This window comes from Lissotriton helveticus, chromosome 12 (genome assembly GCF_964261635.1).
Source record: "Lissotriton helveticus chromosome 12, aLisHel1.1, whole genome shotgun sequence".
Lineage (NCBI taxonomy): Eukaryota > Metazoa > Chordata > Amphibia > Caudata > Salamandridae > Lissotriton > Lissotriton helveticus.
The window spans coordinates 14,189,127-14,260,986 of NC_136073.1; the positions used below are offsets into that span (position 1 = coordinate 14,189,127).

General features: G+C 46.9%; 1 protein-coding gene across 1 annotated transcript; it reads left to right on the forward strand.

The window, feature by feature from the left end:
• Positions 1 to 18,273: 18,273 nt before the first annotated feature.
• On the forward strand, positions 18,274 to 52,071 carry MIER2 (MIER family member 2). The gene is made up of 13 exons (XM_078669222.1): positions 18,274 to 18,346; positions 26,109 to 26,196; positions 27,185 to 27,330; positions 33,344 to 33,469; positions 39,142 to 39,265; positions 39,746 to 39,837; positions 40,470 to 40,539; positions 40,899 to 41,050; positions 41,962 to 42,043; positions 45,235 to 45,329; positions 45,483 to 45,610; positions 48,217 to 48,353; positions 50,442 to 52,071. Exons 1-13 carry the CDS (start codon positions 18,338 to 18,340, stop codon positions 50,900 to 50,902), a joined length of 1,710 nt encoding a protein of 569 aa, XP_078525348.1. The 5' UTR covers positions 18,274 to 18,337; the 3' UTR covers positions 50,903 to 52,071.
• The last annotated feature ends 19,789 nt before the right edge of the window (positions 52,072 to 71,860 follow it).

Here is a 71,860-nt window from a genome sequence, read left to right on the forward strand (position 1 = left end):
AACCATCACCATAAGGGTTGTTTGGACTGGTGCAGGGTGCCCACTAGAATAGTGGACATCATGTACCAGGCCAACTTCTCACAAAGACTGATCCCAGACCGCCCCCCACAGGAAATATTGGCCCATAGACCAGCTAGCTCACAGTGCCACTGTAAGCCCACTAACCTACCAGGGAGAAAATGGCTTCTGGCAACCACTGAACATGACAACCCTGATTCCTGGGGAATCGTGAAAACAGTACAGAACCTTTCACTCTGTCACTCGTGCTCACTAATTCTCAGAGATTTATACAGAGAATACACAGTGGGACGTTTTCAATAATATTTATTGAACCAATGTTATTCTTGCATAAAACACGTGTGCTGCAACGAATAGTAGACAGAAGCAGATCATCGTGATTACAAGCATCAACAGTGTAAATAGTAGATATAGTTCTACCATAGTGAGTTACAATTGTATATATGCAGGTGTATAAACAAGGCAGTATTCTAGTGTACTCCTACTATGCGGACCCTACTCTAAGTGTACCTAGAGTGTCTGTAGGTGTAGAGCCAATAATCACCACAGGGGACGATCCAACCCCATTACCTGTTGGGATAGAGTGAAGGACCCCATCTAGGTCACGAACTGGACACTCCTCACAAGATGTCGGACCACTGTATGGTGGATTCTCAGCATTCAAGGACTCTCGGTGTCAGTGGAAGTGCCTCCGCTACCAACCTATTGGGATGCTATTATTTATAATAAAAGGTGGCCTTAATATGTGCGTATTAGATTAGTGATGTTATGGATATGTAGATAGCTGTTGTCGACTCATAGATGAAGATAGGAGGACTTTTGTACCCAGTGCATAGAGGCCTAGTACATGATGTTCAAGGTGTCGTGATAATATTGTGCGAAGCTGGATGTGTAAACAAAGTAGTTTCAGAGAAACAAATCCAAAATTGTTGTGCATGCATATGTGTGCAAAGGTTCACACCTACAATTTTATTTTCTAGGGCTATGTAAGAAATAAGCTGCTTCCCTACATGGGCCTGGCTCGGGAATATAACACCCACTCCTCATACTAGGGGTCGATGTAAAAAGCTATCTAAAAAGCCAGCATCCCATAAATTGGAATAAAACGTTAAACATTATTTCTAAAATCGTCTAAAAGTTTGCTTCCCTGAGACGCATGGTATCTTCATCATTGAACTTGCTATACTTGATGAGCAAATCAAGTCTTTCTACAAACTCATCCATAGTTTTACCAGCTTTCTGCCTTTCCTGACTGAAAATGTACCTTTCATAGTCGACATTCGGCTTTGTATTGAACTTGGTGATTAACACCTTTTTGATTTGACAGTACGTCACTTCTTCACCTTATGGCATTTTCTTTAACACTTCTGTTACCACTTTGCCCGCCAAATTCTTTAGATTTTTAAAAAAAATGTATTAACTGTTAGAGACGACAATGTTACAGCATGACATTATATAGTACTTTCACTGAGCTAGTTTAGATTGCCGAATTGATTGTGTTGGTGCTTCGTCAAGGGGGTAGATCAGGTGAAGCAGTTATATTTCCCCTATATGCATTCCATTTGTCCCATATAGCAGACCATATTTTGGGGCAACCCCACGAAATATATAGCGTTTTCTCTCTGATCATGCACCAGTCCATGTCTGCTTTCCAGTCCTTAATTATTGGTGACACCTCTGCCTCTCACAGCCGGTCAATACTTATTTTTGCCACCATTGTGCCCAGGGTGACCCATAGTTTTGGTCAAATCGGTAGCCCCCTATACATTCAACAGACAGCGTTCTGTATTCGGCCTAATCACTGTGTCTAATACCTCCCCATACATTTGTGGATTTTCTCCCAATATTTCTGTACACTCCTACATTCTCATATTATGTGAATCAAGGTGCGCAGCACACCACATTTTCTCCTACATGTTCCATCCGTCACTCTACCCATTTGGACAAGTCTGGGACCTGAGACATAGACTCTGTGCAAAATATTTAGTTGGACGAGGCGCAATCTAGACGAGATCGCTACTTCCCTTGGGAAGGCCACAGCTTCCTGCCAGTCTTCATCATCTTGTTCTAGTCCGTCCCCCTCCCAGCGCTCTCGTATCGGTCTAAGGGGATCTGTCATGTTGTTTACTAACTTTTTATAGGTCAGGGTGATTGCTGTTTCTGGGAGGTAGCCATCAAGCAACCTGTCTTCTAGTGGAGAATATTCCGGGGGAGTGGTGCCCTCTAGTAGGTTGGACTTTAGTGCGTGCTTTATCGGATGATATCTGAAATACTTAGTACCCGCTAGATCATATTCGCGTTGAAGTGTATCAAATGTCACCATCTCACCCTTGACCCATAAGTCTCTGATTTTTGAGATCCCTATAAGGTCCCACTTGTCGAACCCTCTTGTGCCCCCCATGTTGCCCAATTGTTCCGAGTCCCATAAGGGAGTGGCTAGTGTCAGTTCCGGTCCCATCCCATGCTTCGATTCACTGCGTGCCAGACTTGGACTGAGTGGTTAGTTGGACCAGTTAGAGTATACCTCCAGGGTCTGGAGTAGAGTGTCTTGTTATTGTTCCCACTCGGGAGAAGCCACCTGTCCATACTAGATCCGGGGTCATCTCCTCTTCTGTATGTGCAATGATTTATAGCTGCCAGGTGTGAGGCCCAGTAGTATTTTTTAATATCTGGTAGCCCTATCACCCAATCATACCAGCTGAGCACCAATTTATGCAACGCTATTCGGGGTCGGCCATCCAACAGTAGTTCTCTCTGTAGGCACTCTACTTCCTTAAAGTATCTTGTCGGCACCGGGTCTGGGGAGTTTTGCAAGGCATAGAGGAAGCGCGGGAGCGACATCATCTTAAAAAGCGCCGCTCGTCCCAGTATTGAGAGGGGCAGCGTCTTCCAACTTGCAACATCACGCTTCAATTTTTGCAACGGGGGAAGGAGGTTACGTTCATATCTGATCTTAGGATTCGCAGTGACAAAGATTCCCAAATACCTGACCTTCACCTTTGCTACTTGTAAAGGACAGCGCCTGGGTAGAGAGTGGGCTTCTCCGTGTAGTACATAGAGCAGGGACTTGCTCCAGTTGATGGTGTAACCTGAGTTTTTCCCAAAGTTTGTAAAGATGTCAAGCACTACGTGATGCGAACGTTTGGGCGAGGCGAGGTATAGTAGGATGTCATCCGCGTATAATGAGATGTGGTCTTCCCATCCCTCCTCCCATTTTAGCCCCCTTATCAGAGGATCTCTACGGATCCATGCTGCCTGTGGCTCCAATGAGATGGCAAAGAGCAGGGGTGAAAGCGGGCATCCCTGCCGGGTCCCGCGGCCCAACTCAAATGTTCCTGATTTTTTTATTGTTGACCACTACTTGCGCCAGTGGGGCCGAGTAGAGTAGTCTCACCCATCCAATGAAGCCAGGTCCAAAGCCCATCTTAGCCAAGACCGCAAAGAGGTAGGGCCACTCTATGTTGTCAAACGCCATTGTGGCGTCAAGTGACACCACTACCGCGTCTTCCTGTATCGTATCTAGTCTACCTAGAGCTCCATGCAGCCTTCGCAAGTTTAAGGCGGTGTTACGATGGGGAATGAAGCCCGATTGGTCGGGGTGCACCAACTTGGTTATGACCTGTATCAAGCAGTTCACCTAAAGTTTCGCTAATATTTTGGGTTCTACATTTAATATCGAGATAGGCCTGTAGGATGAGCATTTATCCCTCGGCCTCCTTTCTTTGTGAATGGTGACCAATGTTGCTACCCTTTGGTCCAGTGGGAGCATGCCTAGTTCCCTTCTCTTCTCCAACATGGCTCGGAGCTGCAGGGCTATCGTGTCTGACTTTAGTTTGTAAAGCTCTGAAGGCAAGCCGTTAGGTCCCAGAGCCTTACCAGGTCAAAGGTGTCTTATCGCTTGTGCAATTTCGTCATTAGTGAGGGCACAGTCTAACGTGCGCCGCTCCTCTTCAGACAGCGTGGGCAAGCTGATATCTGAAAGGAGGGCCCGTGAATCATCTTCTGGCAATTCTAAGATGCTTAGGTATACCCTCTTATAGTAGTCTGCAAATTTGTTGGCTATGGCTTGTGGCTCTGTGATTTTTTCCTCCCGAGTCTCTCGTTAGTTCAGGCACTAGCCTACTCGCCTTTCCTTCCTATCCAACCAGGCTATCAGTTTTCCTGCCTCGCCTCCCTGGTCGTATATTCTTCCCTCTTTTTCTCTTCCTAGTGTCTTGGCCATCTCAGTAGCGATAGCTTTATATTCTTCCCTTTTTAGTTTTAGAAGATGTATTTTCTCTTGAGTGTCATTCCCTTCCGTCTCTTCCTCCAATCGGAGGATTTCGTCTTCTAGTTAGGCTAGGTCCTTTGTTCTTTCCTGACGCGTTCCAACATTGATGACAGGGCCTGTCCCCTAATAACTATCTTAAATGCTTCCCAAATATTTTGGGGTTGAATCAACCGATCCATCATTTTCCTGGAAATAGTGGTCTAGCGCATGTCATAGTACTTTTTAAACTATGGGATTACGAAGATACCAGGGGTTAATGGGCGCTACACTTCCAACTTTTTTCTCTCCCAGGACCAGTTGGGTCCACATCGGGGAATGGTCCGAGATCCCTTTAGCCCTGTGCCTAATTTCACATATGTTCACTATTTGGGATGCGGGCACCAGCAGGTAATCTAGTCGGGAAAAGCTATTGTGCGCCCCCAGGTGGAATGTATACTGTTTGCTCTCTGGATGATATGCGCTCCATACATCAACTAGCCCTAGGGCGTCTAGAAAGTTTGATAGCCATCCATGTGTATTTCCAATATCCCGTGGCGGATATCGATCCATGGGGCCCAATACCACTGAGTTAAAGTCTCCCCCCACTATTATCTGTCCTTCTGGGAACCAGAGCATGATCGTGCCAAGGTCTTTGAAGGTACGGCCCCGCAGGACCGGTGGAACATAGACTGTCATTAATGTGAGTGTTTGGCCCTCCCACTTTCCCGAGATTGCGGCGTATCGCCCCAGCTCAACGATCCAGGTGCGCTGTATGGAGAGCGGGAAGGAACACTTAAGAAGGATACCATCCTCTCTTGAGCCCGTGGTGGATTCCATGTGTGCTACTAGGTGGTAACCCCATCTATTTAGTGCCTCACAGGTATTCCCTACCAAGTGTGACTCCTGGAGTAGTACGACATCCGGGGATTGTCACCTAATGTATTGTAGGACTACAGTGTGTTTTATCTTGTTCCCCGTACTGTTGACGTTCCAACTCAGGAGCTTAAGGCTCCTGTCCCAATGTGTACTCATTATAGGTGGCGTGTTTAGTGTGTGTGCATCGTTGTCTCCGAATTGGTATGTTTGATTGAACTATTGAAGGTAATATCCCCCCAACCACCCCCCCCCCACACATCCTCCCTCCCTGCTCCCTTGCACTCTGGGCTTAAAACTGGCCATCGAACAACTTTGCAGAGTGCCTGTCGCCCAACTTAGAACTAAAAGTAGACTTGAGTGGGGTGAGCTACTCCACCACTCTGCTCCTCTCCTCTAGATGTTTGTAATTATTTCCCCCTGTGGTGCGGTCTGTTTCCGCCCTGGCAGAGCAGCAGGATAGATTTAATTATTTAGATTTTTAATGATCTTTTTGTCATTTACTTCGTCCATCGCATCTATGAAATCATCTAAAGTTTTGATCCATGGGGCCCATCTGGCACCAATATTTTGCTTTTTGGAGGTATTCATCATCATCATCTTTATTTCGGCATCATGTGCCATAAAAGGTACAAATGACATTAAATCTAAGACAATAAATGTTAAGATATGTACAACCATTAAAACATATAAAAACAATGTACAAGTATAAGAACCAGCCATTCTGCATACTAAATATATCTACATCACGGTTATCAATTTTAACAATTTATCATAAATCCCCATCTAAAAGATGTCTCCTCTTATGCCAGACTATCCCCAGATATTTAGCTAGGGCAAAGACTATATGTCCTGAAAATTGGTCTTAAGGACTCTATATGCTTGCAGGCAGTGGGAGAAACCCAGATTTTTACATAGTGGGACGATCCATTTCCTCCGCGCCTGCACATAAGCACTACAAAAAAAACAATATGTGCAAATCGGTTTCCTGTTCAGATTTGCACCCTGGGCAATGAGACGGGGAAGATTCGGCCCATTTACTAGTGTAGGCCCGTAATGGTAGACTGCCATACCTCCATTGGAGATACAGTTTCCTGATTAATGTTGGGGATATGGTATCTAAAACAGTTTCAAACCTATAGCTGTCCTTTATTGTTAAAAATGATGACGTTAAGGTGCCAGGGCCGCTTTCTTGCAGGTGAATAGCAATTTTGCTTTCCTGGTACTGGGTAATAAGCTGCCTCCGTGTAACCCCGGGACATGATGAGAGCAGGTCAGACCATAAGGTAGGTAGCCCTAGTTTCCCTAGTTCTTTCTTGATATAATTTAACCAGGGAATTTTCCCGATGTTTGGGAGGGTAAGAATTGCCTGTAATTCTAGCCTGTAATTCGCTAGCTCTGGTACAGACCAAATCCTACGCCAGAATAATACGGGCCGTAGGTCCATGTCTTCATCAAAAGGTCTCAAGGCCAGGTCGAGTCTAATGGGCAGCAGGGGGGTACTTGGAGGAAGTGATAGGAGCTGTCTGATAAATTTATTCTCAGTTACTACCAGATCACGATTGCACGTATGGCCCCAAAGTTCACTTCCATACATAACAGCTCCCCTAGCTTGTGCTCTATAGATCTCTGGGGAAGGACCCACCGGCTTAAAAGAAGATTTGTTCTTAGAGACCAATTTGGTGATCCCGCCTGCTATTTGGGCCAGCTTTATTTGTGATTTCTCCCGTTGGTGTGCCCATGACATTTTTTCATTTAGGGTAATTCCTAAGTACTCAAAAGTTCGTACCCTCTCTAGTATGTTAGGTCCAATGTGCGGATTAGGGCGGGTACTATTTGGGGGATTGAAGACCATATATTTAGTCTTTAAAGCGTTGATCTCAAGGCCATGAGCTTTACAAAATGCCTCGAAACCATTGAGAACCCGCTGAATCCCCATAGGAGACTTGGAGAGCAGCAGGGTGTCATCCGCGAACATAATCGCGGGCACCCTGCTGCCTCCGAGTTTGGGTGCATCAGTATTCTCAACCCCATTCAGGTGCGCAATTACCCCGTTGACATAAAGGCAGAACAGGGTCGGTGCAAGCACACAGCCCTGCCTGACCCCCCTGTCAACGGGGAATTTGTTGGACAATATCCCCTCCCTGCCGCATCTGACCTGGGCGTAGTTACCAGTGTGTAGTCTGATAATCATAGTTAGGAGATGTTGTGGCACCCCTAAGCCAGAGAGCACGGACCAGAGTTTCCGACGAGGTACCAGGTCGAAAGCTGCTCGTAGGTCAACGAATACAGTATAGAGGCTGCCACCCCCCAACTGCACCGTTTTCCAGAATATAATAGCAAGTCGAAAGACTTGGTCTATGGTGGACACTTTATTCCTGAAACCCGCTTGGTATGGGCTCAGGACTGAATGGTCTTGCATCCATTCTAATAAACGGTCCAGAATCAACCTGGCAAAAATCTTTTGGGGGACGTCTATTAGACTAATAGGCCTATAGTTGGCTGGGAGCAGAGAAGAGCCCTTCTTGAAGATTGGAACAATCTCTGCCCCCAGCCAAGTAGCAGGCACCGGCATCCCCTCCAGAATTTCGTTAAATAAAACCTGTAGGTATGGAGCCCAGATTATGGGTTCGTTTTTAAATAAGTCACCAGGGAGTTTGTCCAGCCCAGGGGCTTTTTCTGAGGCAAGTCTAGCAATAGCTGCCCCTACTTCTGCCAACGTAAATTTATCCATATCCGGAACTGGCGTGGGGGTCATACCTACCGTCGAATCATCTTGGACCCGGGTAAGATCTATATTAGCCTCAGTGTACAGGGATCTAAAATGATTCTCCCACACGCTAGGTGCAATATTGGCCTATACTGCCGGGGTGGGATCAGCCGAGCCATTTTTAATGATCTGCCAGAATTTCCTGGCATCTCGGAACTTAAGGGCATCTATCATTTCTGCCCAATTACCATAATACCATTCGATCTTGGCATTAGAAATGAGATTTTTGTACTCCTTCCTCTTGGTTCTGACCAAGGAAATATTGTACTGTTGCTTCATAGCCGCTAGTAGATCAGCCTTAGCCTTTCTACATGCGGCATTGTACCATAAGGCACGTGTCTCCCTGGCTTTTCCTTTGCGTTGCCTCTGCTCAGGATTCAGAACATCAGCTAGGGTGCTACACAAATCTAGATGAAGTACACCGAGTTCTCTATAAGTCTCCTCAGACGTGGCAGGATTGTGTATAAGGTTGTCAACCTTTTCCAAGACTAGAGCAACTTTTGCATACAACCTCTGAATATCCTTAGTATTTCCAAGAATTTTGGGCCAGCGAACTCTACGCTGGTTAGTAGATAAGATCGTTCTTGAGTCCATACAATCATCGCCATCCTGTATTTGGATAGGGACACCCGGAACCGAAATTTTTAGAATCAGCGCATTATGATCGCTGTCGGCTCGAGGAATTACATTGAAATCCACAATTCTGGCCCATTCGGACATTCCCACAAGTATGTAATCCAATCTAGAATTGTGCCCCAATTTATTAAAGGTTGGTTTAGGTGGAATATCACCACTTACCCGGCCGTTGCAGGCTCTGAGAGAATTTGCTAGGGTCAAACAAGTAATTTGCGTTGCTAATGGCGACCAGGAGTTCACTGGTGGGCCAACCGGTTTCGGGATTCCCCATTGTTCGTCTTCCTCATTGGTTGTACCTTCTAGGAATAGTGGGAGGGGCTCAAATTGGCAATTGAAGTCTCCCCCATCCACATACGGGATACCCTGGGGGAAAGTACTCAAGAACAGCGCTAGTTCCTCGACAGTACTAGAAACTTTTGTTATACCCACTGGTCTCGAGTAAACATTTATCAGTGCCAGTTTTATTACATCAGACCATTCCAAGAGTACGCATTGAACATCTAGGGAATTAGTTGGTAGAGCCCTCGCTTTACAGCCCAGGTGGGAAGCCACCCAGATAAGTAGTCCACCAGACGGGCGTCCTTTCCCCTTCCAGTTCGCCCAAATTGAGAATGTGTCAAATACTGCACGCTGATGGTCCTCTCTTGCCCATGTCTCTTGAAAAAGGCAAACATCCTTTGAGTCTATAAATGCCCCCCAATCAGGGGAGTCAAGTTTGTTAGCCAAACCCGCCAAGTTCCAGGAAACAATAGAGATATAACCCCTATCCCAGAGAACTGCATTAAAAGAGTTAGTCGGCCCATTTGCTGCTGGATCACCAGGATCTAGCATAGGCTGCAGATTGTTCTGGTTACACGGGCTGAGACTCCTCTTATTGGAATGGGGGGAATATTTCTTACTCAACCTGGGTAGGATGAGCTTACAATGGCCATCTAAGCCCCCCCCCTTATGGCTTCACGATCCATCCTCCCCCCCATTGGTAGATTACTAAAATTTGGCTGTCAATCCACCATCTCTAGGCAACTGTATCTGTTAGCGGTCGGGGGGGCACCCCAGTTACCCCTATATGCTTGTTCTCTGAGAACCTGTACACCCCAAGTACCCCAATTCCCATTCCTGGCGGGACGCCCTACAGTATGCCAGTTGCTGTCATTTTTCCAGTCGCGTATTGGTCCACTCCTGGGGGGGATAGAAAAAGGAAAGGCGTTGTGTTGCTATCCCATCATGTCTATCCTGAATATTCCAGGTGCATATGTAATCAGCAGTGTGGGTATCCGCAAAGTTGACCAATATGCAATCGCCCTGAACCGTTTTCCTTTCGTGACCCACCCATGCTACCCTACGCACTGTCAAGATCTTACTAGTTAGATTCGGAGGTAGGGGCCGGTTTATGTTTAGCCAATGTTGAACTTTATTTTTTAGAGACCAATTGGCTCCCTCATCAGCCTCACCCAGTTCTGGGACCCCCGTCATGACCACCACATAGGGGCTTGCCTGAGGAGGCAAGTTCACCGGTCGTCTCCTATGTGGCCCACCGTCATTGATGTTCTTAATTGGCTGCATCAAATGATCCATGGGAGGAATAGGCCCCTCTGTCAAAGGGGTAGCACAGGTTCTGGTTTTGGGTACACTTGACTTCACAGAGGAGGTGTCAGACTTAGATTTGGGGTTAGTCACAGTTGCTGGTGGTTTTTTTCATGACAGGAACACTAGGTTTATCTGGGTTTGTGCTTAAGTTAGTTCCCCCTGCTTTGTTAATCCCCCTTGGGTTTACTAACAGCTAACTGTTTTTCAATACGAGCTAGTCTTGTCTCAATAGGGGTGAGGTAGAGTTGAAAAAGTTCAGCAATCCTAGGTAGGAGTGAAATGTTTACCTCATCATCCCTAACACTAATCCTATCTACAGTGTCCAAGGCTTCTACGTTTACGCTAGAGGTAGCTTCATTAGTGGGGGAATTACTAGGGCAATCAGTAGCTATAATCAAGTTTTGGACAGGAGCCACAGGGGTCTTCTTCGGTTGTTGTTTGCCCCTCACCGTTTCGTGATTTGACTTAGATTTTTTGGGAATGGCTCCCTCCCTCCCTCCCTCCTAGCCTTCTGCTGGGTATTACTCAAGTCAGTGGGTAAAATGGTAGCAACTAAGTCCGTTTTTTATCCAGATCTACACTTAGTTGTGAGCCAAAGGAGAGGTGGGATACTGAAAGGTCTACCATAGCGGGTAGGCTCTGTCTATGAGCGTGTATGTCAGCATTAGTTATAATAGGGGTTTCTAGGGGGGCCCGAGCCTTAGATTGTTCAGGAGTTTTGGCTGTGGCAAACTGACCCATAGAGGATCTTTTTGTAAATGCAAGATCTTGGGATACTCTCCGTTCCAGCGAGGTGATTTCTTGGTCTATAAAATAATTAGCCCTTAGAAGGAAATTATCCAATGTGCCAGTTTGTAGTGAGCCCCCCGCTGCCGTTTTACTTCTGGACCCTCTCGTGCACATGGTTATCAGAAGTGAATAACTAGCCACAAAGGTCTCTACAACAATAATGATCCTGGTTGCCGAAGAGTACGTATAACAATAATATTAATCGTGCACCTGCATCTGGGTCCAGTCTCAGTTCAGGAGTTAGACAGGTGGCCCAGCCCGGCCTTACACGGCCTTTAACGGCCTACAACGGGCCCGCCCTTGGCCCGGGCTTCGCCCAGCGCCGTCCCGCGCGCGTCCCGTGAGACGCGGAAGTTGCTGAGTTGAAATAGAAAGGGAGAAGGGGCGGAAAGAGGCCCCAGCTGCAGCGGAGATGTGCGCGCTGTGCAGGCTGGGCCTCGTAGTCCCGCTCCTGCTGTTCACCTGCACCTTTTTTCCCCGTTGGGCAGTTGCGTCCTAGAGTCCAGCAGTCCGTGTGTTCAAGGGGCATGAAAAGCGGGTCCCAAAGTTCACAGTGGTAAGCCCGGGATTCCAAATGAGCAAAAGAAGGTTCAAGCCGTGGACAGAGCAAGGCTACAAGCGGCACCCGTGCAGCGAGTCCTGCGAGCCGTTTTCTAGCCGATGGGAGGAGGGGGTGGGAAGAGGCCCCAGCTGCAGCGGAGATGTGCGCGCTGTGCAGGCTGGACCTCGCAGTCCAGCTCCTGCTGTTCACCTGCACCTTTTTTCCCCGTTCGGCAGTTGCATCCTAGAGTCCAGCAGTCCGTGTGTTCAAGGAGGATGAAAAGCGGGTCCCAAAGTTCACAGTGGTAAGCCCGGGATTCCAAATAAGCAAAAGAAGGTTCAAGCCGTGGACAGAGCAAGGCTACAAGCGGCACCCTTGGAGGTATTGAAGGGAGGCAGTGTTTTGAAGATTGCGGCAGCATCGTAATTTGTTGAACTTTCTGCTGTCGAGACTGAAGCCCACTCCGGCCGTGTCAGCTACACACTGTGACTGGCACCTTCGTTAAGCACTAGCTGTGCTAACATTCAGGTCATGAAGCCCAATCTCTGGTTGTGATGCGCTGTCTTCTTCTTTGGCGGTGAGTAGTGGCTTTGTTTCTTGCATAGATTTTTCACCTATCTCATTTCTTGGTATTGTACCTGGTTTGTACTGCCTTTAGCATTTCTTTGCAATAGAAATGTTTTTGTTTTTAGTGATTTTTTGCCTTTGGCTCTCACTCACTTTAGCCCTTCTCTGTACCTGGTTGTCGATGCCTTTAGCGTTGTCGTACTGTATGAATGATGGCTCTGTATTAGGCTGTGGTACAGTACCTTTTGTCTCGACTTTACTAGCAAATTTTCAGCTGATGACAAACTTTCTTCACAGGCCTTCACTTTCTTCACAGGCCTTGCGCTGGCAGGAGTGGCTCTTTGACTCCACATACATCTATTTTTCCCCTTCGACTGAGGCACACATGTCATGCATGAGACGTTTGCTGGACCGCGGCAAACTCCCCTATCTCGTCAACAGTTGTAGCTTCCTCCCCAGCCCGGGTACATGCAAAAGATCACGCCGCACACGGAACTTGATATTACACATATTTATTCCTCAGAGTGTAACCGTTAACTGAACATTGTACATCATGAATTATATCACCCACGCACTTACGTCATTGTTCTACGGAGTCCGTCAGGAGCCAAAACGGTACCATCATCTCTATTTCACAAGGCACTACGCTGACCTCTCAAGCCTTTGTTGTGGTCCGCACGCTGCAGGTGCTGGAACAATTTTCAGAGTTAGGGTGCTGGCCATCGGTATCTACTGACTTCTCCTGCACTGGATCTATTATAGATTCACAAGCTTGAATCATTCCCTGTTACCCGATTGGGAATGATTCAAGCATGTGAATCTTTGAAAGATACAAATGCTGGAGAACCGGAGTTACAGGTAAGTAACTAATTTCCTTACGTGCGACGAATGTACATTCAAAGCTGCTGATATACAAAATATTTCTATTTTACTTTGATTAGGGAGGACATATTTATTTATACATGTGTTACAAAACCTCTGCAATACTGTAGTTTCCTTCTTTTACCTTTACGCCAGCAATAGTGTCATCAGGTAAAATTACGAACTACACCGAACACGCAGTCGCAGGAAGGAACGATGAACACAGCTCTCTGAGCTAAAAGAATTAACAGGACTCTGTCAAAAGAAGGTTCCAGAGACATAAGTAAAGGCATTTGTTGTTAGTTATCCATCTCAACTCTATAAAAGATGGTATATGGGTGTGGTGCAGCGCCCTGCACACCCCTGCATCGAGCTCCACTGCCTCAGGCCTGTTTTGACCCTCATGCCTCTATTCTGCCCCTGCTGTTTTTCTTCTAGACCTCTGTTTTGTCATTCTGGCTTCTGCTGTGCCCTTGCATGCATTTGTTTTGTCCTCTACCTTGCTTTCTGCCCAGTAATCTTCTGCTCAACCTTTTAGACCTCTGTCAGCAACTTGAGTCTACTTTGTCGTAATGCCTCTTTTCTTATTCCCTCAGATCCGTGTTCTGCCCCTCTTGTTTCTGCCCACCAGTTCACCGTTGCGATTTCATGCCGCTGTGCTAATATTGGGGGCTTCTTCTCGCCTCTGCCCTCTCAAACCTCAGTTTTGCCCCTCTTGCCTCACTATAACGCCCTTGGTGCACAGTTCTGCCCCCCTGGTCTCTGTTTTCCTTTAAGACCACTGTAGTGTTCTCTGAGCCTACCATGCGCCTCCTCTGATCTGTTGTACCATTCAGGCTTTTAATTTGCCCCATATTTAACTTCTGCCTTTGCCCTTCCCTCTAAAGCCTCTGTTCTTTCTTTTTGGTCTCCATTCTGCCCCTTCTGCCTCTGCCCTGTATCTAGACTCTTGCTCTACCTTTCAGGCCTCTGTGTTCTTACAGTCCTCTGTTCTGCCCCCATTCCTATGTCCTCTCCGTCAGTCCTCTGTTCTACCTTTCACACTTTTTCAGTCTCAAGCCTCTTTTGGTCCCCCAAGACCCCTGTATGCTGCTCATTTCTCTACTCTACCCACAAACTTAATTTTTGCCTTATAGGCCTCTGTCTAGTCCACTGAAGCCTCTCACCTGGCCCTTCAGGTGTGGTATGCAATTCATGAATCTATTCTGCCCCGTTATGTCTCTCTGTGGCCTCTTCAGATCTTTCTGCTATACATGCTTTTGCAGGGCCTCTGTTCTGACCCACAAGCCTCTCTGTTGCCACCTCAGATCTGCTCTGCTTCTCTCGACTCTCTTCTGTCACCTCTCATCTGTTCTGCCCTTCTTGCTCTGGCCTCTAATCTGTCCCCCAGGCCTCCCTGTTACACCCTTAAGTATGTTCTTCCCTTTAGTGTTCTCGACTTTCTTCTCCTCTGAGCTTCCTTCTGCCCCCCAGAACTCTCTTCTGTCACCTCACATCTCTTCTAGCCTTCTTACGCTTATTCCGCCTCTCTTCTGCCCCTCAGCACTCTCTTCTGCCACCTCACATCTGTTCTACCCCTTCTGCTTCTGTTCAAGCCTCTATTCTGCCCCTCATGCCTCTTTGTTGACCCCTAAGGTCTGTTCTTCCATTAATTGTCCTGTTCTGGTCTCTCCTCTGACCCACGTGACTCTCTTCTGCCACCTCTCATCTGTCCTGCCCTTCTGGCTCTGGCCTCTACTCCGACCCTTAGGCCTCTCTGTCCCACCTTAGGTCTTTTATTTCCGTTAGTGTCATATTTTGGCATCTCTTCTGATCCCAAGGACTCTCTTCTGCCCCTCAGGGCTGTCTTTTGTCACCTCTTATGTGTTCTGTCCTTCTTGCTCTGGCCTCTATTCTAGTCCCTGTGCCTCGCTGTTACCCCCTTAAATCTGTTCTTTCCTTTAGTGCTCTGTACTCTCTTCTCCTCAGGACTTCCTTCTGCACCCGAGGACACTCTTCTCTTCTCTCACCTCACATCTCTTCTACCCTTCATGTTCTTATTCTGCCTCTCTTCTGCCCCTCAGGACTCTCTTTTGCCACCTCACATCTATTCTATCTCTCCTGTTTCTGTTCTATTTTGCTGCCCATGCCTCTCTGTTGACCCTTAGTGCTGTTCTTCTCTTTATTGTCCTGTTCTGGTCTCACCTCTGACCCTCGTGACTCTCCTCTGCCACCTCTCATCTGTTGTGCTGATGGAGCAAGGATTCGCACGTAAAGCGACTTGCTTGTATCAAGAACCTCAAATAATGTTAATAAGTATAACCAACCAGTTTGTGTTACTAATATTGCACATTTCTACACTACACGGGGTGTCCCAGTGATGCTTGCCTATGTGTTTACTTATCCTAAAACGCTTGCCATTAAAATGGCTGCTGCTATGCGGAAATTTCTTCTACGCATGCGTCAGTCACACTCACGTGACGTGACGTACTCACAGTTCTGGTGGGAAATCTTTGCGCTTGCGCACTAGCTCTAAAATGGCCGCTCTGTGTCCTCACATGTCTGATGCTTGCACTGCAGCTTTTGCTGTGCTGTTTGTCTTTGCACTAATCCTAATGCTATAGTTATTATAAAGTAATGGGAGTCATATAGGGATTCCTGGTATACAGTGTACTCATTTATTTCTGTGTTCTAAATTGTTTTCCTTTACTTTTCATGTATCGAATCCTTTGGGCCTGGAAGGCACTAACTACCCCATCTTAGAAGTCCCTACTGCGCATGTCACCCTGGCAGAGGGAAGAAAACCTTGTACCAGTGGAACCCAGCCAGCTGGCTGCCACAGCCAAGATGCTCCTGGGAACCGACCTGTAACCCAGCAAGATAAAGCTGAACTGTACTTCATTTGAAACAATTGTAATACATTTTGTATTAGGCATTGTTAGGTGAACTGTAGATGTCATGGGAACCCCAAATTCAATAGGCGGTCCCAAAAGATGTAAATTAGGGCTTGAGAAAGTCAAATCCTGGTTGGTGTGTTGACCTGTCCTACCTTTGGACCAATCGAAATTGGGAATTCTTACACTTGCAACATTTGGGGGGTGGTACATTGACCCGTAAACAGTATAACTAGCCTAGGTTTAGCTAGAGAATTTGTCCGACTTGTCCGAATAGCTGACCTGTCACTGACCCAACGCACTCAATAGCTGATCCTGAAACAGAGGTGCTGCGGAGCATTCTGTCACACTGTCTCACAGACCCATTGGGGGTTTTGAGAACCTTAAGTGCTGGCGGAGCACTTTGCTGGGAAATTCGATAACCCAATCGGGGTTTTGACTGATAGCTGCAGAGAGGGTGTAGCGCAGGCGTTGCAACTGAACTGCGGGTGCTGGTCTTACCTTGGTGATCCTGTCCTGATCCTAATCTGGTTTTCCTGTCCTGGGTATCCATTCTGCACCTGCTGGCCTACTGGCGACTGTCTTTCCTGGGGTTCCTACTGTCCTTAACTGACCCGTGGCCAGGGTTGGTCTCCACATCGTTCTAGGTAAATATAAATCTGAGGGAACCCATTACGCATTCTCCTTTTCTTTGCTTTTAAATCGTACTTTCACATTGTTCCTTGTCCTACCTTCCCTGTGCTGACCAATGATAAAGTCCTACATTTTAGTTGTTATATTAGCATGTTCCATTTTCCCTATCCTATAGGTACATTTCCTACATACAGTTCATGAAATATAGATGTTCCTTTTCTTTACCCATTCCTTTAGTTGATTAATGTGGGTACTCTGAAGTATATAGCGTGTTTCGTTTTTACCTTCCCTATAGCTACATGTTACCTTCTAATTTTCTATAGACTGATTAAAGTTCTTTTAACTTACCCACCTTCGAGGGGTAAATTAAACTGTGAGATTCTAGTATGTTCCTTATTTTCTCGTCCTTTAGTCACTCCATATCAAGTCTAATTTCTGAAAGTTCTTATTAGTATGTTCCCTGTTCTTACCTTTCCTTTAGAAATCTAAATGGTGGGCATACTTTTTTTTCCGCATAGCTACTCGATATTCACGCTCCTGATTATAAATAGTTTAATTTCTGTAAATCTTTTACTTTCTGACCTTGAAGAAAATTAGATTAAGACTTTGAAAACTTCCCGTGTCTCTGGTTATTATATGAGTGCAAACATAGTAAATGGTATTTGTATTTTATGTCTGCCTTTCTTTTACAGCTAGCTCCCATGTCCATTGTGATCATAGGTACCCGTAAAAGTGGATTGGTAAGTCGGGTACATTGGAAATAAATAGGAAGGAATATGGGTTACTGGTAGTAGAGTGTAAGGTTACCCGATTAATAAATATGGTGAATTGAATTTATAGGCCCAATGTGTATATGGTAAAATTATAGTCGGGTGACCTGCGCGCTCTATCAGTGCCCTTCTTGTTCTGGCCTCCATTCTGCCTTTTAGGCCTCTCTGTCCCACCTTTAAACTGTTCTTCCCTTTAGTGTCATATTCTGGGGTCTCTACTGCTCCTAATAACACTCTTCTGCCCCTCAGGGCAGTCTTCTGCCCCCTCTCTTCTGTCCTTGCCTCTATTCTGCCCCTGGGGCCTCTCTGTCCCACCTTAGGTCTGTTATTTGCTTTAGTGTTATATTCTGGAGTCTCTTCTGTCCCTAATGACACTCTTCTGCCCCCTCTCTTCTGTCCTTGCTCCTATTCTGCCCCTTAGGCCTCTCTGTCCCACCTTAGGTATGTTCTTCCCTTTAGTGTTATATTCTGGAGTCCCTTCTGCCCCTTAGGGCAGTCTTCTGCCCCCTCTCTCCTGTCCTTGCTCCTATTCTGCCCCTGGGGCCTCTCTGCTGCCCTCTTATGTCTGTTCTGTCCTTTAGTGTGTCATATTCTGAAGCCTCTTCTGCTCCTAATGACACTCCTCTGCCCCTTAGGGCAGTCTTCTGCCCCTCTCTTCTGCCCTTGCTCTTATTCTGCTCTTTTTGCCCCTTAGGCCTCTCTATCCCACCTTAGGACAGTTCTTTCCTTTAGTGTGTCATATTCTGAAGCCTCTTCTGCCCCTCAGGGCAGTCTTCTGCCCCCTCTCTTCTGTCCTTGCTCTTATTCTGCTCTTTTTTGCCCCTTAGGCCTCTCTATCCCACCTTAGGACAGTTCTTTCCTTTAGTGTGTCATATTCTGGAGTCTCTTCTGCTCCTAATGACACTCTTCTGCCCCTCAGAGCTGTCTTCTGCCCCCTCCCTTCTGTCCTTGCCTCTCTTCTGCCCCTGGGGCCTCTCTTCTGCCCCTGGGGCCTCTCTTCTGCCTCTCTTCTGCCCCTGGGACCTCTCTGCTGCCCCCCTGAGGTCCTTCCATCCCTCTAAGTCCCGCCCCAGAGCTCGGCCCGTCCATCATCCCCGGCAGCCAATCGCCGCGCCGCGCCTGATCCGGGTCCTGCGCCGCTCGCGCACTCGGATCGAGGGAGCCGGCGCCATGGCGGAGGTGAGCGGAGCCGAGGCCGCGGCGGCGGGGGGGTGGAAGGAGGGGCGGGCCGGGGGCTCCCCCGGGCGGGGGGAGGGGGCAGAGCTCGGACCGGGACCCTCGGACCGGAGACCCGGCCCAGGGGGCCCCCGATGGCGCCCCCCAGGATCCCAGCTGCCAAATACTGAGCCATTGGAAACGACCAGGCTGCCAGATAGTGAGCTCTCCGGTCTGCGCATGCGCGACCGGAGCCCCGCCCCTTTCGAAACTTTCCAGCCTGCGTGTGTCCCCCCCGAGCCCATCTCCAGGGGAGGGAGAGGCCCCCCCCGCAGCAGAGCAGGCACGGGGGGAGCCCAGCACCCCGCACCGTGCGCGAGAGCCTGTGCGGGCCAGTGTGCGGGCCCGGGCTGCAGCCACCGGGCCTACTGAGGCATCCCCCCTCAAACATGCCAACGGCTGCAGCGTCATGCCATGGCACGGGGGGACATGGGCATGCAATGGCCCTGCGGGTGCATGGGCTGCACAGCAATGCACCTGCACAGCCTGTGCACAGCAATGCACCTGCACAGCCTGTGCAGAGCAGTGCACCTGCACAGCCTGGGCACAGCAATGCACCTGCACAGCCTGTGCAGAGCAGTGCACCTGCACAGCGTGTGCAGAGCAATGCACCTGCACAGCGTGTGCAGAGCAATGCACCTGCACAACCTGTGCACAGCAATGCACCTGCAGAGCAATGCACCTGCACAGCCTGTGCACAGCAATGCACCTGCAAAGCCCGTGCAGAGCAATGCACCTGCACAGCGCGTGCAGAGCAATGCACCTGCACAGCGTGTGCAGAGCAATGCACCTGCACAGCGTGTGCAGAGCAATGCACCTGCACAGCCTGTGCACAGCAATGCACCTGCACAGCCTGTGCAGAGCAATGCACCTGCACAGCGTGTGCAGAGCAATGCATGTGCAGAGCAATGCACCTGCACAGCCTGTGCAGAGCAATGCACCTGCACAGCGTGTGCAGAGCAATGCACCTGCACACACTGTGCAGAGCAATGCACCTGCACAATACATTGGCTCCATTGTAGTGCAAGGCCAGTGTGTGCAGCTGCTGTGCCATGCAATGGTACAACGTCCATGAGCTGCAGAGCTATGCAATGGCACAGTGTTTGCATGTGCTGCAGAGCAATGCAGGGGCCGTGTGTCATGCACTTAGGCTTCTGTGCCTAAGTTCTGTCATGCATTGGCACAGCCAGCGTACACATGGGCGGCAGATCGCAGCAGTGGTACAGTGTGTGCATGTGCTGCAGAGCAATGCAAGGGCGATGTGTCTTGCACTCAGGCTGCAATGCATAGAAACTGACATGCTATGCACACAAGCTGCAGAGCAGCGCAAGGGCGGTGTTTCATGCACTTAGGCTGCTGTGCAATGCAACTGTCATGGCATCTACATGGGCTGCAAAGCAGTGCAAGGGTGGTGTCTCATGCACTGAAGCTTCTGTGCAGTACAGCTGCCATGGCGTGTATATGGGCTGTTGAGCAGTGCAAGGGCGGTGTGTCATGCACATAGGCTGCTGTGCAATGCAACTGCGACTGCATGTACGTGGGCTGCAGGGCAGGGCAAGAGTGGAGTGTCATGCACTTATGCTGCTGAGCAATACAACCATCATGGCATGTACACAGTCTGTGGAGCAGTGCAAGAGTGATATATCATGCACCTAAGCAGCCGTGCAATGCAACTGCCATGGCATGTACTCTGGCTGCAGAGCAGTGCAAGGGTGCTGTATCCTGCACTTTTGCTGCTGTGCAATGTCACCATCATGGCATGTAGACGGGCTGCAGAGCAGTCCAAGGGCGATGTGTCATGCACTTGGACTGCTGTGCAAAGCAACTGCCATGGCATGCACATGGGTTGCAAAGCAGTGCAAGGGTGGTGTGTCATGCACTTATGCTGCTGTGCAATGCAGCTGTCATGTGTATGGGCTACATAGCATTGCAAGGGCGATGTGTCATGCACTAAGGCTGCTGAACATGGGTTTAAGAACTCACTGCAAGTAGGTTCCTGTTGCATACAGGCCTCAAAGCAGTGCGAGTGGGTGCATCGTGCACATCGCAGTAGAGCAATGCAAGGGTAATAAATGGTGCAAATATGCAAGTAGGTGCTTCGTCCACACAGGTAGCACAACCGAGAAAGAGTGATGAATGATGCACAAAGGCGTCTTTGCAGTGCAACTGCGACAGCATGTATACAAGCTGCACAACTCAATGAAAGTATGTGCACCAGGCAATAGGAGGGCCTCCGTGCACATTGGAGGGGTGCATTATGCACGAGGTCAGTGAAGGATGCACAGGTTGCTGCGCTGGACACCCTGAACATACCTGCGGAACACTGCAAGTATTGCTATATTCACAAATATTGTGGTGCTATGGAAGAACGTTTGTGCTCAGTGCAAGGACCGAACTGTTAAGATGGCTGCAGATGTAGAACCTATAGTGCACACTTCAAAGTCGTAGAGGGAAGCGCAAGTGTTTGCAGTGCGATTACGATGCAGTGCCATTCCAGAGGTTGCAAGACGGAGGGAAGTTGCATTGAAATCCGAGTGTGTGCAGCACAAGGTGTGCATTTTACCAAGCAGTAGATTGCAATGTCGAGCAATGACTACGAAGCAGGGCTTGCAATGCAACGCCAGTTGGTGCACTGCATGCCGATGTGGGTTCAGTGAACAGCAAGCGGATGCAGTGCACACTACAGAGGTAAAATAAGATGTTTGTAGGGCAGTGCAAGGGGGCAAGTCGCCTCCCCGAGCACCATAATACATTAACCCCTGTTTGAGGCACTCGCTCTGTTATGTTGGCTATATCATCTTGGAGGTAGGTACACTTGCAATCCCGTTACAGATGTTATTCCTGAGCAGTATCCCCTATAAGGTGTAGCTCGCTCTCTGAAATATCAGTGATGCAAACCTAACCCGAATTGGTAGACTCCAAAGGAGGAGATGACAACACGATGCTTAGAACTGTATTTGGTAAAGTGCTACAATAAAGATCACGGGGTTGCCCACCCTGCCTTTATCATAGTCCAAACCATGTTGTTAGAAGAGGGTGGCAATCCAACCACATCCTGTTGAGATTTATGAAATCCACTTTGATTATGGAGAAGTGGAGAAGCGTGGCTCAATAGTTAGAGCGGCAGACCCTGATGCAGCGGTCTGGCCCGTGACCAGGGTTCAATTCCCGCCTCGGCGGCTCTTGGACTCAATTTCCCCTGACCTGATAATTCTCGCCTCGGTGCTTATTCTAATCATGGATCCCACTCTGCAACTCTGGGCAATAGCTTGCTTAATCTCCACAACGGCCCCAGCAACGCTTGGATGCCTGGCCTCCACCTTGGGGGTGCCCATGAGTGGACATTTCACAGGAAAGCCAGGATGGGTTCCACAGCGGTATGAGTACAGCGCTACGAGACCTATGGGTAGAAGTGCGCTAAATAAATACAAACACATTTACAGTTACATTATGATCTCATTTTTCTGCTGTGTTTGTGACCAGTAGAGACGCTCATCACTTGGGCATCTCGGTTGAGTCAGTCGTTCCCTCTTTACATCGCTATCAGTCTCCTTTGCTTGTCTTAAGCACTGAACCATGAGAGATAGATTTAGGTGGGGACAGTCGATTGCATCTGTAGATGACTTAGACCTGCCTCACCAAAGAGTGGGCCTACTAACAGGTGCCGGATCCGTACTGTCAGCGACTGCCTAGGCACAGCTAGGATCACTTAGTTTACTCCAGATGTAACTCTGAGATTAACAGAGCAAGATTTTTCCCTCAGTAGATGCGCTGTATCTGGCTGCTCTTTGCCTATCAGGATTCATACTCTAAGCATGGTAGTCCAACATGAATTCTTAAGAACCTTAAAACTACCACATACCGTACAAATTTGTCACAATATCTTCTCGCTGCTAACTCAGATAAATGACTATACCAGCGCGTGCCCGTGTCCAGGATCATACGTTCCCTAATAAACATGTAGATAAGCTGCAGCTAATGCCCGTGGTTTTGTGGATCCAACCGGACAATAAAATCTAGATGTCTTCTTTCAAGCAGAGAGACATTCCTGCCTCTCCCACTGGGCTAAACCTGCCACTTGTTTGTTGGCTTTTCATAGATACCAAGTTCTGCCTAGGAATAGATAGGACAGAATAAGTGTCAAAGAAGCTAGAAAAAATACGGAGCGATCACATTGAATGCACAGGGCTAGTTGCCTCCAAAACACACACCTCGAGTGTCCAAAACTCCACAAATAAACTTTTAAGTGATGTATCATTACCTGTCAGCAGTAAAGCAGTAGAGGAACTGACCAACATCACCGATCGTGTGCCTTGCCTCCTTCAAAGAGCTTCTGCTTCTGCATGACTTTAATTTGCAGTGGAATGCTGATTCTGCAGTAACTGCACAGTTTTCTTTTTTTTCGAGAGGGCTTATTAGAACCGTCACAAAAACTCACTCATTGCAAGGGATCTAATCTAGCCTTGGCCTGGTTATAGCAAACTCACACGTGTGTCAGTGGAAGTGCAAGTTGACCGGTCCGGTCACTCCATAGTACTTTAATACTCCATAGCCTTCATCTCTAAAGTGAGCCGGTAATCTCTAGCAAGTAGAAAAGGAGCAGGGATGTAGGAATACATCATTGGATAAGTTGAGCCCTGCTATCTTCACACTAACTCCTCTAAAGCAAGAGTAACAACAGCCAAAGGCTGATTCACACCTTCCTAAAAGTTGAAAGAATAACCTATTTGTTCCCTCAAAAGCCTTTGCCCTCCCTGGCCTGAAATCTAAAGCAGCACAGGGAAAAATACAAATCTACATATTGCACGCGAAGGCTACCTTCTTTAAAACCAAATCAAATCGTCAACAATCGGACCGGAAAAGTCTTCAGCGTTGGTGGATCTCAAATTCCAAATACTCCTAAATATGATCACATATCTAATTAGTACTCGTGAAAAATTGCTGACTTCTTCAAGAAGATGTGAATGGTCTTAAGTGTGATTGCCTCTGCAGTGACTGCTCCTTGTCCTGTCGTATCTACTCCAGACCCTAATGTTGCCTCAGATAATTGACTTTGTGCAATTGAGTCTCCTTCGTGTTTGCAGGGGAAGTTATGTTTTCCAGTGTGATCTGTCGAGCTACCCATTCGATACCACCGATTCTGTCCAAAGCTGTCTGCTCCTCTCGCCCACTGCAGAAATGGATCATTAACTCCACCTTTCACCATGGTGGAGAAGTGTGGCTCAATGGTTAGAGCTGTAGACCCTGGTGCAGAGGTCTAGCCCGGGACCAGGGTTCAATTCCCCGCCTCGGCGGGTCTTGGGCTCAAAATTCCACGGACCTGATAATTCTCGCCTCGGTGCCTATTCCAATCATGGAGTCCCACTCTGCAACTCTGGGCAATAGCTTGCCTAATCTCCACAATGGCCCCCACAACGCTAAGGATGCCTGGCCTCCACCTTGGGGGTGCCCAGGAGTGGACACCTCACAGGGAAAGCCAGGATGGGTTCCACAGCAGTATTCGTACAAGCGCCTTGAGACCCTTGCGGGTGAGTAGTGCGCTATACAAGTATCAGTTTTTTTTATTTACATGACCACGTGCCAAGAAGGGCATGAAAAGGCCTGGGCGTAGGTGAAGCGTGCCTCCTGGTCCCATCCTTTTGAGAAGGAGCCGTATGATCTAGAGCTTCAGACTCTTACGCATGCTAGGAGACAACGCTTGTTGCACCTTTGAAGCATGCTTTCGGATTTCATGCGACGTCTGTTGTCAATATGTCATGAAAAACACGTGATTGTATTTCATCTTGACCTCTACGAATTCTGTGTAGAGTTCTTCAGTAAGGGCGGTAACTACTATATAGAATATGTATCATGGGAGAATTAACATACATTTATTAAATTTACACTTCCGCTAGAGGTGTCTTCTTGGCATCTTTGGTCACTTAAATTACTAAATAGGTGTCATTACCTTGGATAAGAAGTCGCAGTTCACAAATGTTTTAATTTAAATTGGCCAATGGTGTTTGGGTGCGGCTCATTTTCACACAGATCCGTGCTTGCGCTGCCACGATGGCTGTTTTTGATGACCTGTGGATCACCCAGAGCAGGTGGCACTTTCATCTTCTTAGTAGTAGTTGGTTCACTGGGGCTGGATCCAGTCATGAATGCTTCAGATGTTGAAACTGCTTCGTCTGAGATCACAGTTTGGTCTGATCGAAGGGTAAAGCTTGAATTCTATCTGCCCATAAACCCTGGCAGGTCAATGGTACTGCACTAAGGGGCAGATGGGGCCAGCCTTTAGGTATTTGTTTGCACCAGCATGCAGCCTTTTGACCCCTTTGGAGCGCCATGTAGCTGTATTACATGAAAAGAGGGAAATCACTTCCTTGTTACTTGCTGTTGGTCAGCAAGTCAGTTCTTAACTTTTTTTAATAGGAGGACCCCTCCTCTGAATCTCTACAGGTAATCTGGGACATCGATGTAAGCCACTTTTGCAACCTCAACCTCAAAATAATACACAAACAAGCATGTATACACCAAGCTCATACTCAAATGATAGAATATATTCTATTTCATTCACAAGAAAAATATACTAAAATCAAAATGTAATTTTCATTTGAAGATTGAAGCTTTTCAATGTATAAAACATGAGGCAATATTCTAGACTCTACTATCACTTTGTCTTTTTTTCTCGTAACACAAGCTCTATTTTTGGTAGGTCATGCTAATGCTTTAGGCGAGGCCACCGATTCTCTGTGTAAGATTCTCTTTGCTGTTATGGTGCTCCCATCAGTTGAGGATACAAACTTATTTTTAGCCGGCACTTTTTAAACTCTTTCACATTTACAGAATTATTTTTTTAAATTCCAATTTTACCTGTTACATATATGTACTTTATTAACGTGCTAATATTTCCTTTTCTAAGGAGTCGTGGTGTAGGTGACAGCTGCATGCTGAACAAGGCAGTATTAATGAGTTATTACATTTGTTGATCATTAGTTCCTAATAGTTGTTCTCGTTACACTGAGTAGAAAGGTTAGTAGTAGGGGAGTTGTAGGGGAAGGAAATCCAGTAGTTTGTCCACGATTGGAGTGCGGACAGCCAACGTTAACAGGAGCTCCAAGCGTGGCAAGCGGGAGTCCGTATCTCAGTTGTATGGGTATTTAGCCACTAATCATATTTTACGAGGGCCTTGGTGGGATTTGGATTTGATGGCCTCTGACCAGTAAAGGCAGTGTATAGAAGTATAGCTTGGCCACAAATAGATCTTTAGAGATTTTATGGATAGTTGGGAGTCTGGCATGCTAAGACCTACAGAAAGACTGACTGAGAAAAGGGTAGTGGATTGTTAGGACTGAGGGTGGTATTTTAACCTCTGCAAGCTTTTCAGAGATATATTGCAAGGAAAGGTGAGGCATGATTTCATATCTCATCTATGTGTAATGTTAAGCCCTGTCCTCACATTGGTCACCAAGGGGGTCAGATACTGCTGTAACTGTTTGTGTGCAGCCACAGCTCTGCTCAGCTAAAGAGGAGTATGATTTTCACAGACAGTGGTCTTTCATGGGATTCCACAATGGGTCGCAGGTGTTCGCAGGGTAGTAGCACGTAGTGGTCTGTGTCTCCACGTATGTTTTTAGCCATGGTTTGCTTCTACAGGTCGATGGAGATTATGGTTTACCTTGAAGTTGCATGCGGTGATGCTCCACTGGCTGTTTCTTACTCGCTGTTGTCTTTCCCTTCATAGGCCTCGGTTGGACGGCAGAATTCAAGGATGGTGTCCTACCCATCCCACAACCAATGTCCGGTGGATAGCGGATTTCAGACAGTAGCAGGTATTTTATAGTTTTCTAATTCTCTTATCATGTATTCGTTCATGCCTGCATGGATTTAAGATGTGCCAGAAGCCGTGTGCAACAACTTGACGTGTACAGTCTACATAATTTTCATGAGGATGCTGTTTTGCCTTGCACCATATATCGTAGACATCTATAGCTCTCCAAGAATTCTAGAATGAAAATATGCACACGACTCCCAGTGTACAATGTTTCTACAAGACGGCTTCTTGCCATCCTGGGGGCTCAATGGTGCATTGTGGAAATACTTTAAGAATTCTTACTTGCGCTATAAAAGCCTTTATTAAGGGTCTGTCGATGGCCGCATTTGCGACGTTTGAGGATTCTGCCTCATTGAGACTGCAAATTCTGACTTGTCTGTGCACCAACCAATAGCCCGAGGAACAACAGCTCGCCTGAGAACAGATCACCAAGTCTGTAAAGTTAGCCTCAACAGAATTCAACCCACTATGGATTCAGAATTCTAACCATAAGATAAATGGTAGCAAGCCGACTCATCAGCGAATGAGCAGTTTGATACCATAAAGTCAGAACACCTAAAGATAAACATTGCCGCGGGCGTGGTGGTCCCCACCCCCGTAGATGTGTCCGTCGCCGAAGAGCCTGACTTCAGTATTGAAAGTGTAGTCGATTCCTTGTCCATTAGGTGTTCATTAAGGCTTTTTCTCCTGCTCAAGTTAGACCTCTTCTTGATATAACATATAGATTTGAGCTGGGATCGACTGTGGCCCTCGCTACCCACTGGAACCACTCGTGCTCCTTCCCCTTACTGTGGTTCAGTGAGAAACGAATGCCCTGCCTGAATAAAGTATGGTCCTTCACTTTGATTCGTTAGCAGGTAGCAAATTCTTCAGCTCGGCCTTGGCCTGTGAATCAGTAGCATTCGACATAAGATGCTGTTTTAATGCAGACGTCTCACTGCTGTTGCTTTCCCACCCGCCATCTTACTTGACTTTCTGTCCCACAGTGGTTTCTATGGCCTCGGCTGATCACCGCTTTAACCTGACTGAGATCCTCTCCCAGAGCTATGGGATCCGAGAGGAGAAAGCAGATGAGGACGGGACGTCAGACAAGGTCATGGAGGAGCTGGGGAAAGGCTTTGGCGATGCACAGGTATCGTACACGTGTGTCATTCATAGGTTTGAGTGTCTGTAGAGCTCTGGGTATAGATCTTGCGTATGATAAAACCTGTCCATAAGGATTGTGGTATGAATTTGCAGGTTTTACTGAAGTCCTACTTAGATACATAAGTACGTTCAGATGCACAGATCAAGTACACGGGTAGAATAGAGGGTTGTGAGTACATAGTCGTTTGCAGACTTCCAGGCATAGTACATAGGTATGTTAAGTCGTTGCACATGTATCTTACATTGATGTCTGTCTGGGTGTAAGGCTACGTCGGATGTATGTCATTACAACGCATGCTTTTACATCGCATGCTCTTACAACGCGAGTTTTACAACGCATACCATTACAACGCATAGTGCTTTTGGGCGCTGGATAGTGAATAGTTTAATTTACTATTCCAACTCCAGTCCCCGTGGATAGTAGGGAAGGTGTTGGACAGTAAATAAAACCTATTCCCTATCCTAGAGCGCCCCCCAGCGCAATGCGTTGTAATGGTTTGCGTTGTAAAAGTTGCGTCGTAAAGGCACTGCGTGGTAAAAGTTGCGTTGTAAAGGTTGTTTACCGGCTACGTCACATGGGTATCGTCAGATTAATGTTTGGAAAATGAGTATCTGTCAAAAGTGTAAGGGTGCAGTACGCCACATATTTTGCAGATGTGTTACCGGTTACCCAACCCTTTGCTTTGCTACTTTTAATTCCTTACCATGACATGACAGGTAGCCCCACACCCTTGAACTATGCATGTGCGATGGATAGGAGGGGACAACATTGTCCCCTTTCCATCCAGCTTGTTACAATTGTGTACATAAGGGGGAGTTTATGGGAGTTTTCCTTGTTTACAATATAAAAATGGATACACGCATTCTGCAAGAAAGCGCCATTGGACTCTACCCATGAGTGTTAGTGCGCTCTATAAGTAACCCAAATAAAATATAGTGGGGATGGTTAAAAAGGTATTAAATGGAAGTGGTGCCCAAAATTGAATATTTCACATGCATGTGATGTATTGCCAGATAAAGGGATGTAGAGGTTAGAGTGTGGACTTAAAGACATGAAGGAAGGCTGGGCATCTGCCTGTGGACGCAGTGATGGGCACAGGTTTCTTGGCGGTCAGGTGTAATACGTACTTTGTTCACAGGCACAGCGCATACGTGCGGAATACTAGGGACACAGTATAAAACGTTGTCCAGAGGGTGAGGCGGTGCACATGTGAGCTGTTGTGTTGGGTAAAAAGACATTTTAAAGAGACTGCTGTTAGCCCTTTCATTGACAGCATCCAGCAGGCACTTGTCATAACCAGTCACAGCATCTCTGATTCTATAGTGGAAAAATTGACTTTTTATGAAAGAATGAAAAACTCAACATGAATGGTGCGTGCTGTAAACTGCTTCCCAAAGGCCAGCAGATGACACCCTGCATCACACCCTATCTACCTTTAAGTATGTTTTTCTGTTTGAATGATGCTCCGTGGACCACCTAGGATGCCCACGCTGCTTTCTACACCATCTCCTGTCTTGTGTAATGTTAGGTGGCTTTGTAAAGCACGCTTATCACCGAGTGGTAGCCAGACACTGGAGTAGATGAGTACGCTGTTCAGGCTCCTAGTTGAACCGCCAGGTCTTTAGTTTGTTGCAGAACACGAGTAGCGATGTAGGACGTCCTCCTGATGAGCTCCTGTGGATGCGGGGTGTCGGGGTGAGGAGGTGTGCTCGGCGTAGTTGCCTGGCGAGTTGGTGGAAGTTAAGGCTGTGAGTGAGGTAGGCAGGGCTGGTGTTGTGGAGGGCTTTGTATGCGTGTGTGAGCATTTTGAACTGGTGGCGCTTCTGAATTGGTTGCCAGTGTAACTCTGAGGAGGGACGTCATGTGTGATCTGCAGGGGATGTTGAGGGTGAGTCTGGCGGCAGCGTTTTAGGTAATCTGGAGTCTTTTGTGAGTTGATTTTTGATGCCGGCATAGAGTGTGTTGCCGTAGCCCAATCTGATGGTGACGAGGGCCTGGGTGACTGGGCTTCTGGTGTCAGTGGGAAGCCAGTTGAATGTTTTACGGAGCATACGCAGGATTAAGAAACAGGATGAGGTGGCAGTGTTCATCTGTTTGACGGTGTGATTCTGTTGTCCAAGAAGATACAGAGGTAATTTAGCTTGGTCAGTGGGGGTGGGTCCCAAGTCGGTTAGCCAGCAGAAGGAGTTCCATGGAGAGCTCTTGTTTCCCGAGGAGATCCGGGCCTGTGCCTGTGCCGATCTGTCTCGATTTAAGAAATTGCTCAAGACCTGGTTGTTTTAGGATTATTCTGCTCATTGGTATTCTCTTCTCTGGCGCCAATGAGATCCCCCTGGGGATGATTCGCTGCACCTAACATGAGTATAATAATTGTTTCCGAAGATCAAGAATTCTTTTTTATCAGTTTTGAGTTTTAGGCAGTTCTGTTTCATCCAGGTAGTGAAGGTGGTCCTTGTGGTGTGGTTGTTGTCTGTGAGGGAGAGGATGAGCTGAGTGTCATCTGTGTAGGAAGCCATGTTGATTCTGTGTGATCATATGACGTGAGCAAGAGGTGCCATGTAGACGTTAAAGAGGGTGGGGCTCAGCGATGATCTTTGAGGCACTCCGCAGACAAGCTTCTCGAGTTAGTAGGTGTAGGGAGGGAGTCTGACTCACTGGGTCCTGTTGGAGAGAAAGGAGGACTGCCAGCTCAGGGCGGGACCATGTATTTTGGAGTTGTGGAGTCTTGTGATCAGGATACTTTGGGAGACGGTATTGAAGGATGCGGAAAGGTCGAGTAGTATAAGCGCTGCAGTTTCCCCTTTGTCCCTGATAGTCCAGATGTCGGCCTTTGCTGCGATGATAGTGGTTTCTGTGCGGTGGTTTCTACCTAATACAGACTGCAAGATGTCCAGGAGGTGGTGGTGTTCAAGATGGTTGGTGAGTTGCTCTGGGTTTTTTCAGGAGATCTGTGATATTGTTGTCCGGTAAGGTTCTGGTTTGGATGGAGGCGTTTATGATGGTTGTGTGGTGGGAGCTGATCAGAGTTCCCCCTGGGTTGTAGATATGGTGGCGGCAGGGGTCAGTGTGTTCCCGGAGTGTAATGTTCTCATGATTTCGGCTGTGTCTTCTGGAGTGAGTGGTTTCCAGTTTGGGATCTGGTGGTCAGATTTGGTGGCAGGGGCAGCTGTTTGATGAGGACTTGTCATACGTTGGGGGTCGAAGTTGCTGTACATCTGGAGAATTTTGTTGTGAAAGAATTTAGAGAGGTTGCCGCAAAGGTCTTGCAATTGTTGATGGATTTGGTGGCGGCTGGGGAGTTTGAGAAATGTTTGACAATGTTGAAAAGCTCTTTGCAGTTTTTGGAGCTGGTTTCCAGTCCGAAAGCAAGGTTTACTTATCTGGCCTTATTGATTTGGGTGTGATATTTTCTGAGCTCGGATTTGAATGTGTTTCTTGCAATGCTATCCTGTCTGTTTCTCTGTTTTCTCTCCAGCTGTTTGCAGTGGTGCTTGAAGTTACTAAGGTCTTCAGTGTACCAGCTGGTTCGCGTGTTAGATTTTGATTGTCTGACGATCTTCAGGGGTACTAATGTGTCTGCGCAGATCGTGATCCAGTTGTTGAAGGTTTTAATATCAGAGTGCAGGTCACAGATGAGCGTTGGTTGGTTGGTACTGAGGTTGTCGGTCTAGTCTGTTTCCGTTATCTTGTTCCAGCGGTGTCTGAGGTTGATATTAGTTTGAGCTATGGGGAGTTCGGGTGCATCGATGAAGAAGTGGACGATGGAGTGGTCTGTCCTAGTGAGTGAAGTGAGGTGGTTTAATTTTTATCGTGTTGCTGGATGTGACAATGGGGTCGAGGGTGTGTCCGGTCTTGTGGGTCGGGCTGTGGACAAGCTGGGTGAGTCCGAGGTTCTCTAGGCTCTCAAGTAGGTCAGAGGAGTTGGGATCTTTGTGATCATCAAGATGGAAGTTGAGGTCGCCGAGGAAGATTAAGTCGTTTGGTGATTAGGGTGATGAAATCGTTGAGGAGATTGCTGAAGGTGGTGTGTGGTCCGGCGGTTTCAGTATGCTAGGATTCCTTTGATGGTGGTGTGGTTGTGGGTTTGTTGGCAGTGCATATTTTCCATGAAAGTCGTGTTCTAATCTGTGGAAGTGGTGCAGGTGGTGGAGTCCTTGTCGATGATGGAGTCGGTCTCCTGACTTGTTCGGTCTGTGCTAGCGGGAGATCTTGTAACACACTGGTATGGCCATGCCGATGAGGGGTTGAGCCAGGTCTCGGTTAGGAAGCGTATGTCTGGGCAATGTGTACAAATGGTGTCCAAGCTCTCGGTGGCGTGTTTGTTGAGAGATCTGGTGTTTAGGAGCATTTATGCCAGGTGGGGTGAGGCATGTGTGGTGCCTGCAGTGGGAGTGCTGGTGCAGGTGAAGTGGCAGTGAGTGCATGAGAAAGATCCTACCATGGAGCGGGGTGAGGCGTGGAAGCAGCTTTTGTGGCGACATTTTATTTTATTTATTTTATTTTAGAGGTTTTATATAGCGCTGGCTTGACCCAGGGGTATCGGAGCGCTTTACATTTTTGAGACAAGAAAGTCAATAAGACAGGGGACATACATAGCATCAATGTATATGAACAACATAAAAGTCTCGGCCTGACAGATTTCTAAAAAAAAAAGTATGGGAAATAAGCACACCAAAATGTGGAAGATGTGATCATCAAAAATATCATAAGGCACAAATTGAAAAGAGAGCCGGCAAATTGCAGAGTCAGGATAGGGAGGTTAGTGGTCCGTTAGGTTGGTAAGGAAGATAGCGGGAGTGGAAGAAGTGGGGGGGGGGGGTTGGAGGGGATGAGGGCTGAGGATGGACAAGGGAAGGGGGGGTGCAAGGAGGAGTGAAGGTGGTAAACAGGGAAGGGGAGGTTGCGAGGAGGAAGGGCGAGTAAGGCTGAAAAAGGGAGGGCGGGTGCATCTAGGGTCGGACAGATGTGACCGGTGGGAGAGAACGGATAGGGATTAAAAGCGGTGGTGTTTGGGCGGATTAGTGTTCGTGGCACTGGGTGTGGTCCAGGCACGGACAGACACAGAAGGGTTTGCCTTTGGTGTGCCAGTGGCACAGGCGATCATTAAGTAGATCCGGGAGGGGGTGTGGCTAAGGAAGGGTGGGTGCAGAAGGGAAGGGAAGGCATGTGTGGGGAAACTCATGTAAAGACAGCCATTAAAGCATGGGAGAAAGCAGGGTAGAGCGGAGAGGAAAATGGGCCCAAACAAAAGCTGGCACAAAGGAAAGCCGGGAAAAGGAGTGAGAGAGAGTGAAGAAAGGGAAATGGGCACACATGATATGCACAAATATTGAGAGAGAATGGAAAGCAGAAAACGGACCCAAAAGAATTGGTCCCGAAGGAAAGCGGGCACAAAGGAAAGCGGGCAAAAGTGTGTTAGAGAGAGTGAACAGACATAGGAAGATGCACAAAGAGTGAGGGAAAGAGTAAATAAGAACAAGAGAAGGGCGTGAGAGAGAGATCGAAGGAAGGACAAGCGAAGGAGCAGCGAGTGAGAGAGAAGGAGTTCAGGAACAAGGTGGGGTCTCGAGGCAACGAGCCCGGTTTATGAAAGGGCCTCAGACTGGTTGAAGGACCAGTCCATGCAAGTGAGCGCTGTGGCTAGGCCCCTGGCCTGGCCCTGTGCATGCAGCCGGCTGGGCTTTGCATTGTATGCTGGGCCAGAGATAGAAAGATGGAAGAGAGTCCTATAGATGGGGGCTTTGGGCATCAGTAGCGCCCTCCCTCTCCCCCCCCCCCCCCCCCTCAACCCCCCCCCAGCGCCTTGAGACCCTCACGGGTATATAGCACGCTTTATAAATGCAGTGATTGATTGATTGATTGATCTTCTTTCCAGCACCATCTCCTGGTATCTGCAACTGTCCGGACTCCGTTTCTCGGCCTGCATTGCGCATCCTTTTTTTACACCGTTCCTGGAGTGTGACTTCACTTTCTTTTTTTTCTTTGTGTTTTTCCTCAGGACACCGACATGCCCTTCGAGGAGCTTCTTGCACTCTACGGTTACGAAGCTTCTGATCCCATCTCGGAACAGGACAGCGAGAGCAATGATGTCCCCGCTATCCTGCCAGATATGACCCTGGATAAGGTAAAGGTGTCTGTGTAGCAAGTGTCCGCATGTGTTGGGAGTGCTTTGACTATCAGAAATGGAACCTGTTGGCTGCACCTGAACGCGTGATAATCTTTCTGATGAATAAGACGTTTTCCTCAGTTATGGTTATAATCTGTGAGCTTTGAGTTCTGGGTTGGTGGTTTCCATCCTTTAACAAACCGTTTGAACATAGAGAGTATCTCATAATTAGTTTTTGGAGCTTGTTGATAGGTTTTGAACAACAGCATTCTCACAGTAAGGTGGGCACAAAGTAACACTTTACTAATAGTTGTAGACACTAAAGCTGATCTAGAGGAGATCACAAATGTGCACATCACTCAGAAAGTCTTGAGTTTCTGTAGCAGCAATTTAATACATAAGGAACATGTGTCTGCTTCAAAACATTGTTGAATGCTTGAGCTCTGTTCCTGAAAAAAATCGAAAATATTGAAAAAGGGAACATGGAATCAAAGGTAAATAAAATGAACTTTAGGGAAGCCATAATTGTCATGGTGCAGCTGCAGTCTGACAGTCGCGTCTCTGGGCGCTACCCAGTTTTAAGCACCTCTTGCCATCGGGTATGTAGTGAATAGTTGTTATAAAGGTTTAGAGAATGACCAAAGTCAGCCTGCAAGGTGGAAGGATGCTACATATCTTCATTTTTGAAAGGAAAAGGGGCACTTGGCTCTGTGAATTCACCCTCTGTAATATGAAGAAGATTGGCCTTCACTCGATCCAAATATAACCAGAGTCATAGAATTTTCTCAGTGACTAGTCTAGGGTGTTCAGATTAGAATCACCTTATCACTAATTATCAGCAGCTTAAAGAATTCAAATTAATATCAACATATGCAAGCAAGCAAAAGATCTTCTGAAGAGGCTGGTCAACACGATGCTTAATCCAGCCTTAAGTTACAGAAAATAAGAATACGATGCTGACCACTGTAGCAGATCAGTGGGTGCTCAGTACTCGTGGTGATCACCCACGTGTACATGTGCAACTGTGTGCATCTGCGTGTATCTACCAGTTTTAGTAGCATCATTGGCCATCTTATGAACATAAATTCCATCAGGGACTAGTATACTGCTAACAGGTGCCCACCGTTGTGTCTATAAATCTCTTGTCTTTTAAGATTTGAGGACAGGGTACACCGACACGATAAAATACCTCCTCCAAGCGCTATCTTCCTTGTGGCTTCTAGTTGTTCACTATTGTCACAAGTGTGGATTGCCTACTGATTATAGAGAATGCAATTTCTCCTGTGCAGCACTTGGTCCCAGTCGGTCAGATGGAAATTGTGAGTGCTTTGTGGCAAGGTACAGCTATAGTGCCCCAGCTGTTCTAAACTTGGATTGGAAGGACTTGTGATTTTATGAGCCTGTAAAATGCCAGCAGTTGGTAAGACTTGTCTGTAAGTCACTCTCGGCCACTGCCAAGGTGCAGGTGCTTTATCCACTCACACTAAGGGCTTCCACGCTGCATGAATCCAAGGAGTGGTGTCCTTCTGGTCTGAAGTCTGTGGATTCTCAGTCACTTAAGACCAGTGTTGGATTTTTAATGATACATTTTATCAGACGCTGGAATCATTTAAGGCATTACAGAGTTTTGTAATGTGTATGTACAAGGAGACGGATGTCCCACGTGCGCTGTATAAGGATTGCATGAGAATAACAGCTCATTTATAATGCATCAGATTAACATTTATAATGCATCAGATATAGCAACTCTGAGGGGTCATTTGATACTGGTAAATATAAATACAAGCTGCTTGTGAAATTACAAATTAACAGGATCAAGCGATGGAAAAGATTTAAAACTGAAGTAATAAACACTGCTATTCCTGAAACTTCTCCCACCCAAACTCATCCGGTGTGAAGAGTCCAGAAGAGTAATTCATAAAACACATGTGTGGATGGAGTGAGGAGCTGGGTATAGACCTTTCAAGCTTGCGTTTAAAGAACATTTGCAGAGATAGGAATACAATTAAAGAATACGTGAACCTAAAGTTGATCCTTTATGTAGCGTTAGATGGTTCTTAGATAAGACACTTGAGTGACTTGTGAAATAAATAGGAGCGCAATGTCTTTGGTACTCTGCCATGGAGATGTGGCTGTGTTCTGGCGTTTTGGGAGGGTCTGTAGAAGTAGGAAAACCAGTGCTTAATTTGAACTGATGGCTACCACCAGCACTTATTTCTGGGAACTGGCACTTACTTTTCCTCACCAAACCTTGATCCGGAGCAAGAAAGATAACTACGCAGGCGAGGAGGAAAGAAATAGGAAGAGAGAGGCAGAACGTAGGGATAAAAAAGGACATTCTAGAGTGGGATAAAGGGAGCGTGAGTGTCTGATGGTGGTTTAAATAGGCATAACATAGATTCAACACTACACAGCCTTGGTATTCAGCACACAGGCAATAAATAGCTCTGGATGAAGGCTTCTGAGCAAGCAAAAGTTTGCCCCCTTCACTTATTATTTTACAAATTGAGCACTGGAAGGTACATTGGTTTAGGGAACACTTGTGGAAATGTGACAGTATGTAAGGGGGTGAGAGGGTGTTTGCAGATGTTACATGGAATAAGGGTTTTGGAGTGACATTTGAAAATGAGACATTCGTTCAGGAGTTTTAGGACATTTGTAGAAATATGACAGTCTGGTTTGAGGGGGTCTCTAGATATGAAAAGGTGCGGTGATTTTGGGAGTGTTATTGGAAATGTGATATGATACATGGATTCCATAAGGGTACGCTGTATAGATGATCTGTGGGGTCAGACTGAACATACACCACCCTGATCTAATTCCCAAGAAACCCAACAGTCTTCCTTCCAGAGGAAAAAGTTGCTTTATCCATTATTTATTGCAAAAAGTGAATTTCACGACAGAGCCCCACCCTGTTCAACATCTACATGGCCCTGCTTGCATCCATTGTCCGATCACACTGACTCAGTATTGTATCGTACACAAACGACACCCAACTCATCCTCTCCCTATCCAACGAACCCAACATCTCCAAGCACAACATTCAAGAAGGAATGGAAGCAGTCGCCAGGTGGATGAAGAACTGCTGCCTACAACTCAACACGGACAAAACCGAGGTACTCGTCTTGGGCCCACACCCCGATGCCTGGAATGACACCAGTTGGCCCCCGCCCTCTGCAACCCTCCCTCCCCCACAAACCACGCATGCAACCTCATCATGGACTCCGAACTCAAAATGGACCGCCAGATCAACGCTGTAACCTCTTCCTGCTACCACACCCTCAGCCTACTCCGAAAGACCTTCAACTGGATTCCCCTCGAACACAGGAAAACCGCCACCCATGCCCTCATCAGAAGCAGACTGGACTATGGCAACACACTCTATGCTGGGATCAACAAGAACCTCACCCGCAAACGTCCAGAACGCCGTCGCCAAACTAGTCCTTAACCTACCGCACCACTGCCACATCAGACAACACCTACGGACACTACACTGGCTCACCGTCAAGTCCATCACCTTCAAGCTTCTCACCCACGCTCACAAGGCCCTTGACCACATCGGACTTGCCTATATGAACTGCTGCCTTTCGTTCCAGACACCGCAAAGATCCCTCCGCTCAGCCAAGCTCTCCCTTGCGACTGAGCCTCTCATCAAGAGCACAAGAACAGGAGGACACTCCTGTGCGGCCAAGGCATGGAACTCCCTCCCTCCCTCCCGCTCCACCTCTGACAGACACCTACACTCTCTAAGTTCCTGAAGGACCTCAAGACCTGGCTCTTCGAATCACCGTGAACATACAGGAGCTGCTCCCCCCCCCCCCCCCCCCCCCCTTCAGTTCTTTGAGACCTTTTCGGGGGAATAGGTGCACTTTATAAACCCTTGATTGATGGTTTGAGTAAGTATACTGAATCTACATAATGAGAAAAGATCTGAAAGCTCAATGCCTGGTCAGCAGAGAAGAAAGCAATGTTTGAAAGATATTTTAATTTGAAAATATACAGGAATGGTTAGCCGTTGTTTTTTTAGACAATATAATCATTTTTTATTTGTATTATTTATTTTTATTAACACGTCATTTTGTATTAGAATCCTGATTTGCACTCGGGCATGTATTTATATATTACATTACAGAGTGGCGGTAACCACTCTGTAGTTATAGTTAGGGTTGCCAGAGGTTGAATTTTTTGGGCATTTCTGCCCCTTAATAACGTTGCACCCATTTGAAGAATCTCCCTTTCACTTAACAGAACTATTCCTGGTTGTACATTGGCGGATAATGGACAGTTTTGCGGCATTTGATTTAGGGGGTGCTAAAAAAAAGGGGGTTATCAAAATAGATTTGGGCCCCCAGGCATCTTACATAGACTTTTTTGTATTAGATGTAGCGCCAAAACGGCAGAACGGATTTGAATGAAATTTCACAGGAATGTATAGTGTACTGTGTAGGCGATCCTTTTCCACACGGCAACTAAATTGGTTTACTGATGGCTAAGTTATAAGGCAAAACAACTTAGTGATAATGGTTGTCACAATAGCGCTGCGGTACTACCACAGTAGATAGCGATAACATCACAAAATATGATTGGCCACTGGCAAGTAGTTCACTGTGAAAAAGCAGCCATGTTGGACTGGCAAGAGAGGTTTGGCTGTGTGCTGTAAATGAATATCAAAAATAGAGCAGAAGAGGTTATAAATGCACTGTGAGTAGGCTTCAGAAAGCCCACATAAGGTAGTAGTGGTAGAGATATGCCACTTATTATGTGTTTATGTTTTTTAAGTTACAGACTGCTGCAGTAGTCCGTGTTAGCTTGTAGGAAGTACTGTACCGCAGTACCAGTAAACTTGGGGAAATAAATCACAATATTAAATTATACATAGTATAGGGTGGCTCTTATAAGAGCCTTTGGTTGTTTAGAAAATACAATAAATTTAGATATGTTGGATAAGGCAGTATTTGAGGTTTGAAAGGAACTGTGTTCTCTGAAATGATGGGATTTGAGACGTCATAAGAGTTGTTATAAATGTTATGATTTCACATGGTATAAGTGATGTAATTTGAAAGGGTATAAGCGTGCATGGTAGAGTTATAGCTATTGTTTTGTGGTTAGCCAGCAGAAAACAGTGTGTATGGAGGTGTACTAGTTATAATAATGTGAAGTTGGTGTATAAATTTAAGATCTAACTGTAACTTTTACATTTTTATTTTTGTGTACTTTAAGTTTGCTTTGTATAGAAAAAAGAAATAAAGCTATAGTCATTTAAACGCGGTGCCTATGTTAGAAATTCTAATGTTTAGGTTTTTTAAGTGTGGTTTGTTTAGAAAGAATAAAACATAAAGTTTTCCTAACTATAACTAAGTTTTAAACTTTGTTTTTTCATTGAATAGTATTTTAAGCAGATGTTAAACAACAATGTAAATTATTGGAAGGATGTTTTTGAAATAATATAGATATTAAGAATTAGTGGAAATATATTACTTGAAGCATTTATGATTGCTATGTATGCTCTTTGTGTTGTATTCTATGAATTTGTCCTATGTTCTAAATAGTAAAACTAATTTTAAAAGAATAAAAACAGCGCACACGGATCGTATCTTCAAATGTGCCCCAGAAAGGACCTATATTTGCCCCATTTCTCCCCACATTGTAGGCTTTTGTAACAATGTGTTTATTTATATTTGTCTTGGTAGGAACAGATTGCGAAAGATTTGCTTTCAGGGGAAGAAGAAGAGGAGACGCAGTCCTCGGCAGACGAGCTTACTCCTTCCGTGACCTCTCATGCGGCCTCAGACCTATTTCCAAGCACCACTGGCTGTAAGTGTGTCCTGCTGCTATTATATGGGGTATTTTTTTATTTTTTTATTTTTTTTTGTGATATGAACACACCTGAAGGAGCAGGGAGCACAGGTTTAAAACTTAACCCTCCGCCCTGTTGTTTGGGTCAGTGCGTTTAATACCTAGTGCTCAGAGCAGACATGTTGTATCCCTTGTTGAGAGGTGGTCGTGATGCCATCCCACTGGGCTGCTGCTGTGCCGTCTTGGGAAGGTGGCAGTGCCACTGGTGTTCAGTGATGCGACCAGGTGTGAGGAGCACGTAGATGTCTCAGATTGCCAGAAACCCTGGTGTGAGTGAAAGGATTGACAATCTCAGACTGTCTGTCTGGTCCCTGGATCTTGTAGTAAGACTTGCTTAACTTTAACATGGACTAGCTCATGAAGTACTTGGGTTGTCATTGGAAGTATGGAGGAGCGCGCCCTATCAGCCACTTAACCTAGTCCTTTCTTCCCTAACAGCACATTACCTCGCAGACGAAGACAAGGAGTCTTCTTCCTCCGCTTCCACTGCCTCTTCTGATGATTCTCTTCCATCGAACGACTATAAGAAGGTGAGAAACCCAGCCTCGTTCTTCTTCTATGGTGCGACTAGACACTCGTGGATCATGAACCACCACTGAACAAAGTCTCTTCAGTGATTAGAAAAGCCATTCTACATGTGCAGTGCATTCCCACGATTATAGTGCAATCTGGTCACAGTGTAACTTAACTACGGATGTACCGCTCTTGCACACCTCACTTTTGACAAGAGCCCATATTCCTCAGCTCAAATTGCTGATGAGTGTTGCGGGAGTAACTTTAGAAGTGAGAGGTGCAAAGCTCCCTCCAGGTAATGATGTAAATGACGCAGTTTGCAGTGGTATATAATGTCACCTCTCTCTTTTGTCCCGTTTACTTGTCGTCGTTAGTTGACCTGTGCAGCGACAAACACTTAAGCTTATACATCACTTCCAGAAGTATTGCCATTTGAAGTGGGAGGGTGGGTCTGTATGTGGGGTAACGGGTTCCTGGTTTAGCATACGTTGGCAGGTGTCGGCATGGACAGCCATTGCAGCTGAGGTGCTAGTCCAGACCCGTGGTTCCGCTGCAGGTTCAGAGGTCACTTCCACTGCAGTCTGTTTGGAGACCTGCATTGAAGAAAGCTCCATTGACCCTGCTTTCCCTTGTAACTCTTCTCTTGTAGGAGATCATGGTGGGACCTCAGTACCAAGTTGCCTTGCCGCCTCTTCACATAGATCCTCTGAGTGAACAAGGTGAGAGTGCTGGACGCACAGGGAGCGACTGGGGAGTTTATTCACTTCTTAGTTTCCATTTTGCAACAGTTTATTTAGAGGTTGTTTTTTTCTTCAGTAGATGTGTGGTCTGGTTGCTACCGTAATACGTATATTTAGAAATACAATTTAATTTAATTCATTATATTTTTTGGGTTTCATACAACATCAATAACTCAGTTACAGAGTGGGAAGGGAATGCAAGTGATGGCATCTGAAAGGATGGGCAGAGGCCTTCAAAGATAGAATATTGCACTGCTGGTACCGTGAAACCATAGCAGAAAGAAGACGCTGTGCTGTGACTGCCTTCTGAAGCTCACTTGCTCTCTCTTTCTTCTCAGGGTCAGAGGCAGAGGATCTGTTGCTGTGGGACCCCAATATCCTTCCGGAGCAGGAAGTTGAGGAGTTCCTGTATCGTGCTGCCAAGCGGAAATGGGATGAGGTGTGCAACGACAGCCTGCCCGAAGGCGAGGCTGTGAAAGACAACGAGCAGGTACAACTGCGCACTCCTCAGTATTGAGCACAAGTCCTCAAAGCACTTTATCTGTATCCGTGTGTGATCTGCTGGTTGTTTAATGAGAGGTTTCCTGGCTACTCTGAGGTCAGTTTGACGGTAGAATGAGAGAAGCGCAAGGCGTTCCAACCCCGAGAGCCATAGCAAAGACTGGTTTCCCATCCTTCGGTCCCGAGTGCCAGGTGCTGTGTGTCCATTAACATCCTTCAGGCTTCTGGGCCATACAGAGAGGTCACACAGGCGATCCATTTTCCTTCATCAAAGCTGCCGGCCGGCAGATATGTATGACATTTTCAAGTCTTCCTAAAAGGTTCTTGGGTCGACCCAGGGAGATTGCCATCCAGATACAAACTGGAAGTGCTGTTGGTAGTTTGGGACCTGACCTGGGGTCCGTGTTCACCCCAGCGATAGATGATGAAGACAGCCAGCGACATAGAGCAGCGAGCTGATTCATGCCAGCGAACAATAGGTTTACTCACAGGCTTAACTACATGCAACTGGTGAGGGTTGTTTGCTGTGATTGAACGTAGAGACATAGCTTGCATTCTCTAGAGTACATCACTGGAGATTAGGGTTTGTAGTGTCTCAGAGAGGCAGATGAATTTATTTCTGTGAGCAGAGAAGGTTGTTGTATTCATTCTCTCGCTAGGTCTCTTTTCAAATTCTCCTTGATGAAAATGAGGTAGTAACGCTGCAGTTAGGTTTGGCGAAAAGTGTGACCAGATGTACCTGAATAGGCTTGACCCAATCCAGCCGGTCTTTCGCCGCCGTGGGCAGGGTGTCGCACTGCTAATGGTTTCTGTTTCACTGGTAGTCGGCCTCTTTCAGGCTCATCAATCAGTGCTTCTCGTTTTGCATTCACTGACTGGATATTATGTTTTGTGTCGTAGGCTCTCTATGAACTTGTGAAATGTAATTTCAATACAGAAGAGGCGCTTCGCAGGTTGCGGTTCAACGTCAAAGTAATACAGGGTAAGTCGTCGCCTCATCTTCTAGCCGTAGAGGTGGCCTGTTCTACTCTTCCTCTGTGGCAAGAATGAAAGTGCTCCAAGGAATGTTCTGCAATGTGTCTAGTCTTAGCCCTGTTATGTAGCAATAGCGAGAGGTAGCTCCTCTTGGGCTGAATGCACAGAATCATTTCTCTAAGGTCAGAAGAATGAAAAACTCCCTACTTGTTTGTGAGAATTGACCAACCTTTCTTTGGCCTGATGAACACTTCCATTCAGATTGAAGCAGACAAAACTCCCAGGTCTGCTGGACTCCAAGGGAACCCCTTGTAATGGTTGGTACAGGGGGCGAAGCCAAGCCTGGCAGGGCTTTGTCTTGTTCCAGGAGGGCTACAGGGGCAGAAGATTATAGTTTATTTCAAAGTCACCAGGACTATATCTTGTAATGTAGGGGCTATGGGGAAAAATAATTATAGTAGTTTCTGTATGTCCTACAGGTTACATAAACAGAAAGAATCCACACAAGAATGTTACTATAGTGGTCCCCACGGTGGTGGGGGGCACTCAGTGTTGTTTAAATACCCCTTACACACCAAAACGACCCTTGGTGTCATGCTTCATCATCGGGGTCTTCGCACCCCTCTACGGGATGCGGCGTGCTACTGACCGACGAAATACGTGGGAGCACTTCAGATTGATGACTGTGTGTGGTGTGCGGAGGGGGTATGTTATTATGTGAGTGGTGGGTTGGAAGTGATAATGGTGTGTGAGGGGTATTAAAAGAACACCGAGTGCTCCCCACCACCGTGGGGACCCCTATAGTAACATTCTTGTGTGGATTCTTTCTGTTTATGTAGATTGTTTTTGGGGAGACCGAATCCACCTCCGTTTCTCTCCTCTCCCTTTATGTTGTATTTATTGTCCTACAGGTTAACCAAGAAGTTTAGGGCTTTTTGTTTAAGGTGGGTGTAACGGGGACAAAAGATTGATCGTTTATCTCATAATAGTTAACCTGGCACAGCAGGAGTTTTTCTTACAACACAGGGACAAAAAGGGGAAGATATTCCGAGTTTGTGTATCTCATAGTAGTAAATCGAGAGAACAGAACTTTATATTGCCGTTATAGTACCCTCCCCCCCGCCATCCCCTGCCATTCTAACTAGGAGTGGTGCCGACAGGGTGTAAGAAGGGGGAGTCAGAATCTCAGGATTTATAAGTTTTAGAAACGGATGCTCGGTAATCTCCTAACTCGCATGCTTCTTGAGAATTCCCATTTTTCTTTTCTCTCTCTCATCGACATTCTTAACCGCAGCATTCTCCCAACCCTCAATGTGATTTCATTTCCGTTTCCATCTTGATTGTCTTTGCCTTAACTCTCCTTATCCATAATGGAGATTATTTTCTAAAAATGGTCATCGTTAGTCCAGATTCCTAAAAACAAAAATACTAGGGTAGAAAGATCCTGCCTTTGTGCAACATGGAGGTACAAAAGGGGGTGGTGATGGACGGAGCATCTGAACCAACAAACACTCACCCCCAGTCAACTGATCTGGGTTTAATCCATCACCGTTCTTTAGCCCACTCTGCCACCGCAGTTCAGACATGGCTATATGCAAATCAGTCTGACCCTGTGCCTCATGGGAACAGTCCAGCCCGAACTGCCAAGCCATGCCTTCCCTGGACCGGAAACAAGCTTCCGAGGACCGGTTTCGGGCATTACAGCCGTCTTCAGCCCGGCTTGCTTGAATCCAGTGGAAAAGTGAGCAAGGGACTCACGTCTGAGCATACCCTGCCACACTAATGGCAGCCGAAAGCGGTACAAAAGGGGGTGGTGGCAAGGTTTTCCTTGTGTGTCACCTGGATGAAAGGGTCCCGTCAAGAGTCCCGTGGTCATGGGGTTGTGTAAAGCCAATTTCATGTTAATCTTTCGGCTAGCCACATGGGATCACTGACGCTCATTGGTGTGTTTGCCTCCTTGTCACAGGCAAATCTCAAAAAAATTGACATGTGGTCTTTCCTGTTACTGTAAAGCTTTATTTTAATTTGCTTCTGGTGTGTGAGCAGATACAAGTGAAGGATAGTTATTTTCATCTAAATAGAGATAAAAGCAAACTCCTATTCCTTAGCTGCTCGGATCGGCGGCGCTTTACATGCTTCCAGACCAACCGCGACATGTCAGTGTAGTGCACAACACATAAATGTACAAAGTGAAAGAGTTTAAGGAACTAGTTGTACAGCCAGTTACATGGGATTCTGCATTAAGGTCTCGTGCTCAGTGCTCTGAAACCGACTGAATAGTTCATACACATAAAAATTGTGTTCGATCAAGCTGCTGGTTTAATGACAAACCTTGAGCCATTGTCAGTCCAACCATTTAAAGAAAGGTTACTCTACTCGTTTGTGGTTCTGTAGGAAAATCAATATTTAGAACTGAGCTTGCAAGCAAATGCTTGACTTTTTTTGGGCAAGTTAATAAGATAGCATTGGGGATGTGGCTTCCTGGTTAAACAAGTGTGCAGAATACTTTAGTAGCCAGGAGCCCCCAGAAGTTAAACAGCCAAGAATCTGAAAGTGTTACAACCAAACACTGTCTGAGCGTCTTCACAACTTGGATGATCGGTCCACATACTCAGTATTAGTTGTTGCTCGCATGGCGTCTCCATGCATAGATGTGCCCTGCAGACAGCCCCCAGGTTTCCTGGACCACCATACACTGACCTTTTTCACCTTCGGTTGTTCTTAATGGATGTATGACGTTACAACGCATACTGTTACAACGCGGACCTTTACATCGCAAGTTTTACAACGCATACCATTACAACGCATAATGCTTTTGGGCGCTGGATAGTGAATAGTTTAATTTACTATTCCAACTCCAGTCCCCGTGGATAGTAGGGAAGGTGTTGGATAGTACATTAAACCTATTCCCTATCCTAGAGCGCCCCCCAGCGCTATGCGTTGTAATGGTTTGCGTTGAAAAAGTTGCGTTGTAATGGTAGTTCGTTGTAAAAGTTTCGTTGTAAAGGCTGTATACCTTCTTAATATGTGACGATTGTATCGCTCTCTTAAGCTTCCTTTCTTTTGTTTCCCTTTATTCTGTCACCTCCCCTTCCTTTTTCTTTGCATATACTTCCTGTTCTTTGTTTTTCAGATTGCCTTTGTCTTTTTAATCTGTATCTCTTGCATGCCTCTCACCCTCTGCCTCTTTTTGTGCAGATGAACTCTGTGCTTGGAGTGGGGAAGAAAGGCGGAACTTTGAACATGGGTTCAGAGTGCATGGGAAGAACTTTCATCTCATTCAAGCAAACAAGGTAAAGCCATCTGTTCGTATTATGTACTTCAAGAAACTGTTTTAGTCAAGTGTTTAGTAAAAGCATGTTTTACTTCTCGTCTACCAGTCCTTTTACTGCTTTCATCCCAACGTCCAATTTCTCATTGTAACATCTTCTCTCCCGTCCCTTAAGGTGCGCACGCGCTCTGTTGGCGAGTGTGTGGAGTATTACTACACGTGGAAGAAATCGGACCGGTATGACTATTTTGCACACCAGACCCGCTTTGGCAGGAAGAAGTGCAGCATGCACACCGGAGTCATGTACGTAATGCTATCCCAGAGGCGTGCTCGTTGTGTCATACTTTTATTTGCTTTTTTTCCCCTTGTCTTGCGGGCAGCTTCACCACAGATTCTTTGAAATGTTTCTCAGAGCTTGGAGGAACCTAGAGAGGGTCTCCTGTCTGTGCAGACTACATTTCAAAATACTGTTTGGGCTAGACTAGTCGTTTTGTGTCCCCTCCAGAAAATATGGACCCAGGCTTGAGGCCGCAGCAGTGACCCGTTGACGGAAAGTCATGGAATGGGGAACATCCATGACAACGCGGTCAAAACACCGCGCTGCCATTACCACGCGTCTTTTACAAAGCAAGTCGTTACCATGACTTGCGCTGGAGGGCGCTCTAGACTAAGGAATAGTAGATTTACTATTCCAACACCTTCCCTACTGTACGTAGGCTGGAGTTGGAATAGTAAATCTTACTATTTCTAAATCCAGCACCCTACAGCGCAAGTCATGGTAACGACTTGCGTTGTAAAAGATGCGTTGTGATGTACCGCGATCTAAAAGATCGCGTTGTAACATTATACAACCCATGGAATGATATGCATAGCCCTCGATGGAAGAGCTTTAATGCTATCAGAAAGTTCCACCCACTGAAAGTTCTAACTAAAAGGCACTGACCCAATAGAATCATTGCAATTGTGGTCGAGGATGTCCACCAGGCAGTACCGTCTCCGTCTCTGTCGCCGCGTTGTCTTTATGGAAACTCCTAGCATTCCAGTGGTGTAATACTGAATACCCTCTTTCTCCTCATGGTGCCGGGGTTGTATGGATCTGTGACACGTGTTCCTATACCCGTTCCATTTATACCGTCTGTGAGGCGCGGTCTCACCCGTCCTCTTCTCCCACCTATTTCCAGTGGTACTAAGATTTCTCATGCTCTGATGTTGTTGCCACCCAGCCTCTTTCCTTTTTAGATCTTATACAGTGAACTTTAGCTTTTTGTTGTTGGAAGACCTATTGGGGACCATTCCAATACTTGAAGTGGGCTTTGGGGCAGCATATTTATTTTCACTGGTTGACTTTCATGTCCATCTCATTTGCTTCCTTCTAATTGGATGACTTTCCTTTCTCTTCTTTTGTTTGTCCCTCCCCTGGAGCATATATTCTGTACCATCCTTTTGATTGGATGACTTAACATTCGTCTAATAATCACTTTCATGAAATTACTTTTTCTTCTGCTTCAAGCATTCCATACGAGTCCATGTCTTTTCTTGCTCTCTCCTGTGTGTGCTGCTTTCTCTTTCACACACCCACTCACCCATTGGATCCCACGCCCCTCTACGTTCTGCCAGTCTTTCGTTTTTTTTACTTCCCAGAATCCACCGCCTCCCCCCGTTTCTACCCGCCCCTCCCTATTCACCCACACTGCTCCAGAGCAGTTTTTACTTGATTCCCCCTCTGCCCCACTTCTCCAGTCAGGGTGAAACCGGTCCTGGGATGCTTGTGTTCCAGTTCAGGGAGGACCTGGCTTGGTAGTTCAGACTGGACTATTCCCATGAGGAGCAGGCTCAAGACTGATTTGCATATGATGGAGCAAAACTAAGGTGGCATGGTGGGCAAAAGAATGATGGGTTGGAATGCTACCCAAGTGATTGACAGTTTCTGAGGTTGATCTAAGCATTCCATCCATCACTTGTTTGCACACTTCAGTGCGATGCCCTAAGTGGTGACGGGTTTGCCAGACATGGCTTCAGTACACACTGTTACTGACAGTGTGTACTTGAAAGACAGTGTGTACTTGAAAGAAAGACTACTATTAATTAGCGTGTGAATGCCTTTTATTGTAGTACTATACTTCTATTTGTTTATAATACATCGATCGTTAGCTCATATAGCACCCGAAGAAATGACCTATTTAGATTATTATCAACTAGTGAATGTATGCCTTTTATTGCAGTATTATACCTCTATTTGTTTTTAATGCACAGATCATTAGATCATATTGCACCCTATGCATGACTTATCTGATTGTACTGATTGCTTCTTTTGTTTTATTTGTTTGACGATGTTTTATCTCTGAACTATGATCCCTCATGTACTCCTTCCATGTAAAGCGCTCTGATATCCGCAAGGATCTTGTCCGCGCTATATAAAACTTTCAAAATAAATAAATAAAATAAATACTGGAACTATGCAGCACCCGAGTAACGAGCCCCAGTGAAGGCGATGATGGTCTTTGGTTGCTTCTGTTCCAGCTCAGGGAGGATCTGCCCTGGCAGTTCGGGATGAACTGTACCCATAGGAGCAGGGTCCAGACTGATTTGCATATGATGGGTCTAACCTGAGGTTGCATGGTGTGAGAATAACAATGGATGTGGGATGCAGCACTGAGAAATTACTAGTGGCTGAGATTAATTCGAAATGCCGCTCATCGCTTTTTTATTTATTACATCATCACCCATCCCTGCACCAGAATACCTTACCGGTCCTTTGCTCCAGCTACATTCCACTTGCGCCTGAGTTGTATGATCCGTGACCTGCTTTCACGTGCTTGCTTTTGCTCCCTTCTCTTTACTGTAATGTTGATCATTGTGAACCTGCCTTCACTGTCTCACCTGCTCTCCCTCTCTCTTTGATGCTGCAGGGATTACATGGACACTGACTTGGATGGTGGTGATATGGAAAGCATCAGCCGACCCCTTACTTCTCTACCTGTGCCCTCCGCCCCAAACTGCCTGGACTCCCACTTTAGCCAAGACCACCTGGGCATGGATAATGCAGGTAAGTCCTTCTGGCCAGGCTGATGATGTGGGGCCCTGAACTCACTCTGTTGACCTATATGGAACAGTTCCTATCTCAAGCAGCTGGCTATTTAAACGTCAATTCTAGTTACACCGCACCAGCGATCAGGGGTCATATCTCAGTTCTAGGGACATAAAGGAACCGTATCCAAAAATCTCCTTTCAGATATTCACCCAATACTTCTGTATTGAACAAAAGATGGTCGCAGATTTCGGCCTCTTGCTCTGGATCCACCAGTTCTCGATTGGCTGCTGTGTGAAGGTCTATCTTTGCTTTAGAAAGATTGGGAGTCATTTAGTCTCACAGAAGACTTGCAGCTAGATTCATGAACGAAAAATCGGCACGCAAAGGGCCAGATTCTCAGAATCTGGCCCTTTGAGAGCGCAATTTTTGCATTTGGGATTTATCATCCCAAATTCAAAAATCGCTATTTGCGAGGAATTGCATTGAAGGAATCTCTATTTGAGATTCCTTAAATGCAATTCATTAACCATTTTTAATTTGCGAATTCGCAATTTTTGGTCCCTATTTACCACAAATTAAAACTTCGTGGTAAATAGCGAAAACTTAGAAAAATGCACTTCAGTGCATTTTTCTAAGTTGCATGTTACACACACACATGTCCTTTGGACATGTGTTTGCGCAACACGTGTACATTTTCATTTCAGGGGTGCTACAGGGTGTCCTTTGGACACCCCTGCACCCTTGAAATGCCACCCTTATTTGCGATTAGCAAATTGCTAATCGCAAATAAGGAATAACTCCCCATTCATTCTTATGGGCCTAAAGGCCCATAGGAATGAATGGGGAGTTATTCCTTATTTGCGATTGGCAATTTGCTAATCGCAAATAAGGAAGATGTAGGAATCTCAATATTTTTTGAAATTCCTACATGAATCCCGTTTTGCGAGTCCTTAATAGCGATTCCTTATGAATCGCTATTAAAGACTCGCAAAACGGGTCTTTGATGAATCTAGCTGTTGGTGCCCTGTTTGGGTAAGCTATAAAAGGGAAGCGAGGCTTGTTTTACTAAAAGACCTGAGATCCAGCGAGATCCACACACGTTGTACAGAGCGTCAAGCTTTCCTGTGGGAAACCGCGTTTCTTCGAGAAATAAAATAATACGATTTGCCGAAATAATTGTGTTCGTTTCTGTAGAATTGTTCATTTTTGCATTTCATTAGTGTGCAAACCCACAACAAATTCTTATTTCATCAGTAGTATTTGTTAATATTGTTATTCTGTGAAGACAGAATGGATTGCAAATGATTAGCAGCTCTGGAAAGCACAGTTGTCTTTGTAGACTATTGCCAGAGACACTGTTTAGGCGGTGCTTGAGGCTTCCTTGTGAAAAATTTGATTAGTCCAGTAACAAGTTTCCCTTTCTTGATCAAATACTCCTGTTTATGTTCCCTTCTTGGAGTGGCTGTGGCTCAGCGGAGTGGCAGAGGGCCCTGTAAACGAGCTGACCTCCCTCCTCACGACACGCTTCTCCCTCTGGCCAGCTTGTGCTTTAGTCGAAGGGCCTTGAGGTCAGTGTTGCTCGTGTGAAGCACTAGTTTGTAAAGACTGATCAGCAGTGCGCTGAGGTCACTGGATCCTTTTTGCAATAGACAGACTCAGAAGGTCAAGATATGATACGTTTTATTTTTAGCCAACCTCTTCTCATCTTTTCGCAAAAGTTCCTCGACTTGCGGTGTTGTCGGGTTCCTGAAACGGGCACTCTTCACAAATATCTCCAGAAACCCAGGGTCCAGGTCTTGAATCTTTGTCTGACTGGGGATTTGCAATCTCCATTTTGAAGATGTTTTCAGCTATGGGCTCTTTTCTAGATCTTTTGTAGCAGGATTTATGTGCCTGAAATTATTCCTGCATGTGTGTTCCGGTGTATGTAGTGTGCATGTGCACAGTGTGTGTGTGTTTCCATGAATGCATGGGCTTCTGCAAGCTACGCATCTGTCTGTGTTTGAGAGAGATTACTCAAGCTTCCAGGTCTGTGTTGCACGCATTTGTGCATTTGCTGTGAGTACTTCTGCATCTTACTCCTTCTTTCTTCTCTCCCGACAGATCCTGGCAGTGTGGGGAGCACCGCCTGCAGCGTGGGGAGCCTCAGCGGTTCTGGACACGGATATGAATGTAGCACTCCCTCTGAGACAAATTGTTCTTTCGACCCTGTGGACGAACCCTCCGAGATCCCGTCCCTCTGCGACAGGGGCCTTCTCCACGCGTCGGAAGCTGGGTTCTACCAGCTGCCGGCAGGTCCAGACCCAACGGACCCTCAGGACATGCTTCCGAGTGTGGGTGGGCACATAACCTTGGACTTCGCTCTCCCAGGGGGAATCAACGAGGGGCGCCCCCTTCTTGCCAATGTGGATTTGGGCCATGATGCCTCGGAAGATGCTGCCACCCAAGTGTCGTTGTCGGTTACGGATTTTGGGCTGATTGGCCTCCGCGATCTCAACAGTTTCCTGACGACGCACTCCTCTTGCGCATCGCCTTTGGTTCATTCTGAATCTTTTTCTCAGTGACTTGATTGCCTTATGCAAGTGAGGCAAGGGAACAAGCAGTGACACTTTCTGCAGCTCTGCTGCGGAATCCAGGACACTGGCCCCTTTGAATCTACCGCTGTGGGGTGCCTCCAAGATGTCCAAAGAGGCGCCTGTTCTCTCTCCCTTGGTCCAGACTCTCCTGCCTGCCTCTGTTCCTTTTCTCTGACTTCAAGGAACTTGGTTTCTGAATTCGCAGGGGTTGTCCGGCCATGAAGTGAGGGTGATCCACAAGGACTATGCAGAATCTGCAGCTCAGAAGAACCGGCTAATTTACAGAAGTATATTTCCTCCTCCTAGGAGAGGAGACATGATCCATGGTTATCGTCTGACCTGTTGGCCATTGAGCGGTTAGCAATGGCTCGACCACCTGGATAATACTTGTTGCAATATTAGGAGTGACACTTTCTCGAGTCACCTCTGTCTCAGGAGGTGGTGGGGAGATGTCGTGCCAATTGGGTCAAAGGGAGAATATGAAAGCATCTCTTGAGGAGATCCGTTTACTGACCAAAGGATCTGCCCGCGGTCATTCCCTTAGGCCTTGGAAATACTTCCTTCCTTCAGTGAGTCTGAAAAAGGCATTAGTGCAGAGTTAGTTTTTTTTGTGAGATTAGGGACACGGTATGAGAAACGTTGTGCCAGAGGCTTTCAGCTTAGCAACACTTGAAAGAACTGAGAGAGTGGTAGTTTCTAGTTTAGATTAAGTTATCTAGGAAAAAGAGTTGTCTTTAGGGGGTCCCACTGTACCCATTCTGCACACGTGTAAAGACCAAGCACAGGCCCGGGGGGTCCTGGGACTTTGCCTCTTTGCCAATGAAGGGTACCTCAGGGGTTGCCCTCCAAGTCAGTGTTTGTGCACCTCGGAAGTTCAGCGGGTGCATCTTGGATGTGTCTGCCACACCTTCTGTGGGTTCTGGTGCTGGGGCCTTCTTTTTGCCGCACAGGTGCTCCGGCACAACCCTCCGGGTCCTCATCGAATGTTGTTTCTCAGCCAATCAAATCGCTTCCATATCCCAACTCGAAGAAATGTTGAACTTCTCTTCGGAACAGACGTGCACATAGCTTACAATGAAAGAGATTTTCTGCCTTTTTTATTTATTGTTTATTTATAAAAACAATTTGAGAAGCGTGAATAAACTTTTTGAAAGTGATGGAGCTGGCCTGGTGGTTCTCTCTGTTGTCTCTTGATTGATGGAACACATCTTCTGGGTTTTGGTACTGCCTCTTACATGGTGGAGCGGTGACTCGGAGGTCTCACGAGTGTGTTGGTGTCTAGAGTTGTTTCACTTCTGGTGGTTGCAGAAACAGATTAACTCATGGGTGTGCCTGCTGCACGCTGCACGCTGTACAGGATTGGCACATAATGATTCAAGCTGTATTCCACTAAGTGAGACTTACAAACAGTGAGGGAAATGGTGCTTAGAGATATGAGACTTGCACTGGTGATTGAAACAGGACTTCAGTTCATGAGACTTGCACCCATTTAGTGAACCTTCACCTGTGCCCTGCTTGTCTGTCTCCGGGCCATGGGCCCTCTTTCTCCTTTTCTGACTGTCTAGTGCATGGTTTTTTTCAGTGTTCTCCCTTGCTATTCTATTCCTTTCTGTCAGCCCCTCTTCTCCTGTCTCTGACTTGCTTCCCCAGTGTTTGCTCCCCTCTGGTGCATGTTGTGTTGGTCTGTTAATTTGTTGCCCAAAGCAGCTATTTGAGCTCTCTACAACCAGTGCAGTGTTTGCCTCTGATATTTTTATTTTATTTATTTATTTATTTTAAAGGTTTTATATAGCGCTGGCTAGACCCGGAGGTATCAGAGCGCTTTACATGAGCATCAGATCCGTTACAGGTTACATCGTTACAAAGGTTACATAGTTCTTAGAGCATGGCAACATAGTTACTTGTAAGGTCAAGATAAACAATAAGCACAAATACGTAAGGGGAAAAGCAGGCAAGGGGAAAGATTCAGGGGAGGGGGAAGGAGCTAATATTTTCTTCATCGAAGAAAAAAAAAACAATTACCCATCTTTTCTGTTTTTTAGCTAGAAATGTAGGCAAAGTGAAATGCTACACATCAAGGAAGAGAGAGGAGGGAGTGATTGTTGCGGAAAGGCCTTTTGAAACACCTGACACAGTAGACTTCTGCTTCCAGAGGCAAGAGTTTGGAGTACTAGAAAAAGGCACAGTTATTGTAAAATGTCTGCAAATCTGTGCAGCGCACTTACAATCCTGGTTTAGGTTATTGGTCTCATTGCCTGTCTGGTTAGATGGAGTGAATGGTTTGCCAGGCGAGTGCTTCACTTCTCCAACAATTGTCAAGCCACAGCGTGCTGTAACGGCTGGAAGATTGTGTGGTCAAAGAGAAGCTTAGATGGCCAGAGTAAGGCTCCAAGCAGGGCTTGGAGGTGCATGGCTGTTTGCTACACGTAGCTATACCTGTGTCCAGATGAGAGTGGGGAGGACAAAATGCATTTATAACTACATTACACTTGCGCCATCCTGAGGCGTTGCTAACAGTATACTCATTCGTAGGCTCCAAATGATGTCGCGTCATATGGGTAAGGGTTGGCTGCTTATCGTTTTGGGAGCCTGTTACTAGCTCTAGGGGTGTTTGTCGGCTGTTTCATAAGGTTTACCATCTCTCCTAATCTTCTCGATTAGTTATTCATTTGCGATCAGATGCCAACCGAAGTGGCCACTCTCTGAGCTGGTTGAAAAATCCAGAGGCTTGCATATAGGTTCCAGCATCCAATAGAGGTGGAGAATTATTGCTGATAGACAACAGGATGAGGTGGAGTCTTTGACAACTGCATGCTTTCTAGACGGTAACAAAGCCGCAAGTAACTTCATGCGGTTAAGCCCCTTCGTTGAACCAGCAGGACAACAGATAACGATTGATGGAAGCCGAGGCCTGAAGTTGTTTACTAGTTGTAAGTTCTAAGAATGCGTGCATGGTGCCTTTATCCATTATTATCCGCTGGGTGAATACCGTGAGGGGGCATTAGTCTTACCTAAATTACTGGGTAGTTTCTGCAAGTTCTATACATAGTCTTGCTGGTTGATTTATGTGTTCACAGGTCTTTGTGTTAGTCAAGGCGGAGAGAAATCTTTAGCCTGAATGTTTAAGTTGACTGAACTTTCCATTGTTGGGAATGAGGTGCCTGTTAGTTGAATGCATATGGTGGAGATACATCAGAAAAAGTAATGAGAAATGGAGGGACGGTGGGAAGATTAGAGCCGGGGAGAACTAGAGTGGGATGAGGGAGCGAGGGGGACCCGGAGGAAGAGAGGCCCAAGCGGGCAAAAGGGACGTAGGAGCGAGATGGTGAAGGCAAGGGGTAGCTGAGGAGAAGTGTTGTATGGGAGGGACGTGCAAGGTTGGGTAGCATGGAGGGGAACAAGAGTGCAGTGACGACGAGAGAAGCTGGATGTTGGGGATAAAAGGAGAGGAGGAAAAGGGAAGGCGAAGCGGGTTGGGGAGGAGAAGGTAGGAGGAGATGAGACCTAAGTATACAAGACCCAGAATCTGTTGGAAAAGAGAGTAGAGGGGGCTTAAGCTTGAACAGTTGCTTAACAACTGACAGGCAGATGCATCAAAGAAAATACCGGGAGCAAACGGCCAGATTCTCAGAATCTGGCCGTTTGCTCCCGGTATTTTTGCATTTGGGATGCATCATCCCAAATGCAGAAATCGCAATTTAAGGAATCTCTAAATAGCGATTCCTTAAATTGCTCTTGCATTCAAGGAATCCCAAAATGAGATTCCTTAAATGCAACGCATGAAACCCAAAAAAATAGCGAATTCGCTAATAGGGGGAGCAAATTACCATGAAGTTGAACTTCGTGGTAATTTGCTAAAACTTTGAAAAATGCACTTTTGTGCATTTTTCAAAGTTACATGTTGCGCGCACACATGCCCTTAGGGCATGTGTGTGTGTAACATTTGTGCACAGGTCCATTTCAGGGGTGCAACAGGGTGTCCTTTGGACATCCTGGCACCCTTGAAATAGCGGAACATTAGCGATTCGGTAATAGCCAATCGCTAATAAGGAATGGCTTTCCCATTCATTCCTATGGGCCTTTAGGCCCATAGGAATGAATGGGAAAGCCATTCCTTATTAGCGATTGGCTATTACCGAATAGCAAATAAGGAATCTGTAGGAATCGCTATTAACATTGCGATTCCTACATGCATCCATTTTGCGAGTCTTTAATAGCGATTCCTTAAAATTCGCTATTAAGGACTCGCAAAACAGGACTTTGATGCATCTGCCAGATAGTCAATAGGACAGATACAGTGAAGAGAGATGAGTGTATAGAAGATGGTTAAAGGACTGCAGGGCAGGTTAAGTCCTAATTTCTGCAGGTAGAGACTTCGCGAGGAGGGAGGCAGCTGTCAAGAATGATTGACGTAACAAGAGATTCCGAATGTAGGAATGCCCCGAAGAAGGCTATGTTTGTCCCTAAGATTTCTTGTCCCAACGGATGTCTTGAGTAGATTTACAAGGGAGGTGGAGATTGTGAGTGGAGAGCGTTGTAGGCCAAACATCACACCATTAATTGGATTAGGATCGGAATGATGTGGTCAAATTTCTTTAACGAAGAGAAGAGTCTGGCTGTGGCGTGTAGGACACATACGAGAGACATCAGGGCAGATAGGGAATCGCCCCGTCAGACCAGCATTGTCGAGGTCAAGACGAGAGAAATAGTGTGCACGCAACCGTTTTTAGACAATCCGGAGGAAAGAGCGGCTTCATTGTTTAAGTACCTGCAATTAAAGGTTAGCCACTTTGGAATTTTTACATGGGGTAATACAGGACACGAGGAGTCGTATGTGATTCCAAGGGATAAGACTGCGAAAGAGAGGGAGAGAATTTGGCAATGTTTAGATGCCACAGCAGGTTAGAGTACAAGATTTGTTTTGTGTTTAAGAGATAACAGTAAATTCTGCCTTTTTATGGGCAAAAGTGAGGTACTTTGCATTTATCCGTGTCTGAAGGGCAGTTCATAGGGCAAGTGTGTCTGAAAGTGTTGTGAGTTTCAAAACTTGTCTGTCATCTGCCTGTTGATGATAGTGACACCTGTTCCTTTGCAACTTTCAGACAGAGGGTTCAGACACAAGTTAGCGAGTGTAGAGGTCAGAATAGAGCCTTGCGGAACCCCATGCGTGACTGGAGCAGGATCCGGGACAGCGCTCTATCTTGACGATTTGAGAATGGTTGGAGAGAAAGGAAATAGAAATAGAAAAATTCTTTATTGTGTAGTTAATAAAAACCATTACAATATAAAATGCAACAATGATTTAGGATAGATCAAAGAGAGCACATTCTTATCAAATAATAAAACAGACATTGGTTTAAAAGGTAAACATAACTGTGGTACTGATATAAAAAATTAAAAGTGCAAGTTCAGATTCTGTAAAACAGGTTAAAAAAAGTTCAGGAAGATCACATTTGTAGTAGGTCTTGACACAATTTCTGGTTTTTTTTTTCAAAATTGATAACATATTTGATTATTCCACAAATAAATTGAGGGAATGGAGAGAAAGGAGGCAAACTAAGTAAAAATTGTTTGTCTAAAGCCAAAGCTGCTTTCAAGGAGGGACCGCAATCGACTGTGACCAGTTTTGTTGAATGCTGTAAGATCGAGGAGTCGGGGTAACACCGGCGTCTAGCATTTTGGGTATATCCTCAGGTCTTTTTAACGGGGAGAGGTTCTGATTCCATGACGCTCATGCACCTTGACTGGAGAACAGTAAGCAGGTTTTCATTGTTGATGTGTTCTGCGTGCTGTAGGAAGTTGGCGTAGGGAGATGCTGTAGAGCATGTTAAGATGAAGGTAGACGGAGAGTCGAGCTAGGTTCAGATGGGTGGTGGCCAAGAGTGTGCTCGCGACCAAGGTTTGCAGACCATACACCAATAGGGACTCTTACTTCTGACCTGAAAGAGGTGTTTGCACTCAGTACACTGGCTGGTAAGCAGTGGACTCTGATGGTATCCATGGAAGATTTCTACTACCTAGGTTTGAAGTCCACCTGAGGAACCCTGTGTGATGCGTGCGTGTTGATAACAGCTGGTCATTTCCAGTTACCAGTGAATGGCTGTGGGTTTCTTTGCAGTTCGTTCATGGAGCCTGACGTGCAGTAACAGAAGAGGCTTAATGTACTAGATAAGCAGTTAAAGGGAAATTCCATATTGCTGTATTTAAAAACAATGAAAAACAAGCATTTTTATGCTATTGGCAGTGTAAATGACAATGCCATTTATCTGTTTTCAAAACCAATACATAGAGAAAAGGTTTGTCATTTACAATGCCAGTAGCTCAAAGTCTCGCAAATTTGAGACCTATTGCATTGCAAATGCTTGTTATTGATGTGCTGCCAACACCACATGTTTTAAAGAGACATTCCTTTAGTGTTTTTTGCTCAGATAAGAGTGCGATTGGCTATCGATCCTGCTTGCACACGCCCACGTGCGCCTTTAACATCGCTAATGGCCCAGTTAAGTAACTTCTTTTTTGCAGTTTTATACAGCGCAAACGTGATGCAAACAAATTTTAGCGCTTTACATTAGCAACAGTTGCATTACAAGAGAGCACAAGTTTATATTACACAGCTTTTACAAGTCCTTTCAGAAGTAGATGCCCCGCCCACACTTTCACCTGCTCGAGGAGGGTTCTTGATAATTAATGCAAATGTTGTTCACCCAGAACCTGGCAAACAAGCTCCTGGTGGCCAGTGGTCTCAAGACGTCACACTAAATCACTATCCCTACTACGGGTTGATGTAGTAGCTATGTACGTACAACTGCTGAAATTCTGATGTACATTTTCTCCAGTTTTGCACCCCTAAAAGATTGACACCAGATTAGGCGCAAGCACAACACACCTACGCAGACACGGATGAAACATTTGAACAACTGTTACCCTGAATTGACTTGCACGAGAGGAAAGTGGCTGTGCAGTCTAGCGTTGTCGAAGCGGAAGGGCAGAGCGAGCACGCCAGGAGAGACTGTCTCAGCATTTACAAGCTCGAGTTCTGGCAGCGTATTTCAGCACTAGGGACCCGCCTTGGCAGCCCCCTGCTCATTGGCGGTACCCACCTTTGAGCAGCCAGGAGAGGACACCGGGCGGGACAACAGGTGTGTACCGTGACCCTCGTGCCCATTGGTGGAATGGAGCATCGCAGGTCCTAAAGCGCTGGAGAGGTGGGTACATTGACCCTTCCTCACTCTCTCTACATCAAGCCGCAACCAGGTGCTCTAAGCTCTACACCCCTTGCCCAAAGCACCCGCAACACGCCAGCACGTCATCCCACGTGCCACATCGTGGCAAAATCACCTTAACCAGTAGGCAACCTGAGGCGAGGCGGTGGTTGTAGTCAGCCCCTGCTGTGGGTGTGCCCAAATATCTAATAATGTCCTTTCTATTGGGCCCAGCTGTGTCGTGTGCTTCCTCCTACTGCTGGTTTGAGATACAACCTGTTGCTCCTACTTCCTTTCCCCCACAGTAGTCTGCACCCCCAGCCTGAGTGTAGAATGTTATGTTATGTTATAAGCTGTTTTGTAACGCGCTCAATTACTACCGGAGTATCCTGGCGCGGTATACTGCTGGGGAACCCGTCCTGGTTTTCCCTGTGGGATGGTCCCTACTGGGTATCTCCAAGGTGAAACCAGGCATCCCCGGCGAATGTGGGGGGCCGTTGTAGAGATGAGGCAAGCTAATGCCCAGAGTTGCCGAGTGGGACCCCTGGTTAGAGTAGGCACAGAGGCGAGAATTATCGAGTCCGCTGACCCTGGTCCACGACCCTGCCACGTCGGGAATTGAACCCTGGTCCCGGGCCGACTCCTGCTTCCGGGTCTGCCGCCTCTGACCAGTGGGAGACATAACGACTTGAATAAAATATATACTAAAGGTAGCCGCTATCTTGAACTCTAAACCTGGGTTTTCAGCCTAGAACAACAAGCGTGCAGGCTGGGTTTGTATCTTTATTTCTCACTGTAAACGGTGACACCCTGCACAGCTCCAGGAGCACCAGATACACGCCAGGAGTTCAAAATCACTGACCAGGTAAAAGCGTCCTAGCTATGTGTTGTAGATGATCTTCTGTGGAAATCCGGTGCCTCCCTTCCTTGGCCCCAGCTTTAAAACTGCGGCTCAGAATGATCACTGTAGCGGATGACCCTGTTGTGATGGGGTTCGGGGGGAAGGGGAGTCGATGGGTCAGTGGACACCTTCGGGGGGGGGGGCGGTTTGAGGGGTTCGGTTCCCGGGGAGTCTACTCAGCCTTTCATCCTCCTAAGACCTTTAAATGGGGTACCATATGATTAGATAATATTAAACATCTGCCTCGCGAGCCCATAATTCCACCGATAAATGTGTCTGTCCCAAATACACAAGTAATGTAGTGCCTAGAGTCGGTGGCTGAGAACCAGAGCTGGCTGAAAGTCCCTCTCATGCCATGAAATGACAGCCCCCACTAGCCGAGCTCAGCAGAAACCACTATTGGATCCCGTTGCAATGAAAACTGTATCCCACAGCCAGCCCAGCGCTTCCTAAACCGATCACCCCAGAATGAGTACCTGGATCTGAGTCTACTGACTGGTGTGATGTGGGGCAAGCCTCTTGCCTGGGCGCTCACTCGTTTGGACGGTCAGACTTGCTGGGCCACGGGCCGCTGGTCCCCCCCCGACCACAAAACTCATCACATAGTTCAGAGTTGGTATCTCTCCGGAGCAGGAGGCCGCCCTCCCTGGGCGGCCGGGTGTGCAGCAGCTAAGCGCTAGGCTTAAAGTTAAAAAAATAATCATAAACATAGCGCGGTGTCCCTGAATTGGGCACCGCGCTTTGAATTAAAGTTTAAAAATCACCCAGCAGGTACTTCGCTACTGGCAGCCACTATTAAAGTAAAAGCACTCTGTATACAAATATCGCCCGCCATTGTCCCGCGAGTGCGGGGGGTGTATTGGCCACTAGTAACGTAAGAGTGTGCATTGCGCGCTCCGCTCTGCATACAAGTAGTGTCCGCCATTGTCCTGCGAGTGCTATGTGGGCGCGCTGCAAATTAAACACTGCCATTGTCCCACATTTATTTACTAAAGAAAATAGTGCTCGCACACTAAAGCATGCCGTGTAACCAGCAAAGTAAATGGTTCAGTCCCTATGGGCGGTACCAAATGGAGACAGGGCGGTTAACAAGTCGGGACTAACAAGCCTCATAATGAATCTGAAGCCAGCATTTATCAAGGATAATGACAGGAGCCAATGTAAAATATGGGAGGAGAGTGGGCAAGGCTTACACACTATACTCTATTACTGCATGTGTCGCTGAGCGAGCAGCACATGCACGCTGCAACGCTAGGCTCGACCTAAAAAGTGAACTGTGTAGACAGATAACCCTAAACAGAGAAGCCGAAAGTGTCCTTTAGGGGAGTCAGTGATCCCCTTGAACCCACTGTTCAGTGCACTGACAGCAGGTGCCTCAGGTCGCGTTTTCTTTCCCTGAACCAATGATTTCCTTGTGTTCTTGGGGTGTCAAAGAAAGAGAATGGCGATTCTCCAATTATCATACAGAGATAATCTTGATTTCATCAAAGACTCCGGAAGCTAACATTTTGCAATAACCTTCTATTGCTGCCCAACGTGCAGCCCTTTAAAGAACGTACATTTCATCATGAATAAAAACATTACAATAAGAGCTTTCAATACAGCATATAACACCATGGTAACTAGGCATCTTCCTCTTAAAGCTGCGACGAAAAACAGTGAATCCCACATTGCTGTATTCTGAAGACTTCAACTAATTACACTTAACTTGGTCCGTGAAAGTCTCCCAGAAATGGATTGTCTGGAAAAGAAGGAAAAAATCAAGTGATACCAATAGGAAAGAAACGCAAGTAGACATTTATAATCCTGCGAAAAGACAATAATTGACTAATAAACACTAAACAATAATAATGCATAACCCACAACCAAAAACATTTACAATTTCATCATTGTAAAGTAACACATCGGTGTGGTGGGTGGGTGGGTTAACGCTAGCCTCCGTAGTCTCTGATGAAACCAAGATTCTCTCTGCATGATAGTTGGAGAATCGCCATTTCATTACAAGACCGGAGGCTACCATTATGAGTGTTCAAAGCTTCCCAGTGCCACACTGCTAACATGTTCCTACAGGCTTAAGATAAAAGCTTTCAAAAGTGGAAGCACTCGACCAGTCTGCCGCTATCAATACATCTGCAGGTGAACCTCCTGTCCAAAATACTTTGTTGCCCATTGCACCAAGAGATGAGTGCGCTTCAAATTTTAGACAAATCTACCCCTGCTTCAGACATCTCCGCTCTCGCCCATCTCGAAATAGTATCTGTAGATGCTGCCCTATAATGTTTGATAAAAGAGATTAGTAACCGATCCTCGCCATCTGATCTAAAATCAGGCATGCTTTGTTCATAAACTTTCATGCAATTCACAACACACAACTTCTTACAGTTGATAAAAGATGTTTTCAGACATTGTTTTGATTCTCTTTCATAACCCAAACTGAACCCTATCCGGAGAGTAATATCTATTGCAGGTCTCTAACGCCTTAACATCCGAAAGCTATTAGACAGAGTAAAGTCACAAAATTCAGTGATAACTGTCTTCTAGAAATCAAAAAATTATCAGGCCAAGAAACTAACGTTCCATAAGGAATTATACCTAGCCCTAGGAGAACATTTAAGTTGTATTCCTATCATTACCCTGCGGATCAATGGATCACAACCAATAGTAAAGTAATTCACTAGAGAGTTTACTGCTGAAATTCCCGATCTGTTGCAGTCCCTGGTGCCCACAATTTGTCCAGTAGCCTCTTAACCTCTCCTGAGAGGCCTGAGTATCTGCCAGATCTCCTGAAATCCTCCAAACAAGAAGGTTCATGTTTCTTTCTGACAGAAGAGGATGCTTTCCCCTTCCTGTCTGACCAATAGGCCGGAATTCCCTGGAATCGAACTTGGGCATTTCCATTGCCAACTCAATTACACCCAGAAACCCACACCTGAGTGTTCCAAACGGAGTACCCAAGAAGATGCTGCATCTCTTTCTCCGTACCTTTTGTAACACTCTCTGTATTAGCGCAAAAAGAGGGAACGCATAACAATTCTCTCAGTTCCAAACTTGAAGCTTGGCAGTTCAATCAATCAATCAATCATAGACATTTATAGAGCGCTCTACTTACCCGGAGGGTCTCAAGGCGCTAGGGGGGGGGTGCTGCTACTGCCCGAACAGCCAGGTCTTGAGCTTCTTCCTGAAGGCGAGGTGGTCTTGGGTCAGGCGCAGGTCGGTCGGGAGGGAGTTCCAGGTCTTGGCAGCCAGGTAGGAGAAGGACCTTCCTCCTGTTGTCGTTCTTCGGATGCGGGGGACGGCGGCGAGGGTGTGACTGGCTGATCGGAGGTGTCGTTTGGGAGCGTAGAAGTTGACGCGGTTGTTGAGGTAGCTCGGGCCTTGATCGTGTAGGGCTTTGTGTGCGTGGGTGAGGAGACGGAAGGTGATTCTCTTGTTGACCGGGAGCCAGTGCAGGTCTCTTAGGTGTCCGGAGATGTGGCTGTGTCGTGGGATGTCGAGGATGAGTCTGGCTGAGGCGTTCTGGATCCGTTGGAGTCTCTTCTGGAGCTTGGCGGTGGTTCCGGCGTAGAGGGCGTTGCCGTAGTCCAGTCGGCTGGTGACGAGGGCCTGGGTGACAGTATTCCTGGTCTCGGTGGGGATCCACCGGAAGATTTTCCGTAGCATGCGCAGGATGTTGAAGCACGACGAGGAGACTGCGTTGACTTGCTTGGTCATGGAGAGGGAGGAGTCCAGGATGAAGCCCAGGTTGCGTGCGTGGTCTGTCGGTTTGGGTGCAGTTCCCAGGGCGGGGGGCCACCAGGAGTCGTCCCAGGCGGAGGGCGAGGATCCCAGGATGAGGACTTCCGTCTTGTCCGAGTTCAGCTTCAGGCGGCTGGTCGACATCCACTCGGCTACTTCTTTCATTCCTTCGTGAAGGTTGGCTCTGGCGGCGGCGGGGTCGTTGGTAAGGGAGAGGATCAGCTGGGTATCGTCGGCGTAGGAGATGATGTTCAGGTTGTGTTGGCGTGCGATGGCCGCGAGGGGGCTCATGTAGACGTTGAAGAGGGTTGGGCTCAGCGAGGATCCTTGGGGTACGCCGCAGATGACTTCGGTGGCCTTTGATTTGTACGGAGGTAGGCGGACTCTCTGGGTTCTTCCGTCGAGGAAGGAGATGATCCATTCCAGTGCCTTCTCCTGGATTCCGACGTTGTAGAGGCGCTGCACTAGGGTGCGGTGGCAGACGGTGTCGAAGGCCGCGGAGAGGTCTAGGAGGATGAGGGCCGCTGTTTCTCCGTTATCCATCAGGGTTCGGATGTCATCGGTGGCAGCGATGAGGGCGGTCTCGGTGCTGTGGTTGGCTCGGAAGCCAGACTGTGAGGGGTCGAGGGATCCGTTCGTCTCGAGGAAGGCGGCCAGTTGCTTGTTGACGGTCTTCTCGATGACTTTGGCTGGAAACGGGAGGAGCGAGATGGGGCGGTAATTCTTCAGTTCGGTGGGGTCCGCTGTTGGTTTCTTGAGTAGAGCGCTGAGTTCGGCGTGCTTCCAGCTCTCAGGGAAGGTGGCGGTGTCGAATGAGGTGTTGATGATGTCCCGCAGGTGGGGTGCGATGACAGCGTCGGCCTTGTTGAAGACGTGGTGAGAGCAAGGGTCGGTCCGAGATCCGGAGTGGATGGAGTTCATCGTGCGGACGGTGTCTTCGGTGCTGATAGGACGCGGAGGGTGGTGGTGGGGGGCGGTGGTTCGGTTGAGTCGGGCGTGGCGTTCGTCGGTTGGGTGTTGAAGCTGTTGTGTACGTCCGCGATCTTGTTGTGGAAGTAGGAGGCGAGGGAGTTGCAGAGTTCTTGCGATGGGGTGATGTTGTTGTTTCCGGCGTTGGGGTTGGAGAGCTCTTTCACGATGTTGAAGAGTTCCTTGCAGTTGTGTGCGTTGTTGTCCAGTCGGTCCTTGAATGCAGTTTTGTTGGTGTCGCGGATCAGCTGGTGGTGCTTCCGGGTGGCAAGCTTGAGGGTGGTCATGTTGTCCGGTGTTGGCTCCCTTCTCCAGGCTTTCTCGAGGGCTCGGCAGTTCGTCTTGGAGCTCTTGAGTTCGTCGGTGAACCATGGGGCCTTCTTGCTGCCGGGTCTGCTGGGCGGGGTCTTCAGTGGGGCGAGTACGTCCGCGCAGTTGCTGATCCACTTCGTGAGGTTGTCGGCGGCCTGGCTGGGGTTTGCTGAGCTGGCGGGAGGGTGCTGGCTCAGGGAAGCGGCGAGCTGGTCGGCTGTGATCTTGCTCCAGCTTCTGCGGGCAACCTGTTGCTGGTGATGGTGGATCGTTGTTCTTCTGAAGGTGAAGTGGACGCAGCTGTGGTCCGTCCAGTGGAGTCCAGTGGCGTGGCTGAAGGTGATGTCTGTGCTGGATGAGAAGACGGCGTCGAGTGTGTGTCCGGCGAGGTGGGTGGGGGTGGTCACCAGCTGCTTGAGTCCGAGGTTGGCGAGGTTGTCCAGCAGGGTGGTGGTGTTGCGGTCGTTGTTGTTCTCCAGGTGGAAGTTGATGTCCCCCAGGAGGATGTAGTCAGCGGAGGGGAGGGCATGCGGGCTGACGAAGTCGGCGATGTCCTCGCTGAATCGTGTGCGTGGTCCAGGGGGTCGGTAGATCAGGGTGCCTCTGAGGGTGGTCTTCGGGTCGGTGTGGATCTGGAAGTGTAGGTGTTCGGCGGTGGTCAGGATGTCGTCTGTGCTGGTCGTGATGCGGATGGTGTCCCTGTGGATGATGGCGATGCCTCCTCCTATCTGGTTGGCAGTGCGGTCCCTCCGGGTGATCTTGTAGCCCTCTGGGATGGCGATGGCGATGTCGGGCGCTGAAGAGGCGTTCATCCAGGTCTCCGTGAGGAAGGCAACGTCAGGAGCTGTGGTGTCGATGAGGTTCCAGAGTTCGACGGCGTGTCTGTGGACTGAGCGGGTGTTGAGCAGGATGCACTTGAGGTGGTTGGTGCTGGTGTTCGTCTTGGCGGGTGCTGGTGCGAGGCAGGTCCGGATGCAGGTGAACTTGCAGGCGGTGCAGCAGTAGGGTCCGTGGGAGCGCCTCGGGGTGGCACGGTAGCATCCCGGGGCTCGTCCGTCGTTGAGTGCGATGAGGGTGGCGGCGTCGTACGTCCGGCGGGTGGGCTGGGATCTGCGGGGGCCAGGGGTCCTGGCACTGGGCGCGGTCCAGGCACGGACGGGCGCAGACGGGCTTACCTTTGGCGCACCTTCGGCGCTCAGTCGGCGCTCCCGCTGCGCGCGTCCGCTGCGCGGTCGCTGAGGGGGCGTCATAAGAAGGGATCCGGGAGGGCGGGTCAGGCGGGAGGCGGGGAGCGCGTGGGCCTATCGGTAGGCGGGGGGGCGGGGTCGCGTCAAAAACCGGCGCGAAATCCAGGCGGCCGGCCCTGCGGCGGCTGGGGCGCCAGGCTGGATCGGCGATCAAGGCAGGCGGCCCTGCGGCGGCTGGGGCGCCGGGATGGATCGGCAGCAGGCAGGCAGGCAGCAGGTAAGTGGCAGGCAGCAGGCGGGGAGCGAGGGGGCAACCAGGCCGAGGGCACAGTTCGGGCTGGACTGTTCCCATGAGGCACAGGGTCAGACTGATTTGCATATGGCCATGTCTGAACTGGGGTGGCAGAGTGAGCTAAAGAACGGTGATGGATTAAACCCAGATCTGTTGACTGGGTGTGAGTGTTTGATTGGTTCAGATGCTCCGTCCATCACCACCCCCTTTTGTACCAAACTTGAAGCAAGGCATTTACTGCCAAAGCCTTGGGGTCTGGCTTCCAACTGAAGTACCGATCTACCTAAAAGGTCCTTCTGCTGGCAAACAGACCACCTGAAACGGACCCCACAGATTCTGAATCCTTTTGAAAAACACTGGAGTCCGCTTCCAATCGCTGGAATCCCATAAAAACCTTTAGTTCTAGTCTACTCTCTTGTTCTGATGACCGGGAATAAACTCTGCTTTCAACAGAACTTTCAGACTCCAACAGAAATACCAAATTTTCTTGGCCAGGTCTGCAAGTTGCTTTGACCTTGCACCCCCTAGGCGATTGATGTAAGATACTGCTCTAAAATTGTCCAATCGGATCAACACAACACTGTTTCTTAGAGTGGATCTGAAGATTATCAAAGTGTTCAAACCTGCCATCATTTCTAAGTAATTTATGTGTAAGGGAAGTTCCTCCCGGGACCACTTCCCCCTAGTTTCTGTATGTCCGAGCTTTGCACCCCAACCAAGATTGCTTGCATCCGACTCTACCATATAGTCCTTGGCATTTCCAAAAATTGCCTTGCCATTCCAGCTCTCCAAGTTGATCCACCACCAAAGAAGATTCTCTCGAGCCTCCTGCGACAGAGGAATTGTGTCTGTGTACCATAGACCTTTCCTCAAGCCCAAGGATTTTCAGCCTCTGTAGAGCCCTGTAATGCAATGGACCTGGGTAAACCGCTTGAATGGAAGAGGACCGAAGGCCAACCACTCTTGCCCGACCTTGCAAACTCAATATATCCTTTGATAAGATAGAGGCTACCTCCTTCTTGTCTTGGACAACTTCTTCTGTGAAAGACGCAACTGAGTCATAATGACATTGACCTGAAACCCCAGGAATTCCATCATAAGCAACTTCTCCACATTGATAATTTATGTATTTATTTATTTAAAGAGTTTTATATAGCGCTGGCTAGACCCGAAGGTATCAGAGCGCTTTACATGAGAATCAGCAATGTAACAGAAAAAGATCAACAATTACACAATGCATCAAAAAATAGGCAATACAATTAGGAGAGGAGAGAAAGGAGAGAGAAAAGTAGTGGAGGGGGCAGGGGAGGTGAGGAAGGGAGGATAAGGGAAGAGACAACAAGGAGAGATGAAAGGAAGTCTGTCTAAAGACCGACTGGGTAGGTGACGACCAAGGAGGGAATCCATGGCCCATCTCCCCTGTAGCTAAACCAGGTAGCTCCATCGGGCATCAGACAAACCCTAAGGCTGCTAAAAGATCCGTTGTCCACTTCATGTGCTTCAGCAATTCTCCCTGATCTTGAGACATCAGCAGCATATATTGCCTTGGTAAATCACTAAACGCACACCTCTCCTTCTCAAGAAGGCAACTACTGGTCATAGGATCTTAGTGAAACACCAAGGGGCTGAAGAGAGACCAAAGGGAAGACAACAAAACTGATAAATTACTCCTTTCCAACTGAAACACGAATACTTCTGAGAATGTAGGTCCAAAGGGAGAGTGAAGTAGGTGTCTTTGGGATCCAACTTCAAGAGCCAGTCTATTTCTTGCAGACCGTCCCTCAAAAGATGGATTCTTTTCATCTTGAAGTGTCTGTAAACTAGAAACATGTTCAGTTCCTTTAAGTTTTATAACTATCTGCCAGCCCTTTTCCTTTATCTTTAATAGAAAGACAGTACTTACAAAACCATTTTCCTGGTTGGACACCTTGCAAATGTCTCCCTTGAGCAGCATTTGAACCACCTCTGAATCTACCAGTGTTGATTTCTCCTGATTTAGGACCAGCTCTCTTGGCTGGCTGACACCTTTGGCAAAGTGACTGGCAGAATTCTATCTTGAAACCCTTCACAGTCTGCAACACCCATGAATCGTTTGTTATGGCTGACCAATTTTGGGCGAAAAAACGTAACCTTCACACCACCCATGAATAGGAAGAACCAATAGAAAGGAAGAATCTTATCTTGATGTCCAGCTCCCCGGAATCTGCCCCTGCTGCCTTGTGCATGAAGGGCTCAACCTCTTTGCGGGAAGAAACTACTATTTGCACTGAATTTCCTTCCGTAACCCCGCTGGTAGTACTGAGAACTCTGATGGCCGCGGTGACAGCCAGTCTCATCCTGTCGGCCCTTCTAAAAACCCTATTGTTAAACATATTCCATATGTTCGTTTGTGCCTTACTGAAGGCAGAAAAGATTGAGACATATTTGCCTAGTGTTTTGATCAATTCTGTCCGAAGAGTAGAACATTCGGTCTCCCTGTTAGCAAGAACTTCCAAATTTACGTTTATTCTCATTAAGATAGCGCTCCTACGCTTCGCAGTTAAGCCAGCATTGGCATTCCCGAGGAGGCCAGAAGCCCGCTGACTCCGGCCACGGAGAAGCTCCATGTTCACAGGGATCCGCTTAAATGAGTCGTCCTCTGCCAAATCCAGTATTTTGGCAAGTGGATCCAGAGTGCCTAACACTTTATCTTGGCACTGTTTAAGGCAGCGCTCAAGGCCCTTCCTAGGGTCCCTTCTTGTCTTAAACAGGAAGATCATTAACTCTGGATCTAAATTAGGCGGCATCCCTGATTTGTTATCGAGGAAAGGCCTGGGACACTCCACCCTCATTAAATTTCGGGTCTCCTTATCAAGGGACTTGTGAATCCAGAATGTAATAAAAGATGTTATGTGGCCCATAGGCCACCAATCTGACCCTCTCTGGTGTGTGGTATGGGCAGGATTAAACATCTCCACACCCTAAGGGCCTTCAATTGCCTTTGAACTAGAAGACTGGTCCAGATCCTTATCGAGGAAATCATCGTCTAAGATCTCTAGTGGATCGAAAACATATTCGCCAGCCTCTTCCTCGAAGTCCATTCCAAATCGGTATTCCTCATTATCAGTTGGAAAACGGCGGTCTCTTGTGCCATGAAGGTCACTCGATCTTTTTGTGCCGCGAGGGACACCCATGCTAATTGCGCCAATATGGCTGCTCTTACTAATTGTGCCGCCATGTACACCTGGGCCATCTGTAGCGCTCAGGCTACCCAAAGATTGTTTTCACTCTTGCAGCGCTCAGCCTGCCCACAGAAAGTACTTCAGTATTCATGTATCTGGTCTTTTTTTGAGGCCTTATCTCCTTTCCTAGGCAAAGGGTTTTTCCTCCTCTGAAAGGAACAAGGTGTCCTCCTCGGCAGGAGAACCCCTTTTCTTTTTAGTGAGAACGGCTTCCACCGCCTCCTTCAGGGGAGAACTTAACGTCCCTCTCAAAAAATCTCATTAACATATTTTTATTTAGGGGAGGATCAACGGTTCCCCGCACTTCATTATCAGACATCATGTCTCAATTCAATTCAAATTTTTATTTGATTCAGACCTCACCTGAGATCATCAAATACAGATATTTAAAATTATTATTCTTGGAACATGATAATAAAACTATTGAGACTCTATTTAAAATGAATAATTAGCAATGTTTTAGTCTACATATACAATATACAGTTAATAGAGATGTTAAAATTATGCATTTTGTTTTTAAATAGCTTCAAGAAACTTTAAAAAAAACTTAAACAAGTTATAACAAATGAATTCATTAGCGGGAGAATTACACAGCATAATTAAATCTTGAGCTAACGTGGCATTGTATCTTAATTGAATACGCGATATATACCGTTGTCTAGCCTCTACCAATCTCGGGTTGGGACAAATTAATAAAACATGATACAGGTCTTGTTGTCTGCCTTTGTTTAGATCACATATACCTTTAGAGTTATTTGTGCCATCCCACCTAGCTTTAAGAATTGCTAAAGGTAGAATACCCAAGCGTAAGAGGAGGATACAACGTCTTCACAATGGATCTAATTGAAACTGTAAATAAGGCTGAGGTGTTTTAAATACTACTTTCTCTGCGAAGATTTTGTAATGCTTTAGTTGAATACAATATTCTTTGTCCCTTTCATAACTGATTCTCGGGGCCATATGTTTTAAGAAGAGCTTCAGATGTGCTGGGGACAAATCCAGTAAAAGTGCTAAAGTGCATTGTGAAACCTCACGGGTTTAGCAAATTCCTATTAAAAGTGCACCGGAACGCTTCCTCTCTAAAAGTCTCCAATTTTACCATATATCTTAATGTGTCTAGCACTTCATGTCTCAAGAAAAGGAATTACCTTAAAGGGAGGGAGGCAAAGTATTAACCTGCCCTTGGGAATATACCTTTCCCTTTCCTTTGTTATTATTTCCTTTTTTTTTAAACAGTATCCCAAAAAACCTTCATTTTAGATGCCTTTAACAATTTTCTCCTATTGGCTCAGCTGATTGCGGTAGTTAAGAGCTAACGTTACCCGCTTTGCTAATTTAACGTGTTACGTTACATACGTCTTGCTAAGATGGCCTAAGCCCAAGCAAACATGGCCGCTTTGTAGGTTAGTCCCATTTCTATGTCTGAAAACCAGGAGGTTATAGGAAGTTCCCCGGGCCCGCAGCTCTTCTTCTACCTCCCTGTTCTAGTCGGAGGGAGGTTTGACCTTAGCCTGTGCGTCCTTTAGGGCCGCACAGTTAAAGAAAGAATAGGGGTTATTCGCGGGTATCAGCCCGTGTCTACAGAGCACTGCTAGTTGTAGAGGATAACGTAAAGCAGTCATAGACAGCCCTAAAAGACCTCTTAAATCGAAATAAGAGGCTTAAAGGTATAAATGCTTAAAAAAAAAACTGAAGAAAAACATCATAATAACCCAACCAAAAATTGGAAGGGAGTGAAAAAAAAAACCACTGCGACGTTTACCTGAGAAAATCTAGGGTAAGAAAACAGGTTATAATTAGTACCAATACAAGCTAAGTTAAGCTAAATCATAGTGAAGGCATACTTAACTATAGAGGAGCAGTGAATAAAAGAGGAAGATGCCTAGTTACCATGGAGTTAAATGCTGTTTTAAAAGTTCTTACTGGAATGTTTTTTTCTTTCTTTTTTTTTGTTCTCATTTACTGCCCATCTCACTTTGAGTGTACACTCAGACCGTCCGTACCCACACTCAGCAAAGTGAGAGGCATAGGCAGCTAAGGGTTGGAATCGCCCACCTACCAGCACTAAGATTTGCTGATGTGTACACCCAGACGTCCACTGAGATAACTGTTTTACAAGCTTCTGGAGCTAGGTGGCCTTTGACTTCGAGGCTCCTTGCTTATACTGGGAGTGGTTCCAACCTGGCCTTAGAGTGTTCCGGCAGTATAATCATAGGACCCAAGAAGGAAGGAAGACAAAAAAAACGACCTCCTCTTCTCCGGATCCCATCGTGATTTCAAAATATTCCAGAAAGTTATCTTCTTTTGGCTGCCAGTTCTCGATACATCCAACTTAGAAGTTGCCAGGACCGAAGGTTGCCAATCTAAAAAGGAAGGAGGGGTAGGTTCAGTTCATTTTATGCATATTTGCCTCCTAGCCAGGAGCACAATGTAGAAGAGTAGCAATCTTGCGTGGTCTCTGACATTGTCTTGAAGGCCAAAAAAGACCAAAGGTAAATCGATGATAACCGGGATTCCAATTAGGTCCGACATACATTTGCCAATACTGTCCCAAAAGGAGGCCAGAGCTGGACAATCTTTAAACATATGCGTGTCAGAAGCCGAGACCAGACCACATTTCTTGCAGCAAACGGGCAGCTCTTTATTGATCTTAGAAAGCTTCAGCAGGGTAAAGATAGTGTACAGATGGTTCCTTTTCAGCCACGCCGGATTTACTATCTCATACGGGGGTTTAGACGAGGTTTGCCCCAGAGTGTCATATTCATGGCCTGGTAAGACACTCCCCCATAGATCTTGAGCAAGTTTGAACTCTCCGTCCACAGCCTCCAACACTGTCTGATACCAGAAGGAGACTTCTTTCTTCCCTCGAGGTCTGGACACAAGTTTGAACTCCAAATCGGTACCTTTCCCTAATAAGCCACCCTTGGTGGTTTGTAACTGAGCCTGAACCGAGCTAGCCAGCTAGAGGTATTCGAACCCGGATAGACCCGGCCCAACCCTCTCGCTAAGATGTTACCAAGGTGCCATCTGAGATCAGATCCCCCCAGCCTGCCAGGCCAGATTCCCTTAGCGGGACTGCCAGACTATCCCTCAGACATTCCGGACCCCCGGGGGAATCCCATAAGGG

Coding starts and splice junctions, on each gene's coding strand:
- MIER2 (XM_078669222.1), top strand. Junction 33,470..39,141: donor CAGATATGACCCTGGATAAG/GTAAAGGTGTCT, acceptor TTGTCTTGGTAG/GAACAGATTGCGAAAGATTT. Junction 45,330..45,482: donor ATCTCATTCAAGCAAACAAG/GTAAAGCCATCT, acceptor CCGTCCCTTAAG/GTGCGCACGCGCTCTGTTGG.